Source organism: Hyperoodon ampullatus (genome assembly GCF_949752795.1).
Source record: "Hyperoodon ampullatus genome assembly, chromosome: 6".
Classification (NCBI taxonomy): Eukaryota; Metazoa; Chordata; class Mammalia; order Artiodactyla; family Ziphiidae; genus Hyperoodon; species Hyperoodon ampullatus.
Window position 1 is genome coordinate 21,062,518 of NC_136919.1, and position 72,089 is coordinate 21,134,606.

Sequence of the window (72,089 nt, forward strand, 5' to 3'; positions counted from 1 at the left end):
TCTTTTCATTCTTTTTTCTTTACTCTGCTCCTTGGCAGTTATTTCCATCATTTTGTCTTTCAGCTCACTTATTCATTCTTCTGCCTCAGTTATTGTTATTGATTCCTTCTCATGTATTTTTCATTTCAGTTATTGTGTTGTTCATCTCTGTTTGTTTGTTCTTTAGTTCTTCTAGATCTTTTTTAAACATTTCTTGTATTTTCTCAATCTGTGCCTCCATTCTATTTCTGAGATTCTGGATCATCTTTACTATCATTACTCTGAATTCTTTTTCAGGTAGATTGCCTATTTCCTCTTCATTTATTTGGTATTGTAGGTTTTTACCCTGCTCCTTCATCTGTGACATATTTTCTTGCCATGCTTTTTTTTTTTTTTTTTTAATGAGTGGGATTGTCTTCCTGTCTTACTGGTTGTTTGGCCTGAGGCTTCCAACACTGGAGCTTGTAGGCTGTTTGGTAGAGCTGGGTCTTGAGGCTGAGATGAGGACCTCCGTGAGACCTCACTCCAATGAACATTCCCTGGGGTCTAAGGTTCTCTGTTAAGTCCAGTGGTTCCAACAGAGAGCCCCCACCACAGGAGCTTCGGCCCAACCCCCGGTGGTACACTTGGGGGGGTCCTCCCATCTCCTTGGGCGTCAGAGTCCCTCACCAGTGGCCGGCAGGTGCCCTAGTTGTAGGGAGATATTAACTCGGTGTCTTTCCACACCACCATCTTGACTCTGCCCTCTGTTTTTAATTTATAAGGGCTTATTTTTGCTCTGTGAATGTTCCTTATTGATAGTACCTTGTTCTTGTTTCATGGCTGTGATAGTTTTGTCTACCTCTCTAAATATATTAATGATAGCTTTTTCTTCCCTCCATAAGCTCTATTCCCCCCAAGTTGATATTTTTCTGTTTATTTGGTCTTCATTTTCCATGTTAGAGCCTTCCACAAAAATCCAGTGATCCTTCGATTGTTCAGGGGAGCTAAAATCCTGATTGAAAGCTCTGAGTGATGGGAGCAACTTGCCAACTTTATTGTAGGGTGATGTGGGCAGGGTGCATTTCTTGGGAAGAGGTCTTACCTCTTAGCTGGTCAGTACTCCAGAGAAAAGTCTTTCAATCTCTGGAAGATAAAGGCAACAGTATCCTGAAAGCCGAGTGGGTATTATTAGCTTTTAGCACTGAGCACTCAGATGTTGTCACTTAACCCCCCTGCTTTTTGAATAGTACCAGTATACTCAACTGTGCCCAGCATAGCCCCCAATCTAGCATCCCTCTCTTTCACTCCAGAAAATACATCTCCAGACTTTGGTCAGAGTAATAGCGGCACAGCATGGAAGGACAATACTTAAGGATAGAGCTGCTTCTCAAAATGTTTTTCCCCTACCTTCCCTTATACCTCCAGTTCCAGAGGTACCTACTTCCACCAATTCCTGAGCCTTTTGGAAAATCTTCAGTGTAAATCTAGATTCCTCTCAGCTTTCCCCCACTACTGGCTTAGGATTCAGCTTTCTTAGGTAGTTAACTCATTTCCAAATTTTCCATCTGCTCTCCAGTTTCATAATTTTGTTGCTATTGTCTTCTGTCTTTGTGGGTTTGTACCTTTAAAAGAAATATCCATTTGACTCTAGTTTCAGTGGAGTTTTAGATAGAAGAAAAATAATATACCGTCTCATCCCAGAAAACATTCAATATTTCTGATTCTTAACCCAATTTTCCTCAATCTTTGTACCTTCCTTACTTCCTCAGCCCACGTTCATGGTTATAAGAGGGATGATTAAATCAGGCTAGTTTCAGAGCTGCAGTTATAAAACAGGAGGAGATGGATTACAACACATTCCTGCAAAGGCCACATTTTATTCTTAAACTTCAGCAGACTTGATGGTCTTGAACTATTGGCCACATATATCTTTTTCTTCTGTGAGATTTAGCTTGCCAGCATATAAAACAGCATCTTTGGTTTTAGCACCAGGTTCCCCTTGCTTGGAGCCTCAAGGGGCATGTATTAGCAGTAAGTGTAGATCAGGGGTGCAGGACAGAGCAGGGGGACCAAGCTCTCTTTCCCACAGTAGGCTTCCAGACTGAATTGGAGCACAGAAAGGACTAACATCTCTAAATCAAGCTTGGAGTTTTGATTACTACATTGGAATTCTCATCTGAATATACTATGTTTGCAACTTCTCACCCAGGGTAGGGGTTCTTATTTGGGGCCATGGACTCATTGGGTCTATGGATAAAAATCCATATTTCTATCTTGGATAGGAAAAAAATTACATGTTTGTGGTCAACCCCTACTATAATGTAATATGTTTGAGAGTCTGTCTTACCCACTCCACATCCCCAGTGTCTAGAATCATACCCAGGACATGATCAGGTTCAATAAATGCAACTGAATTAGTGAGGGAACAGTTAGGAGGGAGATCACCAAGGGGCTGAGAGATCATGGTAAGAAGTTTTGGGGTTTTATCTAAGAGATAAAGTATCTATTTCTAGAATGACTGATCAGGAAGAGACGATATTTGTGGTAAATTAAAGAACATTAACTTCACTCCTAAAACCACACTGGAACTACTCATGACTCCCCATGAAGAGATCTTAATCCAGCTCCTGAGTTCTACGCTGCTGCACAGCAAGTGGGAGATGTGCCAGAAAACTGGGATTGAAAAATGTTCATAAGTCCAAAATCCTAAGAACAGTGTGGGACTCTACAAAAATGTATGTCAAATGCCATGAAACGTGGTTTGTGCACCGCCAGCCTGCAAGGTCACAAGTTAAAGGGCCTTACAACTAACTTCCCACTCTGCAGAAATTTAAGAGATATAAATTCACAAAGAAATCTGATACACAGATGCAGAAAAGAAAATTTTTAACTGGGTAATTACTCCTAGAATTTGCACTTGAAAATTTATCTTAGCCTGTAATTTCAAGTTGAAGCATTTGTGCCTATTTTCCCTTTTCATCTATGAAGACATATCTTAATGTCTAGATCTGGAAAGAAGAGATGTTATTTTTATTTTAAGGCTTGCAAAACAATATGCTTTGCTGGGGATTCATTCCCATCTTGAGGATTTTTGCATATATTCACTGGAGATCCTTGTCAACAGGCTACTTGTCCTACTATAAAGGTTAGTTTCAATTCCGTTAGAAATAGCCACCACCACTTTTACTGTCATTTAGATTCAAAAATCCCAGACAGAGCTCTGGTATTTTCTTAACCCCTTCAACTACTTCATCTAATCAGCCCTCAATAAATGGAGATCCTACATTTATAAGGACTCCATTCACAACTTTCCATTCTAACTTCCAGGCCCTCATTTTTTTCTCAATGATTTCCTTGTCTTTTAATCCACTCTACACAATATTCTATCCTATATGATACCCCAACTATGTATCCATCAAAATACCAAGAAATGTGGGAGGTCAGTGAACTTATGTCAAAGTGAATCCTCTACAATGCCCCAACCCCCAGGTAGTCTGGTAAATTTTGGGCATTTTATCACACACTGATGGTAGTATCCAGGGTCCTGAACAAGGTCAATGCAATCAATTGTACCTCAAAACTTTTTCATTTTTAATTGAGTGATCAAAGTGCCAGGTACTATTTCAAGCCCTTTCCATATAGTAACTCATTTAGTCCTCATAACAACTCCACGAGGAAGGTGCTGTTATCACCCCTATTTTACCAATGAAGAAGCTGGGTTACACCCCTTGCTCACAGTTACCTACTAGTAGATACATGAGGCCAGGTTCAAACCAGACAGGCTGGCTACAGAGCTCAGACCAGTGGCCACTAATACATGCTGCCTCTTATTTATACTGTCCTTGACCATTGTGCATGTGTGTATCTCTGTCAATGTGTGCCTGCAGAAATTCCACAAATCCTGCCTTAGTTAATTCTTTGAAGCAGCAGCAGACAATAGGGATAAAGCTCAAGCTCAGGGCATATGTCTAGTTGAACAAGTATGAGGGCAATAAGAATGCTGAACAGTTAGAAAGGATGCTACAGAAGTGAGAGCAGACAGCCTCATCCTGGTTTGAGGTCGAGAGGGGAAACTTCCTGAAGGAAGTGAAGCTTAAGCTAAGGCAGAAGGATGAGCAGGAGTTAGCTAGATGTGTATGGGGGGGGGGGGCGGGTCAGAGAAAGGAACTAATCCCTGAGGTCATTAAGGCTGGCCAGAGCGCATCCTATGAAAGCCTCACTATTCCTGGCCATGACACCCCAAGCTGGTCAACTGGCCGAGATGACAAGGCTGTGCCACAGACCGCACACCATGTGTTCATTCTTTTCTCCCCCCAGCCAGCTGCCAACTGCACAGTTTCATGTAGACACATCCTAGAACTAAAACTACTTCAGGGATGCCTGCAGCAAAGCTGAAGGGAACATCCAGAAGGCCAAAGAAAGTGTGCTTTATTGAATTTACAATGCAGAAAATATTTGTAGTTCCTTAGACATTTGTATTGCTATAAAAATTATACTTTATGGGATAATTATTAATGGTTTGAAGAGAAATAAACAGTATAAGCGAAATAGAGCTGATACTATGAAAATGTAAACCATGTAAATCAAAATCATAAAATAATTATTCAATACTCAGAGGCCTACTTAATATATACATATGAAATTTCTTACACACATATACTATAAAAGCCCACAAAGACCATCACTCTGAAGCCATTCACTATACAAATATGAAAATAAATCTTTATCTTTAACCTCGATTTTATCTTCAGCAAGAGGATTGTGCAGTTTGGCTTTATGCAAATCACATTTCGTATTAAATAATCAAATGTCACCTATGTCATATAAAGCAGCAAGTAGAAAAAATAAATTATGAAAATGCATGAGGCTAAAGTTAGCAGTGAAAGATGTCTCCATATCCAACTTTCTTTTCCATGATGAAACTAAAATATTATCCAGTGTGTCAGGATACATAAAAAAGAGTATAGTATAACTGATTTTAAAAGCTCTCAAAGGAAAAATTGAGCCAAGATGAGTTACTTGCACAGAACTAAGCAAATGTATCAAATTAAATCTGTTTAAAAAATTAGATACTTTTTTCTTACCAAAAATATTCTTTAAATTTGAGAACACCTTCTCGAAATCAAATGTTGATAATAATCTTGATTTCCTAGCAAGGCAATGGAAAGATATGTAAGTAGATTTTCTTTAAACAAGTTTGCTAACTGGAGCTTTAATTTTCTAATTTGGATTTTGTTGCAAAAATATTTATCCAGGTTCAAAGAGCTACAGATGATGGCTTTGTGTACCAGAGGCACCTATGTAATCTAATCAATTTGGGTGTACTGGCCGTACAATCCAGAAGCAAAGATCAAGATGATACTTCTATATCAAAGGTACATTCTTATATACAGATCGTAAGACAAATACAGACACTTTGGGGGAAAATAAAGACAACACAATAACATGGATACTAACACAGTTTTGTGCAATTGCACCAAACACCTAAACATGAGTACCATAAGTCAACACATAGGTGTCGGGTCCATTCTAACCTGGGCTCTGTAGATGCCACCGAGGCAAACAGCGGTGGCAGAACTTTCGTCTGACCATGGCACAAAAATAACTACCACTCCCTCCCTGGTTCAGTTTGACATTCCCCACCAGCAAGGCATTCCTCTTGGTCAAAAATGTAAACTTTTTTTTCTGGGACCAAAAAACAGGAAACAGGAATCCATGGTAGAGTTGCTGAAGACACAACCAACTTTCCAGTTAAAAAAAAAAAAAAAAGATCTAGTTGGTAGAGAGAAGGCACACTTTGAAAAGCTAAACAACATTGTGGCTATTTATAATCTATGTGTGTAACATATCTGGTCAATATGCATTAAAAATAATAATAATAAAGCTTGGGGAATTTAAGGTCTGATCATAAACATCATAAACAGGAGAAAAACTGCTACATGGAATTGTTTTAATTCAACAAAAAGGGATGTTTTTAGATGATGTAGTACAATAAATAAGAGCTGTTATTTCAGTTTTTTCAGCAAGCTACTTGGGGCCTAGCCCTATCACAAGGTAAGTTCAAGTATCTGGTTGGGAATAACTTGGTGCAGGCCACTGAAACTCAAAAGCCAAACCTAAAAACCAGGCCTCACTGACCCACCCTGGGGTCAGGTGTTGACTCATTTAGCTGTTGGAGACATTTCACTGGGGAATCTGGGTGGCAGCACAGCTTCTAGGAGGGCAAGACCCACCAGGCTGCGGGTGAGAGTAACTCACTAGTCTCCTCAGACAAAGGACTCTCACTTACCTGTCCCCTAACCACAATCCGCTTCAAAAGAGATGATTTTCCAAAACCACACGTAACGTTTCTTTCACCGTTCATTATTTAAGAAACTGAATGCTGGCAACCAGGGAGTTAGGGGATTTGAGTTATACTGGAGATTATGCTTTTAAATCACAGGGAGGTTCGAGCGTGGGTATTTTTACTTGGCAAAATGGTAAACCGTTCTAAGTACTAGTGTGCTTTTTTAATGAGATATAATTCACATACCAAAAAATTCACCATTTAAAATACACAATTTAGTGGGTTTTAGTATATTCACAAAGTTGTGCAACATTATCACAATACAATTCCACATTCTCATCATCTCCCAAAGAAACCACACACCCATTAGAACTCACTCCCTGTTCCTCCCTTCACCAGCCCCTGGCAGTCACTTGCTGTTGTTTTTTTTTTTTAAGTGAAATGTGACAACTTTCCTGTACTTTGTATTTTCAGTAGCGTGTGGCTTTATACGTTTTCATTAGATTTTTATTTATTTATTTATTTATTTTTGGCTGTGTTGGGTCTTCGTTGCACGCGGGTTTCCTCTAGTTGCGGCGAGCGGGGGCTACTCTTCGTTGCAGTGCACGGGCTTCTCATTGCGGTGGCTTCCCTTGTTGCGGAGCATGGGCTCTAGGCGCATGGGCTTCAGTAGTTGTGGCCCGCGGGCTCTAGAGCGCAGGCTCAGTAGTTGTGGCACACTGGCTTAGCTGCTCCTCGGCATGTGGGATCTTCCCGGACCAGGGCTCGAACCCGTGTCCCCTGCATTGGCAGGCAGATTCTTAACCACTCTGCCACCAGGGAAGCCCTTCATTAGAACTTTTAACACTTAATTCAAACCATGGACTTTATAAGTATTCTGAGATTATAAAATACCCTCTTCTATATACAAACTATTTCTGTTGCAAAAATGTTTTCTTTTTTTATACATAAAAAAATAGATCTTTCTATCTCCACTGGAGCTTAAAACATTACCATTTTTTTCCTCAATTAAATTCTGTTCTTGTATATGAAGTGAGAAGAATCAATACTCCAATATTTAAAAAGCATGAATGACCCGAGTCCTTATTAACTGTGGGCCATCACGCTCTCCTTCCCACTGCTTAAAGACCTACAGAGCTGAGACGGCCAAGGCCTGAAAGGCAAAGTTGCTTGTTTACAGACAAGGAAACAGATCTCATGTGGGCTGGTGACACGTCCAAGACCACAAGGCTAGTTTACAGCACAGCTAGGATGGTAACCCCCTTTTCCTAGTTTTCTAGTATTGAATATTGGAAGTAAATGTTATAGGTTATCTACAAAATCAGCTACCATATGAATCTAATTATGTCAGTGAATTTCTTCTATAGCTTTGATCTGAGCATGTGATTTTCTTTTTTTACCACTTTAAAAATATATATGTTATCTGGTAAGACTTTGTGAGGACAAGACAGGTACATTTAACCAGGGGGCTCAAATCATTCGTTGAAACATAGCAAAAAGAGCTGAGGTTCTGGAGGGACCCCAGAGCATCTCTCAGATTCCACACACTGTAACTCTCCACACGACAGTGTCTGTAGGATGCACCACTATGCTATGTAAGAAGCAAACAAGTCACATACATTCAGTACTCTGGAAATGAAGGCCTCATGGGCCAGGAATGTTTGGGATTTAACCATTGCAACAATTCATCTGGGCTGACTTTTTGGAAGTGGTCCCACTCAGACTGGTAATGGATTTGCTGTCATCCTCACCAGTTCTTTTCTTCACTTCCCTAGAGAGAGGAAGAGAGAAAGACATATAGACAGAGAGAGAAAGGAGATTACTGAGGTATAAAACTGAACTGTAAACAGCTCTATAGAAATAAAACAGCACTACTGAGCACTTGCTATGCACCATCCAGTGTTCAAAATGCTTTGTAGCTGTTGACTTATTTAATTCTCACAACAACTATGTGATTTTATTGTGCCCCATTTTATTTTTTTTTAATTTTTTTTTTTAATGATTTTTGGCTGTGTTGGGTCTTCGTTGCAGCGAGTGGGGCTACTCTTCGTTTGCGGTGCGCAGGCTTCTCATTGCCGTGGCTTCTCTTGTTACGGAGCACAGGCTTAGTTGCTCCGTGGCACGTGGGATCTTCCCGGACCAGGGCTCGAACCCATGTCCTCTGCATTGGCAGGCGGATTCTTAACCACTGTGCCCCCAGGGAAGCCCTGTGCCCCATTTTATATGTGAGGAAACGAAGGCAAAAAAAAAAGTTAAGAAATTTCCCTTTGGTCACACAGCTGGAGAAGTGGCACAGCAGTTGGGCTCCAGCGCCTGCATTCTAAGCACCAGGCCACACACTCATGCATGAACACACACACATGCCCAGGTGCATATACATGTGTGCACACACTCACATGCACACATAGACTACTCTTGCTCTCTCCTGTGGTTTCACATGGCTTATAGTCTGCCACATGCACAGCTCACGCCTTAGGATTCTGGAACCTGGCTCCCGTCCCCAGCTAATGCACAAAAGCAATGATGACTTTATAACCATTCTGTAATTATACACGATCATGGAGATAACAACAGATGGTTAAAATCCAGGGAAAAAAAGTCTTCCTTTTGCCTCTTCCTAAATTTCTTTTAGAATTAACTTCTAGAGGCAGCACTGGACCAAAGATCTCCATGATCTTATGAAAGCCCCCTAGGAAGTCTCCTATCCCTGGGGATGCTTGGGAAATACACCCTTAGACAAGCTGAATGGCAGTCTCTGTGGGTGAGGAGAGTGTGACAGCTCGTCCCCAAGATGGTCCCAAAGAATTCTGCCTCCCTGTAGTGGTGAAGCTTGTGCAGCTGCCCCCTGGTCAGCACCAGCTCTGTGACTGCTCAGACCAGTAGAATGGCGAGGAAATGGTGTGCTGAGATTTCCAAGCCAGGCATTAATCAGGCCTGGCCACTTTGAGCTGAAATTTAAGCAGCCCAGGGTTCTTCGCTGGAGAGGGGTCAGAGAGGTCCCGGGGGCTGAGATCCACAGGGAGGAGCATCCTGGCCGCAGACGTGCAGACGCGCCACAGCCCGTGTCCATCTGACTGCGAACACATGAGACACCCAAGGGAGAGGAGCTGAGGACTCTTCAAGTGAGATCCAGTCAATTCTGGCAATTTCAGAAAATAAAAAGTGGTGCTGTTCTAGGCAATTAGATTTTGGGTGGTTTGTTACAGAGCAGTAGGTCCTGGGAACTGGCATATTCCCAGCACAGCAACGCTGTTCAACAGGAATAGAATGTAATATAATCCACATATGTAATTTAAAATGTTTAGCAGCCACATTAAAAAATGTAAAGAGACAAGTGAAATTAATTTTATTAATATATTTTATTTAACTCAGTATTGCAAAAATACTATCATTTCAGCATGTAACCAATAAAAATATTAATGAGGTATTTTACAATGTTTATACTGTCTTCAAAACCTAGTATTTATTTAATATATCCAGCACATCTCAGCTTGGATCAGCCATACTTCAAGCAGCTAGTGGCCACCAAACCGGTCAGCACAGCCCCAGAAGGAGCTGATACCTGCTAACCTTTGAAAACCACTGCACTGTGAGTAGGAAACAAAAGGAAAACTAGTTCTTGCTGAAGGCCAGTTAATAAATGCTATGTTACATGTCTTCACATATTCCTTATTTAATACAAATAACACTCACACCCGCTCGCACAAAATCCTGACAGGCGACAGGTGAGCATCACTGTCCTCACTTCACAGATAAGGAATCAAAGACTCAGGAAAAGAAGGAAGATACACAGTTCAATCCATAAACCCTATAAGACTCAGTTCAGACTTCTAACCTCCAGAACTGTAAGATAATACATTTTTATTGCTTAAACCACAAGACTAGTGGGAATTTGTTACAATGACGATAGAAAACTAGTACAACTTCCAAATGCCAAATCTCGACCACTTGGTCATTCAATAAATGTCTGATTTATGCCAAGCTCTGGGATCCTCAACTAGTGAGCTTTGAGAGAGAGACAGATGTCTTCTGAATAAATTGTTACCAGGTCCCAAAAGAGCTGCTAACACACAAGCACAGCGTTTGCAGCAACACAAAAGGTGTACCACAGTTGTGCTGGGGCGAGGGAAAGGCAGCTTTGTGGAGACTGAGCTTCAGGGAGACTTTGACAGTGGAGCAACCTCTTGATGGGATAGGAATTCACCTTCATGTAATGAGGAAGGGAGATCCCAGGTACAGGAAACAGCATGCATGAGGCGAAGAGGCATAAGAGAACCTGGCCACAACTGGAAGCAAAGTTTGCTGTGTGGATAGATTATCTTTCATTTGGGAAGCAAGATAAGAGATGCAAACAAAGGTAGGTGAGGTTGGGCTCTGAGGGACTATTAGCCACTTGTTAAGGAGCTTGGACTCTATGCTGTAGGTAGGACACCTACCTACAGCAAGAAAGAAAGTCTTAATTGGATTTTTATTTACAAAGATTACCCTGTTTACAGGGTGGGGGATGAACTGATGCTGGAGAAACTCTGAGGCAGAAACTGAGGTGCCTCCTGCACTACCTGGAGTAGGAAATTCTGAGGCCTGAAGCAAAACAGAGAGAGAGAGAGAGAGAGAGAATACGGACAGATCCAAGAAAGATTACAGAGAGGTCACCTAATCAATAGGACCCCAGAACCCACTAGAGGTAGGTGATGGAGAAAGAGAGGAAGGAGTCAAGACTGATTCTGGTTGGTAGTTTCCTGATATAGGAAATGTAGAAGGAGGAACAATTTTAAAGAAAAATTAACACATTAGAATTTGGACATGTTGGGGCAGTCATGCCTATGGAATTCCCATTTGTTGGTGGATGGGAATATGGTAATGGAATTTTTTTTTAAAGATGGGGATTAAAAATACAGAAATTGGGGGCTTCCCTGGGGGCGCAGTGGTTGGGAGCCCGCCTGCCGATGTCCCGGTCCGGGAGGATCCAACGTGCCGCGGAGCGGCTGGGCCCGTGAGCTATGGCCGCTGAGCCTGCACATCTGGAGCCTGTGCTCTGCAATGGGAGAGGCCACAACAGTGAGAGGCCTGCGTACTGCAAAAAAAAAAAAAAAAAAAAAAAATACAGAAATTGGAAGTCATCAGCTAGACATAGTTCTAGAAACCATGGGGGTGGAAGACATTAGGCAGAGAGAGAAAGGAAAGAGGAAGAGAGTGCAGAATAGAATCCTGAGATTACCAACATTCAAAAGGCAAGCCAGAGATACAGAGTAATGAAAAGTCCCAATTTTGCTCTTAGCAGCTGTGTCACTTTGAGCAAGCTGATTAAGCATTCTAATTCCCAATTTTCTTATCTGTACAATGGGTATAGTACTCACAGCATCCTCACAAGACAACTCACATCGCTCCCTTCTGGGAGGTCCAACAGCCTCTATTAGCTACATATCATATGGCTGCCTGGTCATATATTTTGTTTTCTTTTTTTTCTCTAATATTAAATTGTATGGCCTATCTTACATACCCTGATATCCCTACATGGCTTTGATGCTGAGCACTCATAATTATGCAGATATTATTGAACCTGAAAGCAAATACTAAGGGAAAAAAAATAGGTACCCATATTGTTCACCTGGACTTCAGTTTCTTTAATCTGCCAAAAATGCAGGCACATCCCACTTTAAGGAAATCAGGAAGATACAATTTCATACAACTCAAACAGGTTTAAGGCTGGGAAAATTAAATTACCTCACCAAAAACTACCATGTGCTTCACAACTGCATTTTGAATGACTCAATCTTACGGACAGGTTTACACCCAGTGGGCTCAGCAGTGGCGCTGATACATCAGCCTGAACTTTTTGTGTTTTTCTCAAATTTCAGGCCATTGATCGATTTAATGCCTGTTGAACTTGAATGTTTAAAGCCTGTGGCTCTAGTGACGGCAAATGTATTTACCAATGGACAATGGTTGGGATGAATTTCCTATCAGCCCTACAGGGAAAGTGCATTTCTAGGAGAAACTTTTCCTGGGATTGAGAGGTTTTCCAAGAAAAAGCAGAGGAGTTCAGGTTGTTAAGCAAACATTTATGGCCTCCCTTTGAAGACAAATTTCGTTTCAGACAGTGCAAATCCGTAAACTCTTCTAGTTCAAGTTTTATGACATGACGTGGAATGAAAGGGACCATGCCGGGAAATATCTTATGAAATCTAAATGAAGAACTTACATGTTTTGCATTATATATAACATTCTAAAGGCTGTAACACTTTATTTTTTTGTCACATCTTTATTGGAGTATAATTGCTTTACAATGTTGTGTTAGTTTCTGCTGTACGACAAAGTGAATCAGCTATATGTATACATATATCCCCATATCCCCTCCCTCTTGCTTCTCCCTCCCACCCTCCTTATCCCACCCCTCTAGGTCATCACAAAGCACTGAGCTGATCTCCCTGTGCTATGCAGCAGCTTCCCACTAGCTATCCTTTTTACATTTGGTAGTATATATACGTCCATGCCACTCTCTCACTTTGTCCCAGTTTACCCTTCCCTCTCCCCATGTCCTCAAGTCCATTCTCTACGTCTGCAACTTAATTCCTGCCCTGCCACTAGGTTCAGCAGTACCATTTTTTTAGATTCCATATATACGTGTTAGCATATGGTATTTGTTTTTCTCTTTCTTACTTCATTCTGTATGACAGACTCTAAGTCCATCCACCTCACTACAAATAACCCAATTTCTTTTTTAATGACTGAGTAACATTCCATTGTATATATGTGCCACATCTTCTTTATCCATTCATCTGTTGATGGACACTTAGGTTGATTCCATGTCCCAGCTATTATAAATACTGCTGCAGTGAACATTGTGGTACATGTTTCTTTTTGAATTATGGTTTTCTCAGGGTATATGCCCAGTAGTGGGATTCCTGGGTCATATAGTAGTTCTATTTTTAGTTTTTTAAGGAACCTCCATACAGTTCTCCATAGTGGCTGTATCAATTTACATTCCCACCAACAGCACGAGAGGGTTCCCTTTTCTCCACACCCCCTCCAGCATTTATTGTTTGTAGATATTTTGATGATGGCCATTCTGACTGGTGTGAGGTGATACTTCATTGTGGGGCTTTTTGTTGTTGTTGTTGTTGTTGTTGTTTTTGCCGTACGCGGGCCTCTCACTGTTGTGGTCTCTCCCGTTGCGGAGCACAGGCTCCGGAAGCACAGGCCCAGCGGCCATGGCTCACGGATCCAGCCGCTCCGCAGCATGTGGGATCCTCCTGGACCGGGGCACGAACCCATGTCCCCTGCATCGGCAGGCGGACTCTCAACCACTGCGCCACCAGGGAAGCCCTTCATTGTGGTTTTGATTTGCATTTCTCTAATGGTTAGTGATGTTGAGCATCTTTTCATGTGTTTGTTGGCAATCTGTATGCCTTCCTTTGAGAAATGTCTATTTAGGTCTTCTGCCCATTTTTGGATTGGGTTATTTGTTTTTTTGATATTGAGCTACATGAGCTGCTTGTATATTTTTGAAATTAATCCTTTGTCAGTTGCTTCATTTACAAATATTTTCTCCCATTCTAAGGGTTGTCTTTTCGTCTTGCTTATGGTTTCATTTGCTGTGCAAAAGCTTTTAAGTTTCATTAGGTCCCATTTGTTTATTTTTGGTTTTATTTCCATCTCTCTAGGAGGTGGGTCAAAAAGGATCTTGCTGTGATTTATGTCATAGAGTGTTCTGCCTATGTTTTCCTCTAAGAGTTTGATAGTTTCTGGCCTTACATTTAGGTCTTTAATCCATCTGGAGTTTATTTTTGTGTATGGTGTGTAACACTTTTTTAAATGGTAGTTTTACCTGTGGAAACTATGCCGTTTTCACTTAAGACTTGGGTACTTTGACAAGCAAATCTGATGGCACAGTATAAAGCAAATTAAAGTCTCTACATGTTTGTTTATTTCTAATTTTCATATTTAACACATTGTTAACAGAACTCAGAGGACTCAAGCCAGGCCACAATACAATAACAACCATTTAAAAAACTCCTTGATAAGTGGTTCACAAGAAGTGACCTTGTTATCAAATGCTTCTGCACACCGGTGTTTTGTGTTCCCAAAGAAACACAAACCTGAGTGGAAGCTACACTGTAAACAGGGTGGTGCCGGGCTGAGCCAACTCTCTGGCAGGAGCACACGGGGGAAGGGCACAAGCGGCCTCCAGCTCTCCTATCCTTGTAACATAGAGAATCGATTATAAAAAGAGAATCAATTCTGCAATCTGGGTGTGACAGTGGCACTCTGGAGTCATTTAACTGTAATATGACCCCACAAGACAATTCAGTGTTAAATAGTGATTATGTTATTCAGTGGAGTGCAGGCTGTTATATATAGAATCATAGACTGTCAGGACTAGAAAGGGCCTTAGGGATCATTTTCTTCGGCACCCTCGTTGTACAGATTAGAAATGCCTAAAGGAAGACAGGGACTTAGTCAAGACTCTTCAGCTGTTCGGGGTAAATTTAAGATCAGACTTTGAGCCTCCTGACACTACACTCCTCCAACGGGGTGGGCAGAAGCCAGCAGCCATGCGGAGGGCCTGACCTGCAGCATCATTTCCTGCTCATCCAGGACAGCAATGCAGCACCCCCTGCCTGAAGCTAAGGTAGCACCGAGCCCCTTATTGTACTAAAGTTAAGATTCTTATAAAACCAGAATCTCACAAATGATCAGGAAAAGAACTACACACCTAAAGTTATGTTTTTGCTTTGTCAGCAATTAAAGTATCATTGGCCTGGATTTTGTTAATGCACGTTTCTTTTCTCTCTCTCTCTTTTTTTTTTTTTGGATATTTAATCCCTTTAGACCAGCAAAGAATCATCTTTTCATTTGTGGCAGAAAACTAGGCAGAAGAAATAAATCTAACAGAAAACATTCTTATTTCCTAAGAATGCTGCAAGGATTAAAGTACAGTTAAATCCAAGGTCTTCAATGATGCAATTTTCATTCTAATCCACATCCCAAAGTATTATTTATTGTTAACACCATTGACTTAGCTTAATAATTACCTGGGTAATAATTTAAACAAAGTACTTCCAACTGGTATGATATACAATTTGCTTTGTTGAGTTTTTTTTTCCCTTTACCTTGGAAAATGTCATAATAGACAGCTATATTCATAATAGTCTCCTGTGTTTAAAATCTGGTTTCTGGAAGTGATTCATACACGTCAACTATTAGCTTTGTGGTGACATTTTGCAGAAACATCAACGACACCTCGGATGTACCTCCTTTGTTTGGCAGTAAAGGTATTTTGCCAAAGTTCACAGTGAACAAGCAGCATTACCAGTTTTTATAAAAACCATGTTTGTTTCTCCAACCACTACTGAAAGACAAACAGTGTTTTCCAACGTAGATTCATGTTATGGTCAAGAAATCTGGCACACACAACAGCTAAGTGAAAATTCAATCCTGTATCCAGTTTTCAAAATGTAAGGCAAAACTTTACCGGGAGAGATGGAGAACAGCTTCCACTATATTTGAACCATCTTTGGCGTTTGTTTTACAAAATAATGTCCCATAGGTCTGTAAAAAATATAAGTACACCATTAAATGAAGGCTTTAATTAGAGTTCCTGGAATGTTAGCTTTTAAAACCAATAAAATAAAATAAAAATACTCCCCTTTTGAGTATGCTAAAACTAATAGCTAAGAAATTGAATTCAAAGTTTCAATACTTAAAAAAAAACAGGTTTGAGCCTAGTTATTCCAGGAACAACTCCTAGTCAGAGGATTTTTATTTTGCATCCAAAAAAAAGAACCCGTAATACAAAATTTCATGTTTTAAGGTTCTTATTTCCAAGAGTCACACATGCTACCAAGTGTTCTCTATCAAATAATTTGAGAGAGAGAAAAATGATAGGTTAAGGTAACCACTCAGGAATTAAATGTCCATCTAAAGTATGTGATGAATTGGGAGGTTGGGATTGACATATATACACTAATATGTATAAAATGGATAACTAATAAGAACCTGCTGTATAAGAAAGAAAGAAAGAAAGAAAGGAAGAAAGGAAGAAAGTCTCCTTTTGGCCAGAAGCTAACACACATTCTCCTTCACCCTATCATCTTTTCCTATCAAGATTCAACAGCCTCTCTGTCACTAAAACCAATGGACATTTTCTAGTCCTCTATTTTTCAACCCCCCAGTGGTTATGCATACAATCATCGATCATACCACTCTCTTTCTTCAAACCCTTTATTGCTTTCCCCCATCCCTCTCAAGTAATACTGAAATGCTTACCTGGCCAACAAGGCTTAGCTTGTAGGTGGCCCCAGCCAACCTCCCAGTGTTACCTGTCACCACTCTCCCTCACTCACAATGCTCAAGTTACCCTGGCCGTCCCTCTCTTTCCCCAATGCTCCAAATTCCCTCCCACCTCAGGACCTGTGCACCTACTGTTCCCACTACTAAGTCATCCCCTACCCCACTAACCCCCTTCACCAGGCTGACTTTTACCTCCCTTCTAGATTTTTAGGTAATCCTCCCTTGAAGTTAAGTGTTTTCTAACTCTGAAAAGTCGATATTAGGTTTTCCTATTATAAAACCTCTTGACATGTGTATTTTCCCAGTATAGCACTTGCCACAGCTGTAATTGACCAAGTTATTTTTGTGTGTCTTTGTCTAACAAGCTGGAGACAATTTCCCTTAGGAAAGGAGAACTGTGTGTGCTGTGGGGCTGGGTGTGGGTGACACAGCCCTGTGTGGGATACGGGCAGGATGTGATGGGTGTTCCGGAGCAGAGAGAAAGGGAACAACCTAACAACAGGCAAAGACTACCGTGAAACCTTTACCCATGAGCCCCCAAATCCACAGAAAAGCTTAAAAAACAAACAAACATGAATGTATTTCTAGTAGAAATGGGTAGTGCTGCTACCTGGCACAGCCAGAATGTTATGGGGGTGAAATAGAGACTGCCTTTGAGGATGCAGGAGGGTGGAGGTCAAGAGATGCATAATAAGGAAGCAAACCTCAGGAAATCTGAGAAATCGTGAAGAGGGAATAAAACTGGCCTGCAGCCAGGAATTCTGAAATCTCTAGAGGGACATGTAGATTACATGAGTTTAATATCTATCTGCCCCAGACAGTAAACTACGTGAGGGCAAGGACAGTCTGCTTTGTTCTCTACCCTTTGCTCAGCTCACAATGAAGTGCTTTTCACATGGTGGATACAATTAAATATGTGTTGAATCAATCTCTTCTGTATTTCATTGCCTAGTTTTGATGCTTATCATATTTGGTTCAAAGTTCTAAAATTTAAAACAAGTAATAATTCCAACTTAAAATAGTGAGGTTGTGACTTCCCTGGTGGTCCAGTGGCTAAGACTCCGAGCTCCCAATGCAGGGGGTCCAGGTTCGATCCCTGGTCAGGGAACTAGATTCCACATGCCACAACTAAGAGTTTGCAAGTCACAGCTAAAGACCCCGCATGCCACAACTAAGAGATCCTGCATGCCGCAACTAAAGATCCCGTGTACCACGACGAAGACCCGATGCAGCCAAATAAATAAATAAATAATATTTTTTTAAAATAGTGAGCTTGAAACTTCTTTTTAAAGTTAACATGTATATGCTACAGAGCAGTCCTTTCATGGTGCTGAGGACAGACAGCAACGATAGCAACATCAGGTCAGACTGTTATGGTAAGAACCTCTTATTTAACCCAAGGAGCATCTGGGTCCTTGTTTGGGTAAGACAAGTCGCAAGAGGGCCATGCAGCCTTCTGATACAATGATAATAACGAGAGAATAAACATTACCCACAATAACAATCTGGACAGAAACAGGGTCCAACCACTATACAAATGCATAACCAAAAATAATTTTACACTATTCCAACTGAATATAAACCTTACAGAAAAGAACAAGTCTTCCAATTCCCTTCACCCCTTCACCCAGGTGACACACAGCACCACCTGCTGCCCCTTGGCACAGGGACCCTCTGCAACCAAACCCATGTTTTCAAAATAGGACACCCATTCTTTTCCCTTTACCCAAATTCCGGGACTAGAGAAGGGTTCCAGGAGCTGGGGAAGAGTGAGGAGTAAGACGGGATAATTTTGCCTCCTCTTTGTCCCTGACACTCAGTGGGGGAAAATGATCACGTGATGCTTTTACCTCTCTAAGGGATTTAATTCTTGGTGCAATTACCAACAGTTATGGGGCAGACAGGCATGGGGGGCACTGGGAGTTCTGCCTGTATAAGGACAGAAGACCCATCAAACTGAGTGGAGGTCCGTCAAACAACCTCTTCAGTTAAGGTTGACAAAAGTGGAAGAACCCTTCCAGTTGGACCCACTCTCACTCTTACCATGGCCAGTTTTTCTCCAAGGTACCCTGGGACATGTTTTTGTCCCTCTGCTTCAGCAGCATCATGAAGATCAGCCTTGTTTCCTACCAACACGATAGGAATGCTCTCATGGGCTGCAGCCTACCACAAAGAAAAGGAAAAAACTGTGCACACGTCACACATTGGACAAGTTATGAGGATGATGACGACAACAGCTACCATTTCCAAATGCCCCTTATGTGCCACGTGATGTATACACAATATCTTCAAACCGCAAACTATCTCTAAAAGGAGCCAAACTTTCTCCCATTGCCAGGTGAGAAAACTGAAATTCAGAGAGGTTAAATAAGACCTTGTAAGGACCAGGGCCAGGGTGGTCCAAACTGATTCCATCACCCTTGCCACTATACAAACCAATAAAACTCAAGAGGCGTGACCGCAAAACTCTACTCGGCTGTGGTGCCCACATAACTTTCCACCACTTTCACTCCAAACAGTGGTGATTACAAATCAACTTCATTACCCCAGGTATAAAACACACAAGAGGGCTTCCCTGGTGGCGCAGTGGTTGGGAGTCCGCCTGCCGGTGCAGGGGGCGCGGGTTCGTGCCCCGATCCCGGAGGATCCCGCGTGCCGCGGAGCGGCTGGGCCCGCGAGCCATGGCCGCGGAACCTGTGTGTCCGGAGCCTGTGCTCCGCGGCGGGGGAGGCCACAGCAGTGAGAGGCCCGCGTACAGCAAAAAAAAAAAAAAAAAAACACACAAGAATTCCCTCAGCTACAATGGGACAAAAATGGAGTCTGAAAGTTCCACACTCACTGCTCTCTGGTTTATAACAAAAGCAAAATACAAGGGCCCTAAAGGTCAACATTTTTCTTGTGAGCAGTCACTGAGCGATCACTCAAAGTAACAGACTCTTAGGATTAATGTCCCCAAATCAGCACAGCACGCTGTCACACAGCCCCGACACTCACAGGGGAGCTGGCGAGCGCAGCGGAAGCGGTGAGAGGCAGGATTAAGCTTGAGACCCCACCAATCCCACCACGTGGCTGCTCACTGGCTGCGTGAAGTCAGGCAAGTCTGTTCCTGGTTCTGCCTCACCTTTGCTATCTGTAAAATGAAGGGATCAGCAAGGGCACATCCTCCTTCAGCAGGCGGGATGAGAAGGGAGGACAAGCAGACAACCCTTGCTCTGGATCCTGAACAAGAGAGACAGCAGCCCTGACTGAGACGTGGGGAATGACCCTTTGCGGTGCCTAAAGACATCCAGGTGCTCATCCGCTTCGGGGCCACACCTGATACAGCATCAAGAAATGAGCCTCAGGAACAAGGAAACTGTATTCAACTTCCTTTCTCTTCAGACCATTTTCCTCCAACTGAACGTACCAGAGTGAAGTAAAAGCGAAGGGGAGAAGGAAATGAAAGGCCTTCCCTAAAACTGGACACCCCACCCATTAAGGTGTTAAGTAACTGCGTTCGGTGGGGAACTGCTCAGGATCCAAGGGGGCATCACGTGGAAGCCATGAATCAAATATTCGCTTAAGGGCTTCCCTGGTGGCACAGTGGTTGAGAATCTGCCTGCCGATGCAGGGGAGACGGGTTCGAGCCCTGGTCTGTGGGGGGGTCCCACATGCCATGGAGCAACTGGGCCTGTGAGCCACAGCTACTGAGCCTGCGCGCCTGGAGCCTGTGCTCCGCAACAAGAGAGGCCGCGATAGTGAGAGGCCCGCGCACCGCGATGGGGAGTGGCCCCAGCTTGCCACAGCTAGAGAAAGCCCTAGCACAGAAACGAAGACCCAACGCAGCCATAAATAAACAAATAAATAAATTTTAAAAATTAAAAAAAAGGACTACTTTAAATATATATATATATATATATATATATATTCGCTTAAGTAAGCCAAGGGTCTGAGCATCTAAATGACTTCCCAAAGTCATACAAGAACAAACTGGCACCTCCTTCAAGTCCTGACTCAAATATCACCTTCTGGAGTGGCTACCCTGACCACACTACCTGCAGCCCCCTGCCTCACCATAAGGCCAATCATCCAGCCCTCTTTTTGTTTTCATAAAATTTATCACTTTCTATCATTCTACTTATTTTACTTAAGTTTGTTGTGTATTATGCCTCCCCCACTGGAGCACAAGCTCCATAAGGGTAGGGCTCTGTGTTTTACTAATGGATATATTGCAAGCACTAGCCCAGTACACACACAAAGCAGGTATTTCAAAAATATTTTTGAATGTGTAAAAGAGACAAATATTGTTTGAATATTGTAAATATTCAAACAATAAATGATTTATGACAGGTAAGTAAATGGTCTTCATTTTATTATAAGATTTTGTAACCCAGTGGTTTTCAATCGAAGTGTATTAATTATTAATTCAGAGGGTTCATTCACCACTGACATTCTACTGCTTCTCAACCCTCTGGCTTATCCCAACGATCTCACCATTAGTTTCTACCCATATTTATAGTGGCCATATAAATCATCCCAATACAATTTCCTCAAATTAGAAAAGGTAAGCCATGGCAAAGGTTCATTGTGATAAGTGAAAAGTCAAACGCCAAGTGGCATCTAATTTTTTCTACATATCAAATTCAAGAATTCATCTTGAATACAGTTTTCTTCCTTTTTAGACCATACGAAAGGTAACACGAATAGCTAAAAAGGTCACTTATCATATGTAGGTGCTTATTTAGCAAATTATGGCCATGGGGCCCCTGGCACAGGCCACAGCTGGTCACTAAGGGCTATTTCAACCCTATGGCTGACCCTGCCTTTTGTGCCTCCTTTTCTTGAATATAATCCAAAGTCTTAAAATGAAGACCAAATCCAACAGTTCCAACAATAAAATGTTTTGCTATAGATCTTAAACATCTGTATGTATGAGTGAGCTGGGATTATCCATTCTCACCGGATTCTCCAAACTCACTGGTCTATCCCAGGGAGGTCATCTGTTCCCTTGAGTAGATGCCTCTCCTCTATGCACTAACTACCTTGGAGATCCTTTCTTGACATCAAAAGATTTTTTTTTTCTTAATTTGCTGCACACTCTGGTGCTTAATCAAAGGAGCAACCAGTGTTGAATCAGGAGGTCCCATTTCCCCTTCTACCCCTAACCCCTAAATAACCAAAAACCAGTGTCATACACTTTCTATGCCTTAGGTTTCTCATAAAAAGTGAGAATAACATTACATTTCTTACCTCCTTTCTCAGATATGTTACAGAGGTGAATATAACATGTGGGAAATTTTGTGAAATAAAATACTATATAAATGTCAACAAGCTTTCATTGTGTTCATAATAATTTTAAGTCGTGATATTTCAGTTGAACAAAATGCATGTTTATTTATCATTGTCTAGGTCTTATTGCAATTTCAACCAGTCATTTCTTAAATCACTTCTCTAGTTAGAAAGAAAACACTCATTCTGGTGATTTACAGGGTATGAAATAGGCCCAACTGAAGAATCTAGAGGCTAACCTGAGATCAGACAGCAATCAGTTCTCTGTTCAGCCACCACTGCACTTAAAGCCTGTTAAAAATTATAGATAATAGACTTACTTGAAAAATTGTATTAGCCACCAGTTTTGTTTTGTTTTTCTCCAGGAGAGCGTGCTAAACCATGGCTTGAACTGCAGTGTCATGGTTATTAATGACTGTTGGTAGCACACTAACTGTGGTCAAAATCATTTCCTACTTGAAACAGTATTTACCATGGGGCTTCCCTGGTGGCACAGTGGTTGAGAATCTTCCTGCTAATGCAGGGGGCACGGGTTCGAGCCCTGGGCTGGGAGGATCCCACATGCCGCGGAGCAACTAGGCCCGTGAGCCACAACTACTGAGCCTGCGCGTCTGGAGCCTGTGCTCCGCAACAAGAGAGGCCGTGATAGTGAGAGGCCCGCGCACTGCAATGAAGAGTGGCCCCCGCTTGCCACAACTAGAGAAAGCCCTCGCACAGAAACGAAGACCCAACACAGCAAAAATAAATAAATAAATAAATAAATAAACTCCTACCCCCAGCATCTTCTTTAAAAAAAAAAAAATAGTATTTACCATGAAACCAAAGGATATGAAAGCTCCTCAGATGAAAGACACCATCTTACTGGAGCAAAACAAAGCACAGACAGTTACCACACATGTTTAAAATACCAACTGGTTATTTCAGTGGTACTTTGAGATGTGTAAATCACCCAGATCACTACCAGAAAGAATAAGGTCAAGAACACAGTTCTCTATGCTATAGAATTTGGACCTGGCACAAGCTCACACCCAGGTGGTATCTCACCTATGCCTCTAGCACACATGGAGGCCCTATTATACCTCCAATCACACTACACACCCAGCCCCATCACCCCCTTGTTTGTGAGAGCTGCTGCCCCTTCTTGGGCTGCCTGAATTTTCATTCGCTGCCCATGGGGTTCTGATTTTATCTATAAGAAAACACAGAAGTTATCTTGTTTCCCCAGAAGCTCACTTTAGTAGTGTCCTTGGCTCTGTGGGAACTTGCCCAGCTACTAAGGAAGAGACCAGTACTGCCAGATGCCACTGAGAACCCAACATCTCACATCCAGTTCTTCCTGATGACCTGGATCAGTGGCTTCTAATCAAGTTCGTTTTGACAAAGAAGAGAAAGTGCATTTTCCAAGACAGCCTGTGACTCTCCTGTGTAACTTTTTTGTTTCTCTGTTTTCACTTCTTACCTCAACCGTATCTTCCCATTCTCGTACATTGAGAAAGCTTTTCTCACATGTAACATCACACAGCAGCAAAACACCATCTGCTCTTCTGAAGTAAGATTTAGCCATACTTCTGGATCTGGAAGAGAGAAAAGCAGGTAAGTAAGGGCTCTAATTAGTCAGTCAGTTTGGGGCTGCCTCATTCTTCATCTCTTTGATGCTCACTTTCTTCTCATCTTCTAAAATAACCCCCAATTGAGAAGAATCTAATAGCAGCCTATTACTGTGAAATAGCCATCCCCGAGGCCTAGAATGACTTGGTGAACGGTAACAGCATAAGAATCTGGGCTGCTGATTTAGAAAAGCAAATCATTTTCTCCACCAAACAATCCCAAGAATGTCTACAAGCCTCAGAGCATAGCTTGAGAGCATAAGTTCTAAAAATTTCAGCCTCAGCAGCAAGCTACCAGATCCCAAGTGGACGTAAGAGAAGGATGGAAGAAGAGGCACATCAGAGAAAACTTATTTTGGGGGTGGTGGGTAGGGAATACTGTGGGTGGGTGGGAGAAGAACTACCCATGTGCAACACCACAGGGCACACACACAAGGTACGGGGTGCTCACCAGAGGAAGAGCACACCTCCACCCACATGTCCTAACTCTAAACCAGGTGCAGCACTTTACAGGACCTTAAATAGGGCCATGTCAACCACACATATTTTTTAAATGGCTTGTCTGTGCAAACCTCAGCAGAATTCAAAGCATTATGGAAAGCACTTGCCTCTCCTGCCCAGCCATATCCCAGTGCTGCAGGGCTGTTAGCTCTCCATCTACGACGAGAGTTTTCATTTGAAAATCAACTTCTGAAAAAAAAATAAGAGGACATGGAGAACATGATGTAAATAATTCCATCGGTTTTTACTTTCAAGCCCTATTTGGATGAGACAAGGGCCAGTAAGCCAAAGTTCAGCGAGGTAGGGAGAAATGAACCTGGCCTTCAAGAAGAGTAACCTTCACAAACTAATTATAAGTCAGACCACAGACATGTGCACAGATGCACATCTGCAGGTTGGCTGATTGGGGAAGGATTTGATCTACGGACAAAAGGAAAATCTATGTTCTATTTGCCCATGTAATTAGATGGACTCAGTTATATCTGTGTGTGTGCATGCACATAAATATGCCTATGTATATATGTATATATGCAGGTATACTCTGTGTATGTATATATGGTACGCTCTCTAGCAACCGAACCAAATATTGTGGTATTTTTATGAATCAAACTGAAGTGAACTTTCAAATTTCTTATCTTGAAGGGTATAACAGAGAACCACAAATTTACAAAGACACCCACTGTGTAAACCTCCCAAGTGGTAAACCGGGCCCAGATGTAAAACTGGGTTCCAGAAGTAAACCCTCAGATGTAACCCCCCCCAGTCGTAAACATGGGGCCCAGATGTAAACCTGGGTAGAAGCCGTAACCTGCTCAGACGCCAGCCAAACCCCCCGATGCTGCGCGCAGGAGCAGAGAACGTGAGCACCCAATGCCCCACATGACTCACACCCGAGCCCGGACCTCAGGCGACTGCAACTGACCTGGAAGCCCCTGACAGGAGGCCGCCCCTCAGGTGTCTCCGGGACCTGAGGAGAGGAGCCCCCAACAGGATGCCCAGGCTTCAGGCAACTCCGTGACAGAATGGCTGACCGAGCCATGTGGCTGACAGGATCTTGGTGCTCCGGCCAGGTGTGAGGGCTGGGCCTCTGAGGTGGGACAGCCGAGTTCAGGACACTGGTCCACCAGGGACCTCCTGGCTCCACATAATATCAAACGGCAAAAGCTCTCCCAGAGATCTCCATCTCAAAGCTAAGACCCAGGTCCACTCAAAGACCAGCAAGCTACAGTGCTGGACACCCTATGCCAAACAACTAGCAAGACAGGAACACAACCCCACCCATTAGCAGAGAGGCTGCCGAAAATCATAATAAGGTCACAGACACCCCAAAACACAACACCGGATGCGGTCCTACCCACTGGAAAGACAAGATCCAGCCTCATCCACCAGAACACAGACACTAGTCTCCTCCACAAGGAGGCCTACACAACCCACTGAAACAACCTTAGCCACTGGGGGCAGACACCAAAAACAACGGGAACTGCAAACCTGCAGCCTGCAAAAAGGAGACCCCAAACACAGTAAGTTAAGCAAAATGAGAAGACAGAGAAACACATAGCAGATGAAGTAGCAAGGTAAACACCCACCAGACCAAACAAATGAAGAGGAAATAGGCAGTCTACCTGAAAAATAATTCAGAGTACTGATAGTAAAGATGACCCAAAATCTTGGAAATAGAATGGAAAAAAGACAAGAAACATCTAACAAAGACCTAGAAGAACTAAAGAGCAAACAAACAATGATGAACAACACAATAAATAAATTAAAAACTCTCTAGAAGGAATCAATAGCAGAATAACTGAGGCAGAAGAATGGATAAGTGACCTGGAAGATAAAATAGTGGAAATGACTACCAGAGAGGAGAAAGAAGGAAAAAGAATGAAAAGAATTCAGGATAGTCTCAGGGACCTCTGGGACAACATTAAATGCACCAACATTCAAATTATAGGGGTCCCAGAAGAAGAAGAGAAAAAGAAAGGGAATGAGAAAATATTTGAAGAGATTATAGTTGAAAACTTCCCTAATACGGGAAAGGAAATAGTCAATCAAGTCCAGGAAGCACAGAGAGTTCCATACAGGATAAATCCAAGGAGAAACACTCCAAGACAGATATCAATCAAACTATTAAAAATTAAATACAAAAAAAAAAATACTAAAAGCAGCAAGGGAAAAGCAACAAATAACATACAAGGGAATCCCCATAAGGTTAACAGCCGATCTTTCAGCAGAAACTCTGCAAGCCAGAAGAGAGTGGCAGGACATATTTAAAGTGATGAAAGGGAAAAACCTACAACCAAGATTACTCTACCCAGCAAGGATCTCATTCAGATTCAACGGAGAAATTAAAAGCTTTACAGACAAGCAAAGACTAAGAGAATTCAGCACCACCAAACCAGCTTTAAAACAAGTACTAAAGCAACTTCTAGGCAGGAAACACAAGAGAAAGAAAAGACCTACAATAACAAACCCAAATCAATTAAGAAAATGGTAAAAGGAACATACATATCAATAACTACCTTAAATGTAAATGGATTAAATGCTCTCACCAAAAGACACAGACTGGCTGAATGGATACAAAAACAAGACCCATATATATGCTGTCTACAAGAGACCCACTTCAGACCTAGGGACACATACAAACTGAAAGTGAGGGGATAGAAAAAGATATTCCATGCAAATGGAAATCAAAAGAAAGCTGGAGTAGCAATTCTCATATCAGACAAAATAGACTTTAAAATAAAGACTATTACAAGAGACAGAGAAGGACACTACATAATGATCAAGGGATCAATCCAAGAAGAAGATATAACAATTGTAAATACTTATGCACCCAACATAGGAGCACCTCAATACATAAGGCAAATGCTAACAGCCATAAAAGGGGAAATCGACAGTAACACAATCATAGTAGGGGACTTTAACACCCCACTTTCACCAATGGACAGATCATCCAAACAGAAAACAAATAATTAAACACAAGCTTTAAATGATACATTAAACAAGATGGACTTAATTGATATTTACTGGACATTCCATCCACAAACAACAGAATACACTTTCTTCTCAAGTGCTCATAGAACACACTCCAGGATAGATCATATCTTGGGTCACAAATCAAGCCTTGGTAAATTTAAGAAAATTGAAATTGTATCAAGTATCTCTTCCAACCACAACACTATGAGAGTAGATATCAATTACAGGGAAAAATCTGTAAAAGATACAAACACATGGAGGCTAAACAATACATTACTAAATAACCAAGAGATCACTGAAGAAATCAAGAGGAAATCAAAAAATACCTAGAAACAAATGACAATGTAAACACAACGACCCAAAAACTATGGGATGCAGCAAAAGCAGTCCTAAAGGGAAGTTTACAGCGATACAATCTTACCTCAAGAAACAAGAAACAACTCAAATAAACAACCTAACCTTACACCTAAAGCAATTAGAGAAAGAAGAACAAAAAATCCCCAAAGTTACCAGAAGGAAAGAAATCATAAATAATGAATTGGGAGACTGGGATTGACATATATACACTAATATGTAAAAAACGGATAACTAATAAGAAACTGCCGTATAAAAAAATAAATAAAATAAAATTCAAAAAAAATTAGAAATGAAAATGGAGAAGTAACACTGCAGATATACAAAGGATCATGAGAGATTACTACAAGCAACTTTATGCCAATAAAATGGACAACCTAGAAGAAATGGAAAAATTCTTAGAAAAGCACAACCTTCTGAGACTGAACCAGGAAGAAACAGAAAATATAAGCAGACCAATCACAAGCACTGAAATTGAAACTGTGATTAAAAATCTTCCAACAAACAAAAGCCCAGGACCAGATGGCTTCACAGGTGAAGTCTATCAAACATTTAGAGAAGAGCTAACACCTATCCTTCTCAAACTCTTCCAAAATATAGCAGAGGGAGGAACACACCCAAACTCACGCTATGAGGCCACCGTCGCCCTGATACCAAAACCAGACAAAGATGTCACAAAGAAAACTACAGGCCAATATCACTGATGAACATAGATGCAAAAATCCTCAACAAAATACTAGCAAACAGAATCCAACAGCACATTAAAAGGATCATACACCATGATCAAGTGGGGTTTATCTCAGGAATGCAAGGATTCTTCAATATACGCAAATCAATCAATGTGATTCACCATATTAACAAACTGAAGGAGAAAAACCATATGATCACCTCAATAGATGCAGAAAAAGCTTTCGACAGAATTCAACACCCATTTATGATAAAAACTCTCCAGAAAGTAGGCACAGAGGGAACCCACCTCAACATAATAAAGGCCATATATGACAAACCCACAGCCAACATCATTCTCAATGGTGAAAAACTAAAACTCTAAGATCAGGAACAAGACAATGTTGCCCACTCTCACCACTCTTATTCAACATAGTTTTGGAAGTTTTAGCCACAGCAATCAGAGAAGAAAAAGAAATAAAAGGAATCCAAATTGGAAAAGAAGAAGTAAAGCTGTCACTGTTTGCAGATGACATGATACAACACATAGAGAATCCTAAAGATGCTATACCAGAAAACTACTAGAGCTAATCAATGAATTTGGTAAAGTAGCAGGATACAAAATTAATGCACAGAAATCTCTTGCATTCCTATACACTAATGATGAAAAATCTGAAAGAGAAATTAAGGGACACTCCCATTTACCACTGCAACAAAAAGAATAAAATACCTAGGAATAAACCTACGTAAGGAGACAAAAGACCTGTATGCAGAAAACTGTAAGACACTGATGAAAGAAATTAAAGATGATACCAACAGGTGGAGAGATATACCATACTCTTGGATTGGAAGAATCAACATTGTGAAAATGACTATACCACCCAAAGCAACCTACAGATGCAATGCAATCTCTTATCAAACTACTAATGGCATATTTCACAGAACTAGAAAAAATTTCACAATCTGTATGGAAACAAAAAAGACCCCGAATAGCCAAAGCAATCTTGAGAAAGAAAAACGGACCTGGAGGAATCAGGCTCCTGGACTTCAGAGTATACTACAAAGCTACAGCAATCAAGACAGTATGGCACTGGCACAAAAACAGAAATACAGGTCAATGGAACAGGATAGAAAGCCCAGAGATAAACCCACACACATATGGTCACCTTATTTTTATAAAGGAGGCAAGAATATACAATGGAGAAAAGACAGCCTCTTCAATAAGTGGTGCTGGGAAAACTGGACAGCTCCATGTAAAAGAATGAAACTAGAACACTCCCTAACAGCACACACAAAAATAAACTCAAAATGGATTAAAGACCTAAATGTAAGGCCAGACACTATCAAACTCTTAGAGGAAAACATAGGCAGAACACTCAATGACATAAATCACAGCAAGATCCTTTTTGACCCACCTCCTAGAGAAATGGAAATAAAAACAAAAATAAACAAATGGGACCTAATGAAACTTAAAAGCTTTTGCACAGCAAAGGAAACCATAAACAAGATGAAAAGACAACCCACAGAATGGGAGAAAATATTTGCAAATGAAGCAACTGACAAAGGATTCATCACCAAAATTTACAAGCAGCTCATGCAGCTCAATATGAAAAAAACAAACAACCCAATCCAAAAATGGGCAGAAGACATAGACATTTCTCCAAAGAAGATATACAGATTGCTAATAAATACATGAAAGGATGCTCAACATCACTAATCATTAGAGAAATGCAGATCAAAACTACAATGAAGTATCACCTCACACTGGTTAGAATGGCCATCATCAAAAAATCTAGAGACAATAAATGCTGGAGAGGGTGTGGAGAAAAGGGGACCGTCTTGCACTGTTGGTGGGAATGTAAATTGATACAGCCACTATGGAGAACAGTATGGAGGTTCCTTAAAAAACTAAAAGTAGAACTACCATATGACTCAACAATTCCACTACTGGGCATATACCCTGAGAAATCCATAACTGAAAAAGAGTCACGTACCACAATGTTCATTGCAGCTCTATTTACGATAGCCAGGATATGGAAGTAACCTAAGTGTCATCGACAGATGAATGGATAAAGATGTGGCACATATATACAATGGAATATTACTCAGCCATAAAAAGAAACGAAATTGAGTTATTTGTAGTGAGGTGGATGGACCCAGGGTCTGTCATACAGAGTGAAGTAAGTCAGAAAGAGGAAAAACAAATACCGTATGCTAACACATATATACGGAATCTAAAAAAAAAAAAAAAAAAAAAGGTTCTGAAGAACCTAGGGGCAGGGCAGGAATAAAGACGCAGACGTAGAGAATGGACTTGAGGACATGGGGAGCGGGAAGGGTAAGCTGGGATGAAGAGAGTGGCATGGACATATATACACTACCAAATGTAAAACAGATAGCTAGTGGGAAGCAGCCACACAGCACAGGGAGATCAGCTCGGTGCTTTGTGACCACCTAGAGGGGTGGGTTAGGGAGGGTGGGAGGGAGACGCAAGAGGGAGGAGATATGGGGATATATGTATATGTATAGCTGATTCACTTTGTTATAAAGCAGAAACTAACACACCATTGTAAAGCAATTATACTCCATAAAGATGTTAAAAAAAAAAAGACACCCATTGTGAAGAGGGTAGTCAATCTGTTCTAACGTTCCTGGTTATCAAAATAATAACTCTTTAGATGAAGAAAAATAAATGATAATTTGCATATTTTCAAGTCCTTTTTCTGATTATTATGCAATTTTGAGAAACCATGACACTACTTTTTCCTTGTTCTGAGAGGTATTATTCATATATTCTGTTGTGAAGGAGGGGAGGGAACATACACCCAGCCATGATTTTGAACATAATGGCAAAAAGGCCATCAATAAGATCACTTTATCAACATCCAATGACACCTGATCAGAAAGGCTTTCCCCGGGCACCCTGTGTAAAAGTGCACCTCTCCCAAACCTCATTTTTTCAAATTGCTTTTCATCCATTTCCTTCCTTTGGATGTAAGTTCCTTTCAGGCTGGGACTTTGTCGATTTTGTTTATTGCGTGCCCGTAGTCCTACAACAGTATGTGACTCACAGCAGGACTCAGGAAATGCTTGCTGCATAAATGAATCTGTCATTTCTGGCTCTAAACTTGGTTTGGTTGATTTCACTGGGCAAGTAAATACCTAAGTCCTTGGTTAGTCTTCCTTTCCCAAATTTAGGCCTTAGCCAAAACAGAGGAGGACTATTCTACAAAGGACACACACACACAGCTACCTATATATATATGTATTGTACAGAGAGAGAGAAAGGGAGAGATCCATGTATCTGTGTATATAATCCCTAAAGAAAACAGAATCAAGCTAAAGAAGATCTTTTTCCCATTATCCACTGAAAAAGGAACCATACCCAGGGTGGCACTTGTACTTCCTCAAAATTCATCCTTGCAAAGTCTCATAAGGAAACTTGGCTTCCCCACTGCAGCATACCTGGCCAGCACAATCTTGTAAGGCTTCTGCAAGCCATAGGATTTATGGTTACCATCCACCATGTCCGTCTGGGGAAAGAAAGCCACAGTGGATGACAAAGGTAGTGCCAGCTTTCTTCCAAGTAAGTTATATGGCACAAAAATGAAGTGTTCATGAATGAAAGTGCCCCCGATGCCACCTGCCTGTGGTGAAAGGGCCGAGATGGGCTTTCTTGAGGAGCTAATAATGACGTGGCCTTCACTAGCAGACCCCTCGGGGGTCTTCCATCCAGGATGGAAGTCACCTGCTGAGCCACCTTCATCCCTTATATCAGGAACCTGTTTTTTATTAAAAAGTCAGCCATTATAAAGCAAAGTCTTTTATTACACGTATACATCATGAAGTAAAAGAAGAAAAATATGCACCTGAATCTACAGTCAACGCTGTTATGGAACAAAGTGGCCTCAAAAGGAAACCTGTGAGAGTTTTCCCTAACTCAGTAGAGAAAAACATTCTCCTATGTTTCACATGTATGACCTTTAAAACAATGCCCATGACAGATAAAGGTCAAATAGGGTGATATATGTATTTCTACTGAAGATCAGGCCTAGGAGAGCAGTGATTTCGGGGCTCACATCTGTGTCTGAAGTATCACCCCCAAAGCTCTCCTGCAAGCTGTGCAACCTCCAGAATCTCCTCTGGTGCTTGTACTCCACCTCCGAGTCATACTCGGAATCTTTCAGGGTAGACAAGCTGTTCTCAGGCAGGCTGTCAACATCACAATTCATCCTCTGCATGGGATCACAAAGGGCCAGCAAGTCGCAGTCCTCACCCATGTAGGGAGAGTGGGATGACCGGGTGACAAAGGAGAGGACCGCTACCTAAGGGCTGGCGATACTCAAGATGACACAGCAGTGGAATCAGACAGCAATAGAATCAAGAAGACTGATAATCTCATTCTTCCCAAGAGCCACAATGTATTCCATGATTAAGCATCAGGGGAAATAAAATCCTCAGAGCAATATCAGTTCATTCTATGCAACAATCAATTAAGATAAAGACATTTAAATGACACGTTTAATAAATGAAGCTATCTTCTAAAAATCACCATCTTTATTTCCTGATACAAAAGGAATTAGAACGCCCAGGATGCAAATGCAATCTCAAGTTGTATTAAGAAAATGTATACAGAACATGTGAACCTTTCTACTCTAATGTAGTCAGACCATATTCTGAACAGCGTATCCATTTCTGGATAATATCTCTACTGAAAAGGGATGCCAAGGGCTTCCCTGGTGGCTCAGTGGTTAAGAATCCACCTGCCAATGCAGGGGACATGGGTGCGAACCCTGGTCCAGGAAGATCCCACATGCCACAAAGCAACTAAGCCCGTTCACCACAACTACTGAGCCTGCGCTTTGGAGCCCACAAGCCACAACTACTGAGCCCACATGCCACAACTACTGAAGCCCATGTGCCTAGAGTCCATTCTCTGCAACAAGAGAAGCCACCACAATGAGAAGCCTGCGCACCGCAACAAAGAGTAGCCCCCCGCTCGCTGCAACTAGAGAAAGCCCACGTGCAGCAACAAAGACCCAAAACAGCCATAAATAAATAAATAAATAAATAATTTTTTTTAAAAAAGGGATGCCAAGAACCTGGATGAGAAAGGCAACTGATGACGTGAGACTTAAAACATTCAGGTCAGTGCACTCGGCTTAAGCTGTAATAGTTTCGCTCTTCAAATACTTGAAGAACTGACACAGGAAGAATACATTCTCTCAGGCTGCACAAGACAAAATAAAGGCCAACTGAATTTTTCTGGGAGTCACATATCTAATCAACATGGTGAGAAATGACAGGTAATTAGAAATGTGTCACCCTGTGGCCATCATCAAAAAATCTACGAACAATACATGCTGGAGAGGGTGTGGAGAAAAGGGAACCTTCTTGCACTGTTGGTGGGAATGTAAATTGATACAGCCACTATGGAGAATAGTATGGAGGTTCCTTAAAAAACTAAAAACAGAACTAGGGCTTCCCTGGTGGCGCAGTGGTTGAGAGTCTGCCTGCCCATGCAGGGGACACGGGTTCGTGCCCCAGTCCGGGAGGATCCCGCATGCCGCGGAGCGGCTGGGCCTGTGAGCCATGGCCGCTGAGCCTGCGCGTCCGGAGTCTGTGCTCTGCAACGGGAGAGGCCACAACAGTGAGAGGCCCACGTACCGCAAAAAAAAAAAAAAAAAAATAGAACTACCATACGATCCAGCAATCCCACTACTGGGCATATATCCTGAGAAAACCATAATTCAAAAAGAGACATGTACCACAATGTTCATTGCAGCACTATTTACAATAGCCAGGACATGGAAGCAACCTAAGTGTCCATCAACAAATGAATGGGTAAAGAAGATGTGGCAGGAATAAAGACGCAGAAGTAGAGAATGGACTTGAAGACACGGGGAGGGGAAAGGGGAAGCTGGGATTAAGTGAGAGAGTAGCACTGACTTATATACACTACCAAATGTAAAATAGATAGCTAGTGAGAAGCAGCTGCATAGCACAGGGTGATCAGCTCGGTGCTTTGTGACCACCTAGAGGGGTGATAGGGAGGGTGGGAGGGAGACGCAAGAGGGAGGGGATATGGGGATATATGTACACATATAGCTGATTCACTTTGTTATACAGCAGAAACTACCACAAAATGTAAAGCAATTATACTCCAATAAAGATGTTAAAAAAGAAAAAACAAGGGCTTCCCTGGTGGCACAGTGGTTAAGAGTCCGCCTGCCACTGCAGGGGACGCAGGTTCGAGCCCTGGTCCAGGAAGATCACACATGCCACAGAGCAACTAAGCCCGTGTGCCACAGCTACTGAGTCTGCGCTCTACAGCCTGTGAGCCACCACTGCTGAGCCTGTGTGCCACGGCTACTGAAGCCCGAGCACCTACAGCCCGTGCTCCACGACAAGAGAAGCCACCGCAATGAGAAGCTCACGCACTGCAATGAAGAGTGGTCCCTGCTCGCCGCAACTAGAGAAAGCCTGTGCGCAGCAACGAAGACCCAACATAGCCAAAAATAAATAAGTAAATAAATTTATGAAAAAAAATAATAAAATAAAATAAAAGTAAACTATTCCTATCTGCCCAGAGTATTTTCATTACAATTAAATATGCAAATATATAAAATAAGTTATATTTTTGCTAGAGTTCTTAGAAAAACGATGAAATTAAAACAAATATACAAGATAAAATCCAGTAAGGCCACAAAAGCAATAAAATTAAATTTACAAGATGATTTTAAGTTTTTTTAAAAAATTGGTATTAAAGTATAGTTGATATATATTATATAAATGACAGGTATGCAATATAGTGATTCACAATTTTTAAAGGTTATACTCCATTTATAGTTATTGTAAAATACTGGCCATATTCTCCATGTTGTACAATATATCCTTATAGCTTATTTTATACCTAATAGTTTGTACCTTTTAATCTCCTACCCCTATATTGCCCCTCCCCACTTCCTTCTCCCCACTGGTAACCACTAGTTTGTTCTTTATATCTGTGAGTCTGCTTCTTTTTTGTTATACCCACTAGTTTGTTGTATTTTTTGGATTCTACATATAAGTGGTATCATATAGTATTTGTCTTTCTCTGTATGACTTATTTCACTTAGCATAATGCCCTCCAAGTCCATCCATGTTGCCGCAAATAGCAAAATTTTATTCTTTTTTATGGCTGAGTAGTACTCCATTGTATATATAGACCACATCTTCTTTATCCTTCCTTCTTTGATGGACACTTACGTTGTTTCCATACTTGGCAATTGTAAGTAATGCTGCTGTGAACACTGGGTGCATGTATCTTTTCAAATTAGTGTTTTTGTTTTTTTCTGATATATACCCAGGAGTGGAATTGCTGGGTCATATGGTAGTTTTAGTCTTTTGAGAAACCTCCATACAGTTTTCCAGAATGGCTGCGCCAATTTACATTCCCACCAACAGTGTACGAGGGTTCCCTTTTCTCTACATCCTCACCAACATTTGTTATTTGTGGTCTTTTTGATGACAGCCATTCTGACAGGTGATATCTCATTGTGGTTTTGATTTGCATTTCCCTGATGATTACCAATGCTGAGCATCTTTTCATGGGCCTGTTGACCATCTACATTTCCTCTTTGGAAAAATGTCTATTCAGTTCTTCTGCCCATTTTTTACTCAGGTTGTTTGGGTTTTTTTTGATGTTGAGTTATATGAGATGTTTATAGATGTTGGATATTAACCCTTTATGAGTCATACTATTTGCAAATGTTTTCTCCCATTCAGTAAGTTGTCTTTTCATTTTGTTTATGGTTTCCTTTGCTGTGCAAAAGCTTTTAAGTTTAATTGTTTCTTAAAAACAAAAAGGAAGGAAGAAAATAATCATTGGAGTCTTGCAGTTCAATATGGTGGACAGAACACATGAATTTGTCTTCTTCCCCTTTTGAGACCTCATTAATATGAAATTACAAAGGAAATAAGCCAATAAAAGTTAAAAGACATGGTGTGGGAAGGGGAAGCTGGGGCGAAGTGAGAGAGTAGCATGGACATATATACACTACTGAATGTAAAATAGTTAGCTAGTGGGAAGCAGCAGCACAGCACAGGGAGATCAGCTCGATGCTCTGTGATGACCTAGAGGGGTGGGATAGGGAGGATGGGAGGGAGGCTCAAAAGGGAGGGAATATGGGGACATATGTATGCATATGGCTGATTCACTTTGGTGTACAACAGAAACTAACACAGTACTGTGAAGCAATTATACTCCAATAAAGATCTATTTTTAAAAAGTTAAAAGAATGGAAGAGGGGCCCATCAGCAGTAAAGTGATTTAAACACATTGCTGGAAAAAGGAAACTGGATGGTAATGTGCTGACAAAGGGAAGAGAGTTGGGGGAAAGGAGGTCCAGAAGATGTGTGTTGAAGGTCCTACTGTAGAACAAAGAAGAGACAACTGGTCATGCAGAACCCCAGAGAGTGAGAAGGGGGGTGCTGAAAATAGAGATTAAAATTGTATACTAAGGCACACTGCCTCTCAAGCCCATAGCTGCTCTTACTCTAGGAAAGAAGAGCAGATAAGCCAGAGCTGATTCCAAATGCAACAAGACAGGGTTTTGTCTTTTTAAAAATAACTGAATCATTCCCAGAAGGAAAGCTAAGACTTCTCTCTAAACATCCATACCCCATGCACCTAGTAATCGGGGTCCCCTGTCTGACAGCCAGCTTCACACACAGAGCTCCAAGGAAGACCATCTTTCAGAGGAGATGCCTTGAGGTAAACAGATCTACTTGCTACATCAGCTACCTAAAATGATCTGAAATTCCAAGATGACACCTGGGTAGCAAGTTTAAAAAGCAATCAGTCCAATAAGAATAGAAATTTCCTGGACTCCAAAATTAGTACTTTCAAGGAGAAAAAAAACAAATTCCATGCACTGCAAAGAATAAGTTGCAAGCTATCAGTGATATCATGAAGATGGCAGAGTTTCTTTTTACAAGAAACCAAAAACTCAACCAGAGAATCCAAGAGAAATAAGCAACTTTACAAGAAAGTCATGAATCAAACACAAAACCAATTAAGAGGTAGCAAAACTCGGAACTGGCAGTACATAAAGGGGATTCATCTGACCACAAAGCTGGGAACCTTCTCTTTTGAGTGGCATAGGAATAATGACTGGAGAGAAAGAAATGAGTTTCTCAGAACCAGTGGCATAAGGTGTTGACAATTATACTAAATTGGTAAACTTCTGTATAGTTCTTTACAGCCTTTAACATGCTCTCCCATAAATCATCTCCTACTCTCTTAAAGGACAACCCTAGGAGGCAGGCAGGAAGTCTGGTATAAACATGAAAGCACCACCTGTGTAAAGACAGAAAGACAACCCATTGCTTATTAGCTGAGTGACTTTGAACAAGTTATTAAACCTGGAACTCATTGTTCCCATCCATAAAAGTGGGGAATTTGCACTTTCCTCAGAGAAAGTTTGAGAATTGAATTTTTTTTAATTATGAAAAAGAGCTTCATAACTACAAAGTCAATAAAATGTTAGTTATTAGGGTTGGACAGGACAGTTTATTATTAATCCCCATTTACAGATGAGAAGCTAATGATCAAAATGAGGAAGTCAATTGTCCAATGTATTACAGGCAGAAATTGGCAGGTCTTGATAAGGACTCAGGTCTCATCACTACTGACTCTCACTGTTCAGGGCCTGTTTGGTCTTCATCATATGCTGTATCAGGGCAAGAAACTCTGTCTCCTTTTGCAAACATTCTCTTAGTCTAAAGATTTGGGATGACATGGAAATAAGTAAAGACAGTGGCTAGGAGAATCTGTGACTCTAGCATAAGGCAAAGGATTGGTCCATTCAAATTCTGTAATAAAAGCTTAGTATGTATGGTCTAATGACCTGTGGAAATCAGATATAAGGTCGACATTGATAATAATTTTCCAAGAAGGATATGGGGAGAATTCTTAATAATTCCAGAGGTTTAAATAGCAATAACCCACAAAATGCAGTTAATTGTCTATCTCATTCAGTATAAATACTGGAAGGAGCATTAAAGGTTATCACATGAACAATCAGAAAAGCAAAGTGATGTGCCCACAATGCCACTTTCATGGATGATTATTTTTTAAGCACCCATTTTCATTTTAGCTAAGATAATTCCATTAGTTATGGAGACCATCCACATGCAGGAAGTGAATCCAGTACTGTGCTGGAGACAATGGGTACCAGCAGGTGAGAGGCTATTTATTTTAAGCATCTCTTCCCAAACTCTGTATTCAGTGATGTTGACTTGGGAGCTTGAAATCGGTAACGGCAGGAGTATTTATATCATGGAAATCGTCAAATGCTACAAATCCCTCCTTCCCTTCCTCCCCTCTCCAGAGCCTGTTGTTATTAAACATCTACCAGCACAGCAGAGTGAAACAGACCCTACTCATTAGAAACCAAATAGAGCAAAGGCCAAAATCAATCACACCTTTGCTTTCACTTCAGCAGGTTCTCTCCCACTTCTTGCTCATCAGGGATCCTCTAGATCTGGAACTTTCCACAGAGAAGAAAAATATTCATTTCATTTAATAAACATTCACTGAATACATGTACCTTGTAGTAAGCTGGGTGTAGGGCTGCATGACAAGGAAAGACCATTTCCCTACTGTCATAAGCAGACCCGGGACTTGAGGGCCCTTGGTTGGTAAAGACCAAGGAAAGAAAACTGAGGTTTGATGGACAAGTGTTCAGGGGATCAGAAATATTTATTAGATCTATGCAAAAGATAAGCTGCCCTTAGAAACAGAAAAAGAAATCAGGGGCCTTAAAAAAATTTTTTTTTTGCCAAGGAGTCCAATTTGATTCTGAAATCTGATCCATCTGTTGCTTCAATATGATTCCATATATTTTTAGTTGCTAATAATTTAGACACACTGAGATACTGAAAGTATCCCTCAAAGTCCAGCTGCCACATACCTACCTTTCTGAGTTTCTTTATTGTCACCATAGATCTCCCACTTCTGTTTCACGCTGAAGTCTGAGGTCACTGAGGGCTTCCTCAGCTTTGCATTTTTCCTGAAAGAAAAAAAAAAAGAAAGATTTTGTTCACTTAAGTAGGTTCTTCAAAGTCCTGTGGGTGAGAAACATTTTGTGTCAAAAAGGCTGATCCCAAGTCTCCTACAGAGATGGTGAGAAGGGATAAGGGAAGTAACCAAACTTTAGATGCCCAGCACATCCATAACAGAAACCTACAAGAGTGAAAGAATTGAGGAATCTCGCAACCTACGTATACACATCACCTGGGGTGACACCTCTATGACCACTACTCAATTGTGATAGAGGGCTGTAACACATCAATTAACTAGCTAATTAGTTACTGCTGTGTTTAATTAAAAGCTACTGGCACAGCCAAGGGCCCCAGTTCTTGCCTGAATCCTATCATGTCATCAGGACTCAGGAAGTCCTGGTGGGTTTACTGTTTTTCCAAGAGCTTACACCTTATCTACATTCAAATCACATCACCTGCAAATTTCTATGCAAGTGCTGCCCCTTAGGCTGGTATTTCTCATATGTGTCACCCCTGGTGCAGAGAATGGCAGAAGGGCACCCCAGGAGGTCAGGGGCTGAAGCTTTCATGAGTCCAGATACCTTGGAATGTTTTTCTCTTAACACATTATGGAAATTTATATCCTATGTTCAGTATTCAAATAAAGTTTTAAGTTTATAACTACTGGAATTGAGTGTAACAAGGCCTAAATAAATGGAGAATATACCAGGTTTGTTCATTATTTATTATTATTAAGATGCCAATTCTTCCCCAATTGATCTTTAGATGCAATTGAAGTCTAAGCAAACCCCCAGCAGGGGACTTCCCTGGTGGTCCAGTGGGTAGGACTCCAAGCTCCCAATGCAGGGGGCCCAGGTTCGATCCCTGGCCAGGGAACTAGATTCCACATGCATGCTGCAACTAAGACCTGGCACAGCCTAAATAAATAAATAATAAATAAATAAATATTAAAAAAAAAAACCCAGCAGGTTTTGTTTTCTAGTTTTGGGGGTTGTTGTTTTTGGGTTTTTTTTTAGAAACTGACAACGTGATTCTATGGAAATTCTATGGAAATTAGAGGACTTAAAATAGCCAGGACGACTTTGAGAAATAAAAAACTTGAAGAATTAATACTACCTGATTTTAAGACTGATCATAAAGCAATGGTCATCAAGACAATGTAACACTGGCATAAAGATAGACAACTCAATCAATGTAACAGAGCAGAGAGCTCAGAAATAAACCCAACACGAATACAGAAGACTGATTTTGGACAAAGTGCAAAAGCAATCCAGCAGGGATAGTCTTTTCAACAAATGGGCTGAAACAATTAGATATGCACGTGCAAAAAAATGAACTTTGATCCATACCTTGCAAAATGGATCCTAAATGTGAAACCTAAAACAAAAAAACTTATAGAAGAAACATAGGAGAAAATCTTTGCAAACTTGGGGTAGGCAAAGATTTCTTAAACACCAAAAGCATGATCTGTGAAAGAAAAAATTGACAAATTGGACTTCATCAAAATAAAACATTTCTACTCTTCAAAGACACTGTCAAATTAGTTCCGCTCATTTTATTCACAAGAAAATTCTGGTTTGGAGAACCATTTCTATGGCCACTCTACTCTCCTATCTCATTTCCTTCAAACCTCCCATCTTCTAAACACTCTTAGGTGCTCACTGTCCTCAAATATTTTTCACAGCACCTAACACATAATACATAAATTTTCAACAGAGGAGACAAATATGTTTTCTTGGTTGACTTCACATCATCCCATCCCTTAACTTTTTTTTTTCAATTTTTGAGACTGAAGAATTGGGAAATAGCTTTATCCCTCCCTAGTCAAAGTATATTTTAATATCAGTCTCTGATCAAAAGCAAAACTCTTTGCATTTCCTATCTAGAAATCAAACACTGCACATCAGTCAAGGCTCTCCCAAAAGTCACCTGTTCCATGAGGCCTGCCTGCCTGCCCTGACTGATTCAACCACAAGAAATCCCTTCCCCTGCCACATTTTATCTGAAGCTCTGTGTACTGAGTTTTCTGTGGATGTTTATCTTCGCAGTTACCCTATCAGTCTCCATACCCCCTGCAGCACCCAGAGATCTGACTGGCAACAGATCCTGCATTAATGAATAAATGAGGTCGGAGCCCAGGGAAGAAGGACACAGTGGGAGGTGAAGTGAAGAAGGCAGTGTTTTTTTTTTTTTGTTTTTTTTTTTGCGGTATGCGGGCCTCTCACTGTTGTGGCCTCTCCCGTTGCGGAGCACAGGCTCCAGACGCGCAGGCTCAGCGGCCATGGCTCACGGGCCCAGCCTCTCCGCGGCATGTGGGATCCTCCCGGACCGGGGCACGAACCCGCGTCCCCTGCATCGGCAGGCGGACCCCCAACCACTGCGCCACCAGGGAAGCCCCAAGGCAGTGTTTTGTACTGGATCTGAGGCAGGTGAAGGACTCTGCCGCTGGGAGGGTAAAGAACACAGTGGTGAGGAAGGAGCAGGGGACCCTTGCCGGGCACAGGGTCAGGAAGGAGACAAACGATGGGAAATCTGATTGACAAGCTGAAAAGGGTCAATCCCCTTCTGAACACAGTGAGAAAGGAGAGATTCTAGAAAGCACAACAGATTGCATCTGAAATCTACAGGCAAGAGCATACGCTCCACTTCCACCTGCTGGTTGCCTTCTCCTTCCTTTATTTTTCCTTCTTCTCCTTTTACATTGTTTCGAATGGGGGAGGTGCCCAATGTTTCCTATATAACGTACACTAAGAAAGCTGAAAAGACTCAAAAATTATCAGCTGGAGAAACTGTCTGTCCTGCAGGGATCTGTAACTAATATTTCTGATATGCAGAGATCCCTTCATTTTCTTCCACCTCAGATTTGTGTTTTTATGGGTCGAGGTTACTGAAATTGGAACTCTGGCTGAATGGCTAAAACAATGTTGTGAATCCTAAATATATTTCAATAACAAACTAGGATGCATTTTTAATAAAAGAATATTTATGTTTAAGTTTATAAGCATTATTATATGTATGTAAGTCCCCACAAATCAAGTCACATGATTATGTAGATGAAAACGCACTTAAAATCCTGCATAACATAGATTACCCACCACCAGCTTCTACAGAAGGTGAGGACTTGCTTGTCTTTCTACATCTCCCAATGACTTCTTAATGTACTATAGAACCATGAGTACCAGTAAAGAGCTCATTTCCTCTCCTAAAATTAGCATATTCTGGGATATAAGTGCATTCTATCTGTTCACTCAGCAGCAAGTGGATTTCTTGAATTCATATTTAATATATATTGAACACCTACTACTAACTATTGAATGATTGGTATTTAGCTATATTATTATTGATATTGTGGAAGAATAACTGTTGGGTGCATAAGCTATAGCCGAATTTTCTTCAACAGTTAAATCTTGACCTTACACTTGAGTATATATGATACTGGCAAGAAAATCTGTTGGAGATTGTGTACAACCTGCTCTGACCTTCTTAAAAGTCTTTCTCAAAGGTTACAAGAGTTTGCTCCGAAAAATCATGTAATTAAATGAGAATTTCTTTTCTATGATGTCTTTGAACTATCTTAAAACTATCTGTACACGTGTAGAGTTTGTTTAGTTACTATACAAAAAACATATCACAAAAAGAAGTCTTTAATCTACTTTTAATTTAAAAATCATTGATTTTTACCTACCTACCCTGCTACCTAACCTTCAAACACAAAGATAAACCAATCATCGTTTTCCAGTCTCTCTGTTTTATGCAGATAGACCAAAAAATATCAAACTAAAGCAAAATTATAGAGATTTTCTTACAAATTTTCTTCAACACATTTCCCCTTTAAAACAAAATGTTGTTGACATCTTCAATTTCAACATTTCAACAGTTAAAACCCTTTGAGACATCATCTCATTCAGTGATGCCTGGGGTGTATTTTCCACAAGGCAGAAGTTTCCTAAGATACTCTCCACTTCATTGCTTCCCCAGAAACCTGCAGAAAATTTTAATTACTTTTTCATTTGATTTTCTAAAGAATCGAAGGGTGATTTTCTGGAATGTGATTTTAAAAAGAAGGTAGCGGGGCTTCCCTGGTGGCACAGTGGTTGAGAGTCCACCTGCCGATGCAGGGGACACGGGTTCGTGCCCCGGTCCGGGAGGATCCCACATGCCGCAGAGCGGCTGGGCCCGTGAGCCATGGCTGCTAGGCCTGCACGTCCGGAGCCTGTGCTCCGCAACGGGAGAGGCCGCAGCAGTGAGAGGCCCGCGTACTGCAAAAAAAAAAAAAAAGAAGGTAGCCAAAAATCCTATTAAAATATTTTTCACACTATACTAGGATCATTTGCCCTGAAAACGAGTCCACTTTTGTGCTCCCAGAGCTACAGCCGCTAAAAGAGCAAACAACCTTCAGATCTGCAAACACTATGTCCTGAAGGAATCTGACCTCAACCCCTCAGGAGATCCAAGAAAAGAAAAGTCAGTCTTTGGGACTTCCCTGGTTGCGCAGTGGTTAAGACTCCATGCTTCCAACGCAGAGGGCCCAGGTTTGATCCCTGGTCAGGGAACTAGATCCCATATGCATGCCGCAACTAAGAGTTTGCATGCCACAACCAAGACCCTGTGCAACCAAATTCATAAATTAATTAATTAATAACAAAAAAAGTCAGTCTTCTCTTAATTGAGTCACCACTTAACTCACTGGTTCATCAGATAAGGAAAAAGCAATTTCAGTCAGCTGTGTATTTACATTTATCTCAATTTACATTTTTCATCCCCAAACTTCACTGGTTTCCAGTTCTGGTTCCCTGAGGTATGAGCTACCCTCTCTCACCTGTGTGGATAACATCCCCTTTGGGCAGTACAACTGGCTTAAAAGCTACTAAACAAAACAGAAATAAATGCTGAATGGTTTCTTTAAATGCAAGTGGTACTAAAGAAGGAGCCATAATAAAGTTATTACAATAATCTGCTTGAGTGGACAAGGAGAACCCACAAAGCAGTAGTATATGTTTACCTCCATATACAGTTTTTGTAGCATTTTTCCAAGACAAAAAAAAAGAGCATTAAAGATAATCTCAATGACCAATGATTGGGCTGGGGGCCCAAGACACAGGTGCAAGCCCACACCTTGCTTATGGCTTCATATCAGCATAAGACTATGCCCACTTCTGGCTAGATGCCTACTTCTCACATGTATTCATAATATTATAAATCCATGTTTTGTGTTTACCTTTCTAAATGACATAATTTCTACAAAGATAATTTAGAACTACAGTGTCTGCTTTGGGGAATGTTCAAAATGAACAAAAGGGGGAAAGGGGTTAAAATATACATAAAAACAGAAAAGGAATAAAACTGCAAAAAATACCAATTTCAAAATGATGGCAGCACTCCAGTCATCTGAAACTCACATATCTGGCACCATGAAGAATCCAAAAGAAGATTGAAAGTCAGGAAAGGATGAACAGCACCTTGTGAGACACCCCTCCTTGGCACAGGACTACATTCAAGGGGGTTTAAAACTCAATTCTAGTATATCTGATCATTTTGCTTTCTGAGTCTTCAGCAAACGAAGGTACTCAGGAAGGAAGCAAGGAAGAACCAACAATAGTAAATTGTAACCTGGCAGCCAGACAGCAAAAACAGAAAATGCACACAGGAACTCAAAAAGCCAGGCTGAACTACCATCCCCCAAATCCTGAGGATATCACTATACTACAGTCCAGGATGAAACTCGGCTTCATAATGATGACCCTGAGTTAGCAAGGAAAGCTGAAGGTATTTTGCAAACAGTTATTAAAAGCAAGGCATTGGGTGACTCCATATGCTTACCAAAAGACATGTGACAGACTGCCCATGGCGGCACTCTACGCGACAGCCACAAAGTAGAAAGTACCCAAATGGCCATTAACAGTAAAACAGATAAATGAATTGTGATATCTTCACACAGTGAATACTCTACAGCAGTGGAAATGACAGATCTACAACAACAAGCTCACAAGCATAATGGTGAGTGCAAGAAGCCAAACCCATGTATAGTAAGGAAAAGAACAGGCAAGAGATCATGCCTGGGGGTCAGGGAGGGGCTGTAGGAATTGGTTGGAAGGGAGCATGGGAGCTTCTAAGGAACATGCTGTTTCCTGATCTGGATGCTGAATATGCGAGCATTCCATCTGGAAAGATTCAGCAAGTTGTACACCAAGCTCTGTGCCCTTTTCTGTATGTGTATTTGTCTCTGAAGAACACATTCACAAAATATTACACAATATACTTGATGAAATATAAATTTCTTATCTTCGTGGTAAATCCAATCATCAACACTTCACAGTTCAGATTTCAAGTAACCAGAGGCAACCCCAGGCAAAATTTGAAGCACATGATGTTTATCTTTCCTCCCTCAGTTCCACATTATCTTTCTGGGGCTTTTCTATCTTTTGAAAAGCAACTCCCCCCGACCAAGCGTGGTCACACACCACACCCTCCCCGTTTCTCATTTCCTCAGCAGAGTTTAATACACACACAAATCTCCCAGGGATCCCGTTAAAATGCAGATGCCTCAGTAGGTCTGTGGTGGGACCTAGAGCCTGCATTTCTAGAAAAACTCCCAGGTGTGGCCAATGCTGCTTGACTGAGGCCTTGAGCTGCAGAGCCTGAAAAAAGACGTGATTTAAAACCAGTGCCTGCCAAGCTCCTGGGTGCTGAGGAATGCCTCATCCCGGGAATATGAGCATGGAAGTTTTAGGACCCATATCTGGTGGAACATTCTTGGCTTCCCAATGCCTCTCAAATTGCATCCCTATTAGCTCTACCAACTCAGGGACAAAAACTAGTAGTTGGGGACAGTAAAGTAAAAACCTGCTCCTACTCTAGGGAGTTTTGCTCTGTTTCTCATTAAAACTTCACCTTTGGACTTGTTAGCATAGTGCCTTTCCCATAGCACTTACAGGAGGGAGGGCGCGAGGGAGAAGAAGGGAAAGAAAGAAAGGAAGTGAGCAAGCAAGTAGTTAGTTTGCCTGGGAAAGTGCAGCAAGTAAAGTGCTGGTGTGACTTGCCAGATGGCTGAGAGGCTGCTTAAATCCAAGATGTCTCTTCCATGAGGGGCTCAGTTTGCAGTTACGAATATTTTCATGAAGAGTGAGGTTGTAGGGTGAGAATGGAGGGGTAGACACCAGGGTGAGTAAGCCTTCTTCTCCCAGGGCATCTCAGAGCCATGAACACAGATAGGGCAAGCCTTTTCCTGGCAGATAGAAAAATGTTAATAACTTTAAAGCCTCCCCAGAAACTTGGTATGTGGTTTTGAAGTGTTTAGGAATTTGGAAGGGGTACAAGGGGAATATAACATATGTATAGGGATTTTTCCCAGATTCAAATAAATATTTGAAAATTTTCTGGTGTGTATTTTATAAGATGGAAGCAATAAAAAAAAAGAAAGAAATGCTCTCTGATCTTTCCAAAACATTCCCGTAACATAGGGAATCTCGAAAACAGAGTATATGTAAAACATTTTATTTAATAGCTGCAATGGTTAATTTTATGTGTCAACTTGGCTAGGCTGCAGTGCTTACGTATTCGGTTGTACGTGTCTGGACGGTGCTGTGAAGGTCTTTTGTACGTGAGATTAATAAAGCAGATTACCCTCCATAATGTGGGCAGGCCTCTTCCAGTGAGTTGAAGACCTTTAAATGAAAACTTATCATCCCCAAGAAAGAGGGAATTTTGCCAGCCCACTGCCTTCCCGAGTCTCCAGCCTACCCACCCAGCCTGCAGATTTCAGACTTGCTAGCCTCCACACTTGTGTGAGCTAATTCCTTAAAATAAATCCGCCCCCAGCCCCCGCCTCTATACACTCACACACACACTCACACACACACACACACACACACACACACACACTCACATCTTACTGGTTCTGTTTCTCTGGAGAACCCCAACTAACATAATGGGTTATGTCATTGTACTTTCATTGGAGTTAATCACATAAACAAATACACCAGCTTCACAGTGAATAAATGTTAGCACTGCTTAAAAGAGTTGAGTAAGATTATTCAGCTTACTTGGTTGAATAAGTTGAACTCAAGAAGAACTGAATTCTTATTCAGCTGCTGAATGAGAACTTTAATTTTAAATATCATTCAGCAGAATAGGTCACTTTTTAAGGGCCCAAATGCTCACATAATATAACATTTTAATTCTCACAGGGCTCATTAGGATTGTAACAGCCTGTCTAGTAGATCAGAGGACTTCTGTGGACAGATTTTATTAGTCCAAAGACAGCTTATTCACTGTAATCTTTTAGGACAGAGGCAATACATTATCTTTATAGACCAATATAAAACCTCCAGATCTGTACACATGGAATCAATCTAACGCTCATTTCTGGCTCAGTGCCTTCCTTTAGCCTCCCATGAATTTGTACTCAAGACTAGGACTGCTCAGACAGAGTGCATGTTCCTAGAGCCTCAATTAGCTCGTCCCCTCGGTCGGTAGGTGAGAGATGCAGCAGTGGAAGCTGCATTTCCCAGCATGTCAGTGCTCTGTGCCCAAGTAACAGCCACCAAACGCAAGCCTATTACCGCCACTGAAGGCAGCCAGCTGCAAGTGAACCCAGTGCTAGGCACAGTGCCCACTCCCCGGGGACTTCCTGCTGGCACAGACATTCCACATGCTTTGTGTTTGTTCATTTTGTCCTTGTTCCCGTAACTTGGTAGCCACAACCCATATACCTCCATCCATCAAGTTACCTTCACCGTAAAAAATAAATAAATAAACTGCAAAATCCTATATTTTCACTGTTTAAAACATCTACAGTTTATCCTGGACTGATTTTCTGGACTGCTGCATGTCTCTATTAAGAACGTAACGTGGGTTTTTTTTATTGGGCTAATATCTTATTAGGATTGTTACTGTTTTTGAGTATTCTGGCTGCAAAGCTGTACAGATATGGAGAGGTCGGCCCCATTCCTACTTTTGTTTTTATATGTCTTGTGTGTGTTTGCAGAATATTAGTTTTTTCTGGAATGCACATACTACGTTAGAGCAGAAATGCATGCGCTATTATTCATTCATTAACATCCCCAAGCTACTCATATCTGCCAGACTGAAGTACAGGCTATGCCAACAGATCCCCAAGGAGGAAAAGAAAAAGTATTTGCATCACCAACACTAACACTAGTTTACAGCATGTCGGTCAGAAAACATGACATACAAATGTCCTAAAACACGGATTTTCTAAGCAAATGTCAGTTGACTCCTCAGAAATTCTTCTGCCTCAGCCAGAGCAGACTGTAACTCTGCTCTATAGGAGAAAGAATTACAGCGTGACTGTGTCACATCAGGGGATGAACTGTGCGGCCACCACACCTAAGAAGATGGGCAACAAGCCAGCACATGCTGCCTCAACACCCCTGACCCTCCACCTCGGAACCAGGCAGCCACAGGTGGCTCACAGCAGGGGAGACTTTCACCACTGCATTCAGGTTTCAAAATGAATAACTCACTTGCACTTTTTTGTTTTCTAGCCAGACATTAAAACAAACAAACAAACAAAAACACTCTAGGTCAGAGATACCATTATGACAAAATGGCCACTTGAGCATGCTCCATAACTGTGTAGTTGTAAATGATCACAAGTGGGTATCATGGCTGAACATTCCCCAGAATGTCCCCCCAAAATTTTTAAAAATTGAAATTAAAAAAAATGAAATTGAAGAGAGTGGTTGCCATCAGTGTGGGGCGGTGGCAGGGGGTGGGGATGGAGCTCTCAGAATCTCTTTATCTGGAGTGTTTCTGCCTGGTCACCTGAAAAGGACAGGTATGAGGACATTTAAGGGGAAACTATTTTTTTTTTTTTTTTTTGCTTTACGTGGGCCTCTCACTGTTGTGGCCTCTCCCGTCGTGGAGCACAGGCTCCAGACACGCAGGCTCAGCGGCCATGGCTCACGGGCCCAGCCACTCCGCAGCATGTGGGATCCTCCCGAACCGGGGCACGAACCCGTGTCTCCTGCATCGGCAGGCGGACTCTCAACCACTGCGCCACCAGGGAAGCCCAAGGGGAAACTCTTGATGGAGCCTGTATTTGGGGCTGACAAAAATTACAAGACACAGAGCTTTTGTAGCTATCCAAATTTCTTATCTCTATAAAAAAGAAATTTGATATTTCCATAGTTTTTCTTTTCTTGTGGTTAAGAAACATATAACGTGAAACCTACCTTCTTGACAAACTTGTAAGTGTGCAGTACTGTCACCTACATGCACACTGTTGCAGAGCAGATCTCTAGAGCTTGTTCATGTTGAACGACTGAAACTCTCTAACCCACGGAACAGCCAGCGACTCTTCATTTCCCAATCCCCCAACCCCTGCCAACCACCATTCTACTTTCTAAGAGTTGGCTATTTTGATACCTCATGGAAGTGGAATTATACATTATTGGTCCTTCTGTGACTGGTTTATTTTACTTAGCATAATGTCCTCAAGGTTCACCCATGCTGTCACATACTGCAGAAGTTCCTTCTTTTTTTTAAAGCTGAGTGATATTCCACTGTATGTATACACCCCATTTTCTTTATTCATTCATCTGTCAATGGACACTTCAGCTGTTTCCAACTCTTAGCTATTGTGAATAGTGTTGCAATGATCATGGGAGTGCAGATATCTCTTCAAGATCCTGATTTCAATCCTTTTGGATATACATGCAGAAGTGGGATTGCTGGATCATATGGTAGTTCTATTTTCAATTTTTTGGAGGAACCTGCATACTATTTTCCATAGTGGCTGCACCACTTTACATTCCCACCAACAGTGTACAGGTTCCCAATTTCTCCACATTCTAACTAGCACTTATTACCTTCTCTGTTTTTAATAACAGCCGTCATAACAGGTATGAGGCAATATTTCACTGTGGTTTTGATCTGCATTCCTCTGATGATTAGTGATGTTGAGCATCTTTTCATCTCCTCAAAAATTTTTTTGCCTGAAGGACAAAATATTCCAGCAATGAAAGGAAACACCATTGTGGTACCAGAAAATATGACCTCTCATCACTAAATTCCCTTATTTTTGATCAGAAATCATTCCATTCCAATTGATTTTTTACCTGTCTTAAAACTGTGACAGACAAGTACTTCCAGCTTCAAATGAAGAGAAGGAAAGACATCAGGGGAAGAGGTGTTCTGGATATCTCAGTGCTTTCAGAGCTCAGCCCTCCTCCCCCAAGGACACACCTATCAGGGCAGCATAACCTGGAGGTAGAAAATATTGTACAGCACCACCTGTTGAGCCTGAACAAGGTAACTCTGAAATGACAAGAATATCTAAGAGCAAAAAAGAGAGTAAAGATAGACTAGCTTTGGGTCAAAATATATCCCACAAACTTGAAAGGGGAAGAAGTAACATGATTAAAGGTCTAAGGGCACCATGGAACCACATGTTCACAGACCTTCAAAGCAGGATCACAACTGACACTTGAATTTACCAGGGCATATTCACAGGTAGGAAACAGGGGTTGCAAACTGGAAATGGTATCTTTCCCACCTCACGGAGTATGCAAAATTAGAAATTTCTACTTAAAAGCCGGATGTTTCACCATCCTTTATAAGCTGGCATTGCCGGCAGCACTGGGCCTACATCCTGCCTGTCAGCATCTGTCAGTCCCCCCAGCAGATAAAGCAGAGGCTGCTACTGGGCCCCAACTCCATTCTATCGGGTCAGTGTTACCTGCCTGGCCGCGGAGGCCTCTGAGTTTGTGAGCCCCTCTCCATGACATCAGTCACAGCCCACGGGATGGTGAAGATGGGAACCTGAAGATAATCTGACCAGGACCTAGAATCTCTCTTGTTGAAACTGTATCATCACCACACAAGATAAGTGGAGATAACGTCTCTACTGAAGAGAGAAAAAAACTGCCTGAATTTAGTAGGTGTGCTTGATTTCCGACCCCCAGTGAGACCTGGGCCCAGACCATCCACCTCATGATTCTTCCCATTCATTACACTCACTGGTGCCTCTGGAGAGAGAGCAGCTGGCCAAGAAACTTTGATTTTTGACTGGATATGATTTTTAAGCACCCATTTCCTAGCACAGTCCCAGGCACATGTGGATACAAAAAAAAATCTTTTTTAAATGAAGTAATTAAAATGAATGACATAGGAAAAAAGCAAGAAGAGTTTCTTCTGTGGGCAAATGACAAACATGATCCTTAAGACTGGGACCAATTTAAGATGAACTTCTTCCACAATATTTTTGCCCTCAATTTAAATGATGGACAAGATCAATAAGCAATGAAAAATGGAGAAACTAATGTTTTCAATCTTTTATAGTTCTTGAGGAGTTCAAGTCCCTTTAGAACAGTATTTCTCACACTTGACTAACATGTAGACCTTATTAAAGAAAATACCTCCTATGGATTGCAGAGTTGACGTAAATATTGTCTGTATCATGTTACGAACTATGAACAAACATAAACAGATATAAACTAATTATAATTATAGTTCCAAAACATTAATGTGCCCAACACACGTTTGAAAATCAATGGAATGATAATTAACAACATTCATTTAATCCAACAAGGGATGCACTTCCACTGAAACTACATCCCAACAGCTAATGTCAGTAGGCACTGGCAGCTTGTGTGCTGCACTTTTGAGTTACATTTACAAGATCAAAACCCCATTCCCCATCACTTTTCCATTGAGAACACAAGAGACTCCAACACTCTATGTTGTCAATCAGTTTCATTTTACACGGACACATCACTTACACTAAGCCCACTGCTGTGCCTTCCTCATCAGCCCATGACAAGTGGTGCTGTGGGTGCCACATAACCAGTCTGAAACAAAGAGGCAGGTTTTGAAATGCTGTAGCCAAATCTGTCATGCAAGGGTCATCCAGGTGATTGCAAATGTGCTCCAAATAATTTGTTTTATATTATCATATAATGATAACATAAAATGAAAACAAAAATGTTAAGTCTTCTAAGACTCCCAAGCATACAAGACCCAAAGGGCCCCTGATAGGAGAAACATACTTTTTTTTTTTTTTTTTGAGAAACATTCTTGACATGAAATGTCCATAGTCCGAGGATGTGACCAGAGGTATTTTTCCATTTATTATACTGCATCCCAGGTCCTTCAGGTGTTAGAAACTCCTAGGTTTTTTTTTTTTTTTTTTTTTTTTTGCGGTACGCGGGCCTCTCACTGTTGTGGCCTCTCCTGTTGCGGAGCACAGGCTCCGGACGCGGAGGCCCAGCAGCCATGGCTCACGGGCCCAGCCGCTCCACGGCACGTGGGATCCTCCCGGACCGGGGCACGAAGCCGTGTCCCCTGCATTGGCAGGCGGACTCTCAACCACCGCGCCACCAGGGAAGCCCTACTCCTAGGTATTTTAAAAGGTGAAACAATAAGCTTCTTGAAGGTCAGGGTCACTCTAGTGCCTGGGACACTGGCAGGCACATGAACACTGAGGGAATTAAAGAAACATGTCTGAGCTACTGCATCTATATATCTTTATAAGACATACAAACGAAGGCCTTAAGGTTTAAAATTCACTTTCCTCTTTTTATAATTACTCTGACAAAAGCAATTATAATTTGGAAGACCCCAAACACTTACCAGTTGAAGCAATGAAACTGTTTTTCTTGTTTGTTTGTTTTTTAAATTTTTGGCCAGGCCGTGTGGCATGTCGGATCTTAGTTCCCCAACCAGGAATCGAACCCTGCCCCCTGCATTGGAAGCACGGAGTCTTAACCACTGGACCACCAGGGAAGTCCCATGAAACTTTTTTTGAAGAACTAATTTCAATGAAATCATATGTGTCATACCACCATTACAACTTTCCTCTGGGAAATAGTGTTTACTTCCCATTTTACAACATGGTATGAGACTAATAGTCAGATAGGAGAAGCCTGAGTACCATGATAAATAATCTCTTCCCATTTCTTCCTTCCAACAATATACCGCAGTCAGGCCCTACCTAAGCTTTACCAAGCTACACATGAAGCAAGAAGGTATATTGTATATACCCTCTTAGGAGAAGAAAGCAGACATCTGAATCACTACAGCATCCTAACCTTTCCCATCATCTAAAAGCTCTCTCCGCCGTCAGCCTCTAAGCTTCCATTCACAGCACATTAGCCTGTTTCAACTACTTCCATTTTACAAATGAAATAAGATCATGTAACCTGGGAAGAAACTGAGAAACAAGTAAAGATGTTTACATGCTCAAAGTGACAGGAGTAGTATAACTGTGAATTTGAACAGTGATTCAGGATAGGAGTAAACGAAAACTTCAGGTTAAAAGACAAGCCAGAGAAGAGTCTGCGCTCTTAGAGCATAGTCTTCCAATGATACCTCATTTTCAGCCTTTCTCTTTTTTTTTTTTTTTTTGCGGTACGCGGGCCTCTCACTGCAGTGGCCTCTCCCGTTGCGGAGCACAGGCTCCGGACGCGCAGGCTCAGCGGCCATGGCTCACGGGCCCAGCCGCTCCACGGCATGTGGGATCTTCCCGGACCGGGGCACAAACCCGTGTCCCCTGCATCGGCAGGCGGACTCTCAACCACTGCGCCACCAGGGAAGCCCCTAAGCCTTTCTCTTTTTGTCCACACCATAAGGCAGAGTAAACAAGCTCTCATCAAAATCTGACAGCAGGGCTTCCCTGGTGGCGCAGTGGTTGAGAGTCCGCCTGCCGATGCAGGGGACACGGGTTCGTGCCCCGATCCCGGAAGATCCCACATGCTGCGGAGCGGCTGGGCCCGCGAGCCATGGCCGCGGAGCCTGTGCGTCCGGAGCCTGTGCTCTGCAACGGGAGAGGCCACAGCAGTGAGAGGCCCGTGTACAGCAAAAAAAAAAAAAAAAAAAAAAAAAAAAAAAAAATCTGACAGCAAAGCTCGTAACAAACAGTGAGATCTGAGGGTCAGAGCAGGCCACTGTCCCAATGGCCAACACTGGTAGTCCTCTAAGGATGGGAAAGCCAGAATACCTTTCTGGGGCCAGGAGGTCAAAAAGAAATTACTATCTTGAGATGAAACTCAAATATCAGAACCAGAAGGGGTCACCACCAGCAAGCAGAGCTCAGAAAAACTAAGCCACACACAGATTCCTGCCAGGCCCAGGCACAAGGTTTGGAAGGTTCAAGGTAGGCTGTGGTTTTCACAGACAGGTAGGCTTCTCCCACTCAGCAGTAATGACACACATAATTGTGACAGAGGATATATTGAAGGGAAAAAACAAAAAGCAACAAGCCAGCAACAATTAGAAAATAAAGATATACAGAGAGAGATACAGATAAAGATATAGATAGATAGATGGATAGATCTTTATGCATCTGTCTCTATATATCTCCAGCTCTGAATGCATAAAAGGCAGAGAATCTCTGGAAAGCCTGTGGCTAGCACACTGATAGGCCCCAAAGCCAGTGCCAAAGGAAAGCATTACACACAGTCAAAAACACTCGGTGGAGCAGTGGTTAAGAATCCGCCTGCCAATGCAGGGAACAGGGGTTCAAGCCCTGGTCCGGGAAGATCCCACATGCCACGGAGCAGCACAACTACTGAGCCTGCGCTCTAGAGCCCACGAGCCACAACTACTGAGCCCGCGTGCCACAGCTACTGAGCCTGTGCTCTAGAGCCTGTGCTCCGCAACAACAGAAGCCACAACGAGAAGCCACCACAAGGAGAAGCCCGTGCATCACAACGAAGATTAGCTCCCTCTTGCCACAACTAGAGAAAGCCCGAGTGCAGCAACGAAGATGCAATGCAGTCAAAATAAATAAATAAAAATAAATACATTTTTTAAATAAATAAATAAATACTGTATTTAAAAAAAAAAAAAAACACTCTTCCAGGACCAAGGCTCAACCCACCATCATGCCTCAAGGCTGAAACAAATCTTTATCTCCTTGGAGAGCACAAGATATTACTGGCCATATGAGTTAAAAAAATATATTTATCTTCAAACACTACAAACACAGTCCAAAGCACCCAGATGCTCACATTTGGAAGATACTCAAGAGCTGAGATCAACCAGAGAAGAGCTGATTTAACTCTCGCATCTCAAGCTGCCTCGGGGCCATTCTCATTGAGTGGGAAGAGAAGGGAAACTGAGGCACTATCTAATCAATCAGTCAGTGTCTCTCCATCCGTCTGCTCGTCTTCTGCCCCCTCTCACCCTGTCCCTCTCCCTCTGTGTCTCCAGATCACTCTCTGTGTTTATTTCTCTCTTTGCGTCCACCTCTCCTCTCTTCCGTTCTAATCTTGCAAAGCACCACATCATGTAGGTAAAGTGGGTTTATGAAGCAACTGCACTATTACAAAAGAAGATGATCAGAGGGAAAAGCCCTAAAGTGGAACCCAAGAAAGGGAAATGTAAAGGAAACGCTGACCAATGCTGAAACCATGCCTCTGTGTACTTGTAGCTATGTGTTTTAAAAAATCTAGTGAAGTGGGATTGGTGTTCAACTGTTGCTCTTTTCCTCTCTATTTTAGCCATCATCTTTATAGTTGTACAGACATGCTGAAGTAAACCATTTTGACAACCCATATACAGGTCACACATGGGTAGTTTTGGTTCCTTCTCCATTAAATTTCTTGCTTCTAAATTATTCAACAAAAGAGTCCTCTTCAACACTGTGTGTGTAGAAAAGGTGCAAATCACATGAAACAGCTGACAGCATGGGTCCAATTTTGGCACCTGAACGAATCCCACCCTAGCCCTGTCTGGCAGGTCACCAATCACACTAATCCCTGCTACACTAGATGCACCCACCCTGGGTCTGTCCCTGGTCTGGTTATTGTGGCACAACCAGTGCCCATGCACAAACCCATTGTGGTTCCAGTGCCAGCTGGACCCTTGTGTTTCTGTTTCTAAGAATGTGGGGTTCTAAGTTAATTTATCAACGTGAATCAGTCCACAAATGACACTCGCTATCACTACAAATGGAACTGAGAAAACTCTGAAAAACTTCAGCTCTGATTAGAGGAGAGAGATGAATTCCTGTTATGCCCTTGCCTCAGTCAAATGCTCAACGTGTGCGTGCACATACATTTCTCCATCAATTTCTCCATCAATCAGAGATAAGAAAGTCTACGACCCTGTTTAATTCTGAAAATCAAACAAATGAGCTTGTAAAGTAGTAGGCATCAATGAATATTTGTGTGCAGCAATATAAATGCACAACAATGTCTTGTTTTCTATGTAGTAGCAGGAAAACAGGGAGTACAAAAACTGCTATAGCGAAAGCCAAACTGTCTAACAGCCTGGGTCACGGCTCAGGTGCATCCAGGAGGCCTGGAGTACAAGGTGCCGTAATCAAGTCGTTGAGAAGTGGGAGCGCTCCTAAATCAGTGTCTGGGAAGATTCTCCGGACGCTGCGGATTTCACTTTGGCCTGTATAACTAACAAAGTGCCCTTTGCAGGGCTCAGATATGAGCAAGTAAAACTTTCTCCCCAAACTCTGACTCTGAACGCATTCCCTTTCCTTAACGCTAGGGCATCTCGTCTTGGGGAAGTTAAAGCGAGTCGGTGAATGGAGAAAAAGGAACTCAGAGAGAGACTAGGCGGGCTGCACACTCCGCAGTGTAAGAAGGAGAGATGGCAGCGCCCCTGGGAGGACAGGAAACACCACCACCACCTCCCGCCCTCCAAACTACACACGCACCTGGGGATGAACTTGGCCTCGTCCCAGAGTCGTGCCTGGAAGTCCTGCCAAGCCTAGCCAGGGCTCGCCGCGTCCCAGGAGGCGGCCAGAGCTGCCGCCGCGTCCTTGTCGCCCTCGTCCTCCTCGCTGTCCCCGGGGTCGGACCCCGCCTGATTCTTGCAGCCCTCAGCCAAGGCGCCGTCCCCCGCGGCCGGCCCAGCGGAAACCGAGAGCAAACTCCTGGAAGGTGAGGCGCAGTCGCGGTCGGCTTCCAGCCTCCGGAGCCGGCCTCGGCGTCGGCCGAGAGCACGCGCAGCTCCGCCCACAGCGTGCTGAACTTCTTGCGCTCCAGCTGCCCTGAGCGGTTCGCAGGCGACGAAGACGGATCGCAGCCCGGTCAGCTCCTCCAGGTCCCCGTCCGCCTCCGTCCCGCCTGGTGGGGCCAACCGAAAGGGCTCCGCGGCGCGACGGGGCACGCAGTCCGCCCCGGCTGTGGCGACAGCGGGGAGTCCGGAGCCACCTGCTGCCCCCGGGAGCCGCGGCAAGTTCGGCGACTTGGGCTGGTTTGGCCACTGGCGGGAACCTCCGGGCGGGGCGAGGCGCCTGGGTGGGTCGTAATGGCGCGCTCCGACGCGGCTTCGCGTTCTGCCAGCCCTGGAGCGATGCCAGCGCGCCCCTGACCCCGCGCAAAAATGCCCGCCCGCGACTGAGACCCCGGCGCGGCCGCACGCGCCATCCCGGCGGGGCCTGGCTCTGCCCAGCCTGGGAGAAGGAGCGCCCAGCTCCGGTTCCCACGCCTCCGGAATCCCGGCTGTGCTTCCCGTGCAGAGCTCTGGAGCCTGGGTTTGGGGCTCTTGGAGTTGGGGGGCCCGGCCGGAGCTGGGAGTGAGGCAGTAGGCTCTTCGGCGTAAACAGTGTTTACTCGGGTCTATCAAGAGCTGGCAGGAGCTTAGGGAGCTAACTGGACAGAAAGGGGAAAGGAAAGTAGGGGTAGGATTCCAAATTGGTTAACGTTATGTGTATTTTATTCTTTTCCGATTCCGGAAAATTGGTAAACTTCTGTATATACAAGATTTACCAGAAGACCCCCATTCTCTGATTTTACTGGCTTTCTTTAATGCATGTCCGTCCAACATTAAGATCCAACTAGTTAATGCACATTAGGAATCACATAGATCTTCCAGATCCTCAAATCCAAATAATTTTTCACAGTTCTTGTCTCCAAAACCTGAGAAAATTAATAACCAAAATCCTTGACAGGCAGCAATATTTAAACAAGGACTGAGGTAGCTTTTAAACAAATCTTATGGAAATTATATGTGCAGATGTATGTTACCCTTTGATCTTAATTTCAACAGTACTGTTGTTTCCTTAATACTGGCTGCTTAATGGGTATAAGATCTTTAAAATTCATCCATTTTTATCCTTTTTTTAAAAAAAACTCATCTTATTTTCAAGAGACCCTCACTTTGTCCTATGACTTATGTATATGTTCCCTTTGGTGATTCTCAAAGCTTGTGAAAATGCATTTGGGTTATTTTTACTTTAACATCAGTTCCCTCCACTTTTTAGACTTATTTATTTCCATTTCTTTTAGTAATGACTCTGTATTCCATTTATTCTCATTCTGAATCCTCTCTATTGCTTCTTACTTTGTTTTCAGTGTCATAAAAATAGAGGATTTGACTGACACATTTCTTCAAGCTGATGTTCTTAAACAGAAAGCTAAATGCTAAACATCCGAAGAACTGTTTCTTCTTGAATAGTACAATAAATAAGGTCAACACTCACAGGATCCGTCAAGCTGTAAATGCCACTGATATTCGCCATCTGTAAATTTAACTAGTAAATTATGAGAGGCATTCTATTAATAAGCCCTGGTCTTAGCAATCTAATTGCTAAGTGAATATAGTTCTGTACAAGTAGATAACTAATACATTGGAATGAATTTTATTATTAGTGCAAAAAAAATTGTTATTGATTTTGGGTTTATGTGCTTTCCTGTTTATTCTAAAGACTGATTTTTCCATATAAAGTAAAAAGTGGCCTCGGTAATCCCACTTATTACCTCGGTAATGCCTTTAAAGCTTTTCAGATATACTTATTAAACTGAATCTTTGAAATATTATTATCATTCTGTTAGCAATTAATAAATATCTGTATTTTTCAAAATAGATGTTAATATTTTTAACTGCTTTGCCAGAAATGCTTTCTTGAAGACTGCTCTTGCAACTTCCTTCCTTAACTCACACTGACCTTTGCACTCAATTCGAAATTCTTATATTCTTTGACCTGCTTTGTCCTTTCAATAAGCCCCTTCACTGAGGAGTCATCAAGAAACATGGATTGGGCTTCCCTGGTGGCGCAGTGGTTGAGAGTCTACCTGCCAATGCAGGGGACACGGGTTCGTGCCCCGGTCCGGGAAGATCCCACATGCCACAGAGCGGCTGGGCCAGTGAGCCACGGCTACTGAGCCTGCGCGTCTGGAGCCTGTGCTCCGCAACAGGAGAGGCCGTGACGGTGAGAGGCCCGCGCACCGCGATGAAGAGTAGCCTCTGCTCGCCGCAACGAGAGAAAGCCCTCACACAGAAACGAAGACCCAAAGCAGCCAAATAAATAAAATGAATTTATTAAAAAAAAAAGAAAGAAACATGGATTATTCCAAACGTCTGTGTACACACCTTCTCATTTCCACTGATTTTAATCTACTCCAGTTATCACAACAGTTATCATAACAACACAACAAACACCTAGTGATTTAAAATAGCAGCATAATCTCACTGCCATCAACTTGGGCAGGGCTCAGGTAGGTGGTTTTTCTGCTGGCTTGCCTGGGATCATATAGTCACGGTAGCTTTACTGTGGCTGCTTGGTCTTAAGAGTGCCTCACCCATACGTCTGGAAGTTGGTGCTGGCTGTTAGCTGGACATGTGTCCTCAGGAGGCTCACACCAGCTTTGTCACATGGTGGCAGTGTTCCAAGAGGTTTAGGACCAATGCACAAATGCTTTTCAAGCCTCAGCTTGTGTCATGTTTGTTGCTATTCCATGGATCAAAGGAAGTCACATGGCCAAGCTCTAAGTCAATGGAGGAGGAGATTATACAAGGTCGTGAATACAGGGAGATGTACTTTACTGGAGGCCCTTACTATAATAATATACAATACTTAGCCTCTAACACATTCTCTCAGGCTTCTGTCCTGCCAACTTCCTGTTCGTTCTACAAAACCACAGCTGGACAGTCCTTCTTAAACACCAATTATTCTGTCATTTTGGAGCTTAGTGTTTCTCAATCAGTGGTAATTTTGTTCCCCAGGAGACATTTGGCAATATCTGGAGACATTTTTGGTTGTCACAATTTGAAAAGGGGGAGATGCTAGTATCTAGTAGGTATAGGCCAGGGATGCTGCTAAACATCCTATGATGTACAGGCCCAGCCACCCATAACAAAAAAATTATCTGGTCAAAAATGTCAGTAGTCCTGGGCTTCCCTGGTGGCACAGTGGTTGAGAGTCCGCCTGCTGATGCAGGGGATGTGGGTTCGTGCCCCAGTCCGGGAAGATCCCACATGCCACAGAGCGGCTGGGCCCATGAGCCATGGCCAATGAGCCTGAGCGTCCGGAGCCTGTGCTCCCCCAAATATGCCACACTTGATTACATGACTAACTTGATAGCTCCTTACTGTCATGACAAAATGTAAATACTGAACATCCTTTAGCTTTTTTCACTTCTCCCTAACCAAACCATTTCCCAGCCTTAGGGGAAGAGTTGGATCCTGCTTTTCCTACCAAAGTTTCCACAATTTCATTATGACCTGTGACTTACAAGGACATTGCTTACCATGTACTATGTCAGCTCAGGCCACAGGAATGCTTTTTTCTTTTCTTTTTTAGTCTTTTTCACAGTTTTATTTTTCACGTTAAAACACTGATTCAGGACTTCCCTGGTGGCACAGTGGTTGAGAGTCCGCCGGCCGATGCAGGGGACACGGGTTCGTGCCCCAGTCCGGGAGGATCCCACATGCTGCGGAGCGGCTGGGCCCATGAGCCATGGCCGCTGAGCCTGTGCGTCCGGAGCCTGTGCTCCGCAACGGGAGAGGCCACAACAGTGAGAGGCCCGCGTACCGCAAAAACAAAAACAAAAACAAAAACTCTGATTCATCTGGAATTTATTTTGGGTCAGGTGTGAGTTGTAGATTCAACTTTATTTTTTTCTGAATTTCTGCCTAGTTGCCTCAACACCATTTATACAACAATCTCTTCGCCATGGATTTAAATACCACCTTTAGCATATACTAAATTCCTGTACATATTTGAGTTTATTTCTGGACTTTGTAGTCTGTTCTATTGAGGAATCACTCACCTTTTGAAAGGACTCTTCAGCTTATAAAAAGATTCTTAAAGGAGTCCTATTGGGTTGCTTTTCGTATTTTTAAGTGTTTAAAGTACCTCACAAGGTACTAAGGAATGCTTTTGAATATCCCTACTCAGGGGAAGGCAAAGGTTACATAATCTATCTTTACTATTTTGAAAAATTAGAGGAAAGAGAGGAGAAAAAAGAAATAGGAGGCATTTATTTTCTATTTTAGCATCCAGAAACAGCTAAAGGCAGTGCACAACTATTTCCTTGGCCTGAAATATTCTCCACAGTAACTCAAGTCTAAGGGTGTGGCATCGTCTGCAGTTTGTGAAAGGGCCCTATGGAATACATGGGCTACCTAGAAGTCACTACAATGCCCTGACACAAGTCCTGCTGAAATCAACACATCTGACATTGCTGTAGTACACTGTAGTACATACAAAACCAGAGTGTATACAATTAAATATTTGTGAGTTATAAGAGAATAAATATTTCTTTCAGAGTTATCCAACTTATTCTTGTCTCATACTACATTGAGTGACTGAAGAAAAGTAGATTGTAATGTACCATAGTAATCTCAGGTAAAAATTTTTTTTTATTTTTTTTATTTTTTTATTAGTTTCTGCTTTATAACAAAGTGAATCAGTCATACATATATATCTGTTCCCACATCCCTTCCCTCATGCATCTCCCTCCCTCCCACCCTCCCCATCCCACCCCTCCAGGCGGTCACAAAGCACCGAGCTGATCTCCCTGTGCTATGCGGCTGCTTCCCACTATCTATCTACCCTACGTTTGGTAGTGTATATATGTCCATGCCTCTCTTTCGCTTTGTCACAGCTTACCCTTCCCCCTCCCCATATCCTCAAGTCCATTCTCAAGTAGGTCTGTGTCTTTATTCCCATTTTACCCCTAGGTTCTTCATGACATTTTTTTTTTAATTGCATATATATGTGTTAGCATACGGTATTTGTCTTTCTCTTTCTGACTTACTTTACTCTGTATGACAGACTCTAGGTCTATCCACCTCATTACAAATAGCTCAGTTTCGTTTCTTTTTATGGCTGAGTAATATTCCATTGTATATACGTGCCACATCTTCTTTATCCATTCATCCGATGATGGACACTTAGGTTGTTTCCAGCTCCGGGCTGTTGTGAATAGCGCTGCAATGAACATTTTGGTACATGTCTCTTTTTGAATTATGGTTTTCTCAGGGTATATGCCTAGTAGTGGGATTGCTGGGTCATATGGTAGTTCTATTTTTAGTTTTTTAAGGAACCTCCATACTGTTCTCCATAGTGGCTGTACCAATTCACATTCCCACCAGCAGTGCAAGAGTGTTCCCTTTTTTCCACACCCTCTCCAGCATTTATTGTTTCTAGATTTCTTGATGATGGCCATTCTGACTGGTGTGAGATGATATCTCATTGTAGTTTTGATTTGCATTTCTCTAATGATTAATGAGGTTGAGCATTCTTTCATGTGTTTGTTGGCAGTCTGTATATCTTCTTTGGAGAAATGCCTATTTAAGTCTTCTGCCCATTTTTGGATTGGGTTGTTTGTTTTGCTATTGAGCTGCATGAGCTGTTTATAAATTTTGGAGATTAATCCTTTGTCAGTTGCTTCATTTGCAAATATTTTCTCCCATTCTGAGGGTTGTCTTTGGGTCTTGTTTATGGTTTCCTTTGCTGTGCAAAAGCTTTGAAGTTTCATTAGGTCCCATTTGTTTATCTTTGTTTTTAGTTCCATTTCTCTAGGAGGTGGGTCCAAAAGGATCTTGCTGTGATTTATGTCATAGAGTGTTCTACCTATGTTTTCCTCTAAGAGTTTGATAGTTTCTGGCCTTACATTTAGGTCTTTAATCCATTTTGAGCTTATTTTTGTGTATGGTGTTAGGGAATGATCTAATCTCAAACTTTTACATGTCCCTGTCCAGTTTTCCCAGCACCACTTATTGAAGAGGCTGTCCTTTATCCACTGTACATTCCTGCCTCCTTTATCAAAGATAAGTTGGCCATATGTGCGTGGGTTTATCTCTGGGCTTTCTATCCTGATCCACTGATCTATCTTTCTGTTTTTATGCCAGTACCATACTGTCTTAATTACTGTAGCTTTGTAGTATAGTCTGAAGTCAGGGAGCCTGATTCCTCCAGCTCCGTTTTTCGTTCTCAAGATTGCTTTGGCTATTCGGGGTCTTTTGTTTTTCCAAACAAATTTTGAAATTTTTTGTTCTACTTCTGTGAAAAATGCCAGTGGTAGTTTGATAGGGATTGCATTGAATCTGTAGATTGCTTTGGGTAGTAGAGTCATTTTCACAATATTGATTCTTCCAATCCAGGAGCATGGTATATCTCTCCATCTATTTATATCATCTTTAATTTCTTTCATCAGTGTCTTATAATTTTCTGCATACAGGTGTTTTGTCTCCTTAGGTAGGTTTATTCCTAGATATTTTATTCTTTTTGTTGCAGTGGTAAATGGGAGTGTTTTCTTGATTTCACTTTCAGATTTTTCATCATTAGTGTACAGGAATGCCAGAAATTTCTGTGCATTAATTTTGTATCCTGCTACTTTACCAAATTCATTGATTAGCTCTAGTAGTTTTCTGGTAGCATCTTTAGGATTCTCTGTGTATAGTATCATGTCATCTGCAAACAGTGACAGCTTTACTTCTTTTCTGATTTGGATTCCTTTTATTTCCTTTTCTTCTCTGATTGCTGTGGCTAAAACTTCCAAAACTATGTTGAATAAGAGTGGTGAGAGTGGGCAGCCTTGTCTTGTTCCTGATCTTAGTGGAAATGGTTTCAGTTTTTCACCATTGAGGACAATGTTGGCTGTGGGTTTGTTCAGGTAAAAATTTAAATGCATTACAAGCAAGCAAGAAAATACAAACACTTAAAATTCTGTACTCTTTAACTTTATCATTATTTAGAGGGGTGGAGAGGACAGAGATGTTTGGCATGCAAAATGCATTATTTTTGTATGATGTCAAAATTTCATGTGCAGTTACCTCTTGCTTACCTATCTCCATCTAAATTTTAAAATAATTTATATCTACAGCTGGCAGAACTTAAAGTGATGTCTGTATTTGTTTTTATTTTTATTTTTTTTTGCAGTACGCGGCCCTCTCACTGTTGTGGCCTCTCCCGTTGCGGAGCACAGGCTCCGGACGCGCAGGCTCAGCGGCCATGGCTCACGGGCCCAGCCGCTCCACGGCATGTGGGATCTTCCCGGGCAGGGGCACAAACCCGTGTCCCCTGCATTGGCAGGTGGACTCTCAACCACTGCGCCACCAGGGAAGCCTGATATCTGTATTACTGATCAATCTATGACTCAAAATACTGAATAAAATAAGGTTACTTCAAAAAATCATTTTTTTTTTAACTTTTTTTTTTTTATTAGTTTCTGCTTTATAACAAAGTGAATCAGTCATACATATACATCTGTTCCCCCATCCCCTCCCTCATGCATCTCCCTCCCTCCCACCCTCCCCATCCCACCCCTCCAGGCGGTCACAAAGCACCGAGCTGATCTCCCTGTGCTCTGCGGCTGCTTCCCACTATCTATCTACCTTACGTTTGGTAGTGTATATATGTCCATGCCTCTCTTTCCCTTTGTCACAGCTTACCCTTCCCCTTCCCCATATCCTCAAGTCCATTCTCAAGTAGGTCTGTGTCTTTATTCCCGTTTTAGCCCTAGGTTCTTCATGACATTTTTTTTTTTAATTCCATATATATGTGTTAGCATACGGTATTTGTCTTTCTCTTTCTGACTTACTTCACTCTGTATGACAGACTCTAGGTCTATCCACCTCATTACAAATAGCTCAGTTTCGTTTCTTTTTATGGCTGAGTAATATTCCATTGTATATATGTGCCACATCTTCTTTATCCATTCATCCGATGATGGACACTTAGGTTGTTTCCAGCTCTGGGCTATTGTGAATAGAGCTGCAATGAACATTTTGGTACATGTCTCTTTTTGAATTATGGTTTTCTCAGGGTATATGCCTAGTAGTGGGATTGCTGGGTCATATGGTAGTTCTATTTTTAGTTTTTTAAGGAACCTCCATACTGTTCTCCATAGTGGCTGTACCAATTCACATTCCCACCAGCAGTGCAAGAGTGTTCCCTTTTTTCCACACCCTCTCCAGCATTTATTGTTTCTAGATTTCTTGATGATGGCCATTCTGACTGGTGTGAGATGATATCTCATTGTAGTTTTGATTTGCATTTCTCTAATGATTAATGATGTTGAGCATTCTTTCATGTGTTTGTTGGCAGTCTGTATATCTTCTTTGGAGAAATGCCTATTTAAGTCTTCTGCCCATTTTTGGATTGGGTTGTTTGTTTTTTTGCTATTGAGCTGCATGAGCTGTTTATAAATTTTGGAGATTAATCCTTTGTCAGTTGCTTCATTTGCAAATATTTTCTCCCATTCTGAGGGTTGTCTTTTGGTCTTGTTTATGGTTTCCTTTGCTGTGCAAAAGCTTTGAAGTTTCATTAGGTCCCATTTGTTTATCTTTGTTTTTATTTGCATTTCTCTAGGAGGTGGGTCCAAAAGGATCTTGCTGTGATTTATGTCATAGAGTGTTCTACCTATGTTTTCCTCTAAGAGTTTGATAGTTTCTGGCCTTACATTTAGGTCTTTAATCCATTTTGAGCTTATTTTTGTGTATGGTGTTAGGGAATGATCTAATCTCAAACTTTTACATGTCCCTGTCCAGTTTTCCCAGCACCACTTATTGAAGAGGCTGTCCTTTCTCCACTGTACATTCCTGCCTCCTTTATCAAAGATAAGTTGGCCATATGTGCGTGGGTTTATCTCTGGGCTTTCTATCCTGATCCACTGATCTATCTTTCTGTTTTTATGCCAGTACCACACTGTCTTAATTACTGTAGCTTTGTAGTATAGTCTGAAGTCAGGCAGCCTGATTCCTCCAGCTCCGTTTTTCGTTCTCAAGATTGCTTTGGCTATTCGGGGTCTTTTGTTTTTCCAAACAAATTTTGAAATTTTTTGTTCTACTTCTGTGAAAAATGCCAGTGGTAGTTTGATAGGGATTGCATTGAATCTGTAGATTGCTTTGGGTAGTAGAGTCATTTTCACAATATTGATTCTTCCAATCCAGGAGCATGGTATATCTCTCCATCTATTTATATCATCTTTAATTTCTTTCATCAGTGTCTTATAATTTTCTGCATACAGGTCTTTTGTCTCCTTAGGTAGGTTTATTCCTAGATATTTTATTCTTTTTGTTGCAATGGTAAATGGGAGTGTTTTCTTGATTTCATTTTCAGATTTTTCATCATTAGTGTACAGGAATGCCAGAGATTTCTGTGCATTAATTTTGTATCCTGCTACTTTACCAAATTCATTGATTAGCTCTAGTAGTTTTTCGGTAGCATCTTTAGGATTCTCTATGTATAGTATCATGTCATCTGCAAACAGTGACAGCTTTACTTCTTCTTTTCCAATTTGGATTCCTTTTATTTCCTTTTCTTCTCTGATTGCTGTGGCTAAAACTTCCAAAACTATGTTGAATAAGAGTGGTGAGAGTGGGCAGCCTTGTCTTGTTCCTGATCTTAGAGGAAATGGTTTCAGTTTTTCACCATTGAGGACAATGTTGGCTGTGGGTTTGTCATATATGGCCTTTATTATGTTGAGGAAAGTTCCCTCTATGCCTACTTTCTGCAGGGTTTTTATCATAAATGGGTGTTGAATTTTGTCGAAAGCTTTCTCTGCATCTATTGAGATGATCATATGGTTTTTCTCCTTCAACTTGTTAATATGGTGTATCACATTGATTGATTTGCGTATATTGAAGAATCCTTGCATTCCTGGAATAAACCCCACTTGATCATGGTGTATGATCCTTTTAATGTGCTGTTGGATTCTGTTTGCTAGTATTTTGTTGAGGATTTTTGCATCTATGTTCATCAGTGATATTGGCCTGTAGTTTTCTTTCTTTGTGACATCCTTGCCTGGTTTTGGTATCAAGGTGATGGTGGCCTCGTAGAATGAGTTTGGGAGTGTTCCTTCCTCTGATATTGTTAGGAAGAGTTTGAGAAGGATGGGTGTTAGCTCTTCTCTAAATGTTTGATAGAATTCGCCTGTGAAGCCATCTGGTCCTGGGCTTTTGTTTGATGGAAGATTTTTAATCACAGTTTCAATTTCAGTGCTTGTGATTGGTCTATTCATATTTTCTGTTTCTTCCTGAGTCAGTCTTGGTAGGTTGTGCATTTCTAAGAATTTGTCCATTTCTTCCAGGTTGTCCATTTTATTGGCATAGAGTTGCTTATAGTAATCTCTCATGATCTTTTGTATTTCTGCAGTGTCAGTTGTTACTTCTCCTTTTTCATTTCTAATTCTACTGATTTGAGTCTTCTCCCTTCTTTTCTTGATGAGTCTGGCTAATGGTTTGTCAATTTTGTTTATCTTCTCAAAGAACCAGCTTTTAGTTTGGTTGATCTTTGCTATCGTTTCCTTCATTTCTTTTTCATTTATTTCTGATCTGATCTTTATGATTTCTTTCCTTCTGCTAACTTTGGGGGTTTTTTGTTCTTCTTTCTCTAATTGCTTTAGGTGCAGGGTCAGGTTGTTTACTCGAAATGTTTCCTGTTTCTTAAGGTGGGATTGTATTGCTATAAACTTCCCTCTTAGAACTGCTTTTGCTGCGTCCCATAGGTTTTGGGTCGTCGTGTCTCCATTGTCATTTGTTTCTAAGTATTTCTTAATTTCCTCTTTGATTTCTTCAGTGATCACTTCATTATTGAGTAGTGTATTGTTTAGCCTCCATGTGTTTGTATTTTTTACAGATCTTTTCCTGTAATTGATGTCTAGTCTCATAGCATTGTGGTCGGAAAAGATACTTGATACAATTTCAATTTTCTTAAATTTACCAAGGCTTGATTTGTGACCCAAGATATGATCTATCCTGGAGAATGTTCCATGAGCACTTGAGAAAAATGTGTATTCTGTTGTTTTTGGGTGGAATGTCCTATAAATATCAATTAAGTCCATCTTGTTTAATGTATCATTTAAAGCTTGTGTTTCCTTATTTATTTTCATTTTGGATGATCTGTCCATTGGTGAAAGTGGGGTGTTAAAGTCCCCTACTATGATTGTGTTACTGTCGATTTCCCCTTTTATGGCTGTTAGTATTTGCCTTATGTATTGAGGTGCTCCTATGTTGGGTGCATAAATATTTACAATTGTTATATCTTCTTCTTGGATCGATCCCTTTATCGTTATGTAGTGTCCTTCTTTGTCTCTTCTAATAGTCTTTATTTTAAAGTCTATTTTGTCTGATATAAGAATTGCTACTCCAGCTTTCCTTTGATTTCCATTTGCATGGAATATCTTTTTCCATCCCCTTACTTTCAATCTGTATGTGTCTCTAGGTCTGAAGTGGGTCTCTTGTAGACAGCATATATATGGGTCTTGTTTTTGTATCCATTCAGCCACTCTGTGTCTTTTGGTGGGAGCATTTAGTCCATTTACATTTAAGGTAATTATTGATATGTATGTTCCTATTCCCATTTCCTTAATGGCTTTGGGTTCGTTATTGTAGGTATAGTCCTTCTGTTGTGTTTCTTGCCTAGAGAAGTTCCTTTAGCATTTGTTGTAAAGCTGGTTTGGTGGTGCTGAACTCTCTCAGCTTTTGCTTGTCTGTAAAGGTTTTAATTTCTCCATCAAATCTGAATGAGATCCTTGCTGGGTAGAGTAATCTTGGTTGCAGGTTTCTCTCCTTCATCACTTTAATTATGTCCTGCCACTCCCTTCTGGCTTGTAGAGTTTCTGCTGAGAGATCAGCTGTTAACCTGATGGGGATTCCCTTGTGTGTTATTTGTTGTTTTTCCCTTGCTGCTTTTAATATGATTTCTTTGTGTTTAATTTTTGACAGTTTGATTAATATGTGTCTTGGCGTATTTCTTCTTGGATTTATTCTGTATGGGACTCTCTGTGCCTCCTGGACTTGATTAACTATTTCCTTTCCCATATTAGGGAAGTTTTCAACTATAATCTCTTCAAATATTTTCTCAGTCCCTTTCTTTTTCTCTTCTTCTTCTGGAACCCCTATAATTCGAATGTTGGTGCGTTTAATGTTGTCCCAGAGGTCTCTGAGACTGTCCTCTGTTCTTTTCATTCTTTTTTCTTTATTTTTCTCTGCATCAGTTATTTCCACTATTTTATCTTCCACCTCACTTATCCGTTCTTCTGCCTCAGTTATTCTGCTATTGATCCCATCTAGAGTATTTTTCATTTCATTTATTGTGTTTTTAATCGATGCTTGATTCATCTTTAGTTCTTCTAGGTCCTTGTTAACTGTTTCTTGCATATTGTCTATTCTATTTCCAAGATTTTGGATCTGGGAAATAGAATCTTGGATCAGCTTTACTATCATTATTCTGAATTCTTTTTCAGGTAGACTGCCTATTACCTCTTCATTTGTTAGGTCTGGTAGGTTTTTATCTTGCTCCTTCACCTGCTGTGTGTTTTTCTGCTTTCTCATTTTGCTTATGTTACTGTGTTTGGGGTCTCCTTTTTGCAGGCTGCAGATTCGTAGTTCCCGTTGTTTTTGGTGTCTGTCCCCCGTGGCTAAGGTTGTTTCAGTAGGTTGTGTAGGCTTCCTGGTGGGGGGGACTAATGCCTGTGTTCTGGTGGTTGAAGCTCGATCTTGTCTTTCTGGTGGACAGGTCCACGTCTGGTGGTGTGTTTTGGGGTGCCTGTGGCCTTATTATGTTTTTAGGTATCCTCTCTGCTAATGGGTGGGGTTGTGTTCCTGCCTTGCTAGTTGCTTGGCATAGGGTGACCAGCACTGTAGCTTGCTGGTCGTTGACTGAAGCTGGGTGCTGGTGTTGAGATGGAGATCCCTGGGAGATTTTCGCTGCTTGATATTATGTGGAGCTGGGAGGTCTCTTGTGGACCCGTGTCCTGAAGTTGACTCTCCCACTTCAGAGGCACAGCACTAACTCCTGGCTGCAGCACCAAGAGCCTTTCATCCACACATTCACAAAAAAAGAGCAGGGGGAAAAATCAAAAATCTTGCTCTCCAAGTCCACCTCTTCGATTTGGGATAATTCGTTGTAAAAAGAGGAAAAGGGCGAAAAGTCTGAAATCTTGCTAAGTCCACCTCCTTAATTTGAGATAATTCGTTGTAAAAAGAGGAAAAAAAGGGGGGGAAAGTCTTAAATCTTGTCCTCAAGGTCCACTTCCTCAATTTGGGATGATTCGCTGTCCATTCATGCACTCCACAGACGCAGGGCACATCAAATGGACCGTGGAGCTTTAATCCGCTGCCTCGGAGGCTGCACAGAGAGATTTCCCTGTCTCTGCTCTCACAGCTCCCGGGTCTCAGCCTTGGACCTGGCCCCGCCTCTGCGCGTAGGTCGCCGGAGGGCGTCCGTTCTTCGCTCAGACAGGACGGGTTTAAAGGAGCCGCTGATTCGGGGGCTCTGGCTCACTCAGGCAGAGGGGAGGGAGGGGAATGCCCTCTCCTCGCGCACCAGGCAACAAAAGGGAAAAAAGTCTCTTGCCTCTCCGGTAGCTCCAGACCCTTTCCCCGGACTCCCTCCGGGCTAGCACTAACCCCTTCAGGGTCTCTTCCTGCGGCCAGCCCCAGACCTCTCCCTGCGCTCCGACTGAAAGCCGATACCCGAGCCTCAGCTCCCAGCCCCGCCCGCTCTGGCGGCCGAGCAGACAAGCCTCTCGGGCTGGTGTGTGCCTGAGGGCACCGATCCTCTGTGCCAAAATCTCTCTGCTTTGCCCTCCACACCCCTGTTGCTGTGCTCTCCTCCGCTACTCCGAAGCTTTCCCCCTCCGCCACCTGCAGTCTCCGCCCTCGAAGGGGCTTGTAGTGTGTAGAAACCTTCCCTCCTTCACGGCTCCCTCCCACTGGTGCAGGTCCCGTCCATATCCTATTGTCTCTGTTTATTCTTTTTTTCTTTTGACCTACCCAGGTATGTGGGGAGTTTCTTGCCTTTTGGGGGGTCTGAGGTCTTCTGTCAGCGTTCAGTAGGTGTTCTGTTGGAGTTGTTCCACGTGTAGATGAATTTCTGATGTATCTGTGGGGAGGAAGGTGATCTCCGCGTCTTACTCTTCCGCCATCTTCCTCCGGCTCTTCAAAAAATCTTATATCTTATTTTAATTGGGAAAATTTGGGGGCATATTTAAGTATATTTTCAAAGTCTTTGTTGCTAGAAATGCTATTTTCCTGAAAACTTTAGCAGGTAAGGGCAGACGTGTTGTGAAATACTTTGACTCTTTCGTAAGCTTCTTTTATTTTGCACAGGTCAGAAGTGATGGTACAGCTGCAAAGATGGAGAATCTTCAATATAAAAAAAGAAAAGACAAGGCCATAGATTATGTGGAGGAGATACAGTTGAGCCTAGATTCTAAGCATGTTAAATGCATGAAAAGTCTTTAAAGTAACTTTGACTTGTACTTTGTTTCTCAAAGGAGATGCCATCAAACTTGAGAAAACAGATATATATATATATATATATTTTTTTTTTTTTTTTTTTCCGGTACGCGGGACTCTCACTGTTGCGGCCTCTCCCATTGCGGAGCACAGGCTCTGGACGCGCAGGCTCAGCGGCCATGGCTCACGGGCCCAGCTGGTCTGCAGCATGTGGGATCCTCCCAGACCGGGGCACGAACCCGCGTCCCCTGCATCGGCAGGTGGACTCTCAACCACTGCGCCACCAGGGAAGCCCCAGATATATATTTTTAAATCTGTCCCATAAGTGAAGGAATAGTGAGAATGTCTGAAGTTAAAGACCACCTGTGGAAAAAAAAAAAAAAGACCACCTGTGTTCCAAAGGAAAGGGTATTAGGCCCTGCTGTGAGAGAGAATCACTGTCCATAAATAAAGATTTTTTCGAACACAGTCTTGCCGATTCACTTTCACACTACAGGAGCACAGCTGAGCAGCTGCAACAGATACATATGACCTGAAAAGCCTAAAATATTTATTCCCTGGCCCTTTACAGAGAAAGTTTGCTAACCCTGCTCTGTTTGAAGATGTGAAGGAAGGTAATGCATTGGCAAAGAATCTTCTTAATTTCAAACCATTCTTCTACCCTGAAGGTAGCTTCGGTGCCTCTAAAAACTCTTCAAACCCAATAAAAACATAATAATTCAACTTACAGGAGAAGAATT

General features: G+C 41.9%; 1 pseudogene across 1 annotated transcript; it reads right to left on the reverse strand.

The window, feature by feature from the left end:
- Positions 1-7,915: 7,915 nt before the first annotated feature.
- On the reverse strand, positions 7,916-58,399 carry LOC307054781 (ras and EF-hand domain-containing protein-like; annotated as a pseudogene). Its single transcript has 12 exons — positions 58,339-58,399; positions 56,591-57,530; positions 38,869-38,963; positions 37,153-37,205; positions 31,989-32,234; positions 31,557-31,691; positions 31,295-31,442; positions 24,024-24,105; positions 23,268-23,382; positions 18,584-18,703; positions 15,723-15,799; positions 7,916-8,018 (listed from the first exon to the last, which is right to left on the reverse strand). The product of its transcript is annotated as a ras and EF-hand domain-containing protein-like (transcript).
- Between the last annotated feature and the right edge of the window lie 13,690 nt (positions 58,400-72,089).